The 70,816-nt window shown below is 43.0% G+C and overlaps 1 protein-coding gene and 1 long non-coding RNA gene across 4 annotated transcripts, besides 4 other annotated features; both read right to left on the bottom strand.

Moving 5' to 3' along the window:
• On the bottom strand, window positions 21,705-34,333 carry CHST4 (carbohydrate sulfotransferase 4). Of its 2 annotated transcripts, none has more exons than NM_001166395.2 (2): window positions 33,958-34,027; window positions 21,705-23,793 (listed from the first exon to the last, which is right to left on the bottom strand). In NM_001166395.2, exon 2 carries the CDS (start codon window positions 23,773-23,775, stop codon window positions 22,615-22,617), a length of 1,161 nt encoding a protein of 386 aa, NP_001159867.1. In that variant the 5' UTR covers window positions 23,776-23,793; window positions 33,958-34,027; the 3' UTR covers window positions 21,705-22,614. The 2 variants fall into 2 exon arrangements, with proteins under 2 accessions (NP_001159867.1, NP_005760.1); NM_005769.2 differs by lacking the exon at window positions 33,958-34,027 and adding an exon at window positions 34,141-34,333 and having other exon boundaries at window positions 21,863-23,793.
• Window positions 22,473-22,767: a silencer, noted in NCBI's record as "tiled region #3479; K562 Repressive DNase unmatched - State 12:CtcfO". NCBI's record gives its function as "represses a minimal TATA promoter and a strong SV40 promoter by Sharpr-MPRA in K562 cells {active_cell/tissue: K562}" and the evidence as "EXISTENCE:reporter gene assay evidence [ECO:0000049][PMID:27701403]".
• Window positions 22,555-22,624: a silencer, noted in NCBI's record as "silent region_7680". NCBI's record gives its function as "represses an Ori minimal core promoter by ATAC-STARR-seq in GM12878 lymphoblastoid cells {active_cell/tissue: GM12878}" and the evidence as "EXISTENCE:reporter gene assay evidence [ECO:0000049][PMID:35858748]".
• Window positions 33,784-34,394: an enhancer, noted in NCBI's record as "OCT4-NANOG-H3K27ac-H3K4me1 hESC enhancer chr16:71559962-71560572 (GRCh37/hg19 assembly coordinates)". NCBI's record gives its function as "activates a minimal SCP1, AML or CMV promoter by ChIP-STARR-seq in naive H9 embryonic stem cells {active_cell/tissue: H9 hESC(naive)}" and the evidence as "EXISTENCE:reporter gene assay evidence [ECO:0000049][PMID:30033119]".
• Window positions 42,607-46,642, bottom strand: LOC105371335 (uncharacterized). Of its 2 annotated transcripts, NR_135171.1 has the most exons (3): window positions 46,518-46,642; window positions 45,632-45,753; window positions 42,607-42,848 (listed from the first exon to the last, which is right to left on the bottom strand). It is a non-coding gene; the product is annotated as an uncharacterized LOC105371335 (long non-coding RNA). The 2 variants fall into 2 exon arrangements; NR_135172.1 differs by lacking the exon at window positions 45,632-45,753.
• Window positions 60,421-60,580: a silencer, noted in NCBI's record as "silent region_7679". NCBI's record gives its function as "represses an Ori minimal core promoter by ATAC-STARR-seq in GM12878 lymphoblastoid cells {active_cell/tissue: GM12878}" and the evidence as "EXISTENCE:reporter gene assay evidence [ECO:0000049][PMID:35858748]".

Here is a 70,816-nt window from a genome sequence, read left to right as displayed (position 1 = left end):
GGGAGGAAAGCTTCATGATACTGGATTTGGCAATGATTTCTTGGATATGACACCAAAAGCATAGGCAACAAAAGGAAAAATGGAACTTAAAAACCTTTGTGCATCAAAGAACATAATCAAAATGAAAAGGCATTTTCTTCTGCCTATGGAATGGGAGAAAATATTTAAAAATTATATATCTGATGAGGCATTAACATTTAGAATATATAAAGCACTCCTGCCACTCAACAACAAAAAAGTCAAATGACCCAACTTAAAAAGGCACTTGAATAGGCATTTCTCCAAAGATACCCTAACTCATTTCTCTCAAGTTCAAAGTTCAACAGGTCCCTGGAGCAGGGGCACAATGCTGCCAGTCTCTTTGCTAAAGCATAGCAAGAGTAACCTTTACTCCAGTTCCCAATAAGTTCTGTGAAAGAAAAATACACTTTGGGGCCCCAAAATTGCTAAGCTAAAGGGAAAAGTCAAGCTGAGAACTGCTTATGGCAAACCTGCCTTTCATTCTATGCAAAGTCATCCTTATGCACAATGAGATAAATGCATATCTGATTGTCTCCTTTGGAAAGACTAATCAGAAACTCAAAAGAATGCAATCATTTGTCTCTCACTTACCTGTGACTTGGAAGCCCCCTCCCTGCTTGAGTTGTCCCACCTTTCCAGACAGAACCAATGTTTATCTTACATATATTGATTGATGTCTCATGTCTCATGTCTCCCTAAAATGTCTAAAACCAAGCTGTGCCCCAGCCACCTTGGGCACATGTTGTCAGGACCTCCTGAGGCTGTGTGATGGGTGTGTGCCCTCAACATTGGCAAAATAAACTTTCTAAATTTACTGAAACCTGTCTCAGATATATTAGTTTCACAGTACCTCATCTTCATCTGAGACCTCCTCAGCCTGGACTTCACTGTCCATATCACCATCAGCATTTTGGTCACAACCATTCAAGAAGTCTGTAGGAAGTTCCAAACTTTCTCCCATCTTCCTATCTTCTGGGCCCTCCAAACTGTTCCAATCTCTGCCTGTTATCCAATTGCAAAGTTGCTTACACATTTTCAGGTATCTTTATAGTAATGCCCCACTTCTATAGTACCAATTTTCTGTATTAGTGCATTCTCACACTGCTATGAAGAACTACCTGAGACTGGTTAATTCATAAGGAAAAGAGGTTTAATTGTGCTCACAGTTTTGCAGGCTGTATAGTTTTCTGCTTCTGGGGAGGCCTCAGGAAACTTACCACATGGCAGAAGGTGAAGGGGAAGCAGGGACATCTTCACATGGCCAGTGGGAGTAGGAGGAGGTTCTACACACTTTTAAACAAGCAGATCTTGGGAGAACTCTATCACAAGAACAGCAAGGGGGAAGTCCACCTCCATGATTTAATCACCTCTCACCAGGCCTGTCCTTCAACACTGGGAATTACAATTCGACATGAGATTTGGGTGAGGACACAGAGCCAAATCATATTACTCATAGAGACAGAAAATAGATTAGTTACTTCTAGAGCTAGAGGTGAGGCCATATGTGGGAGATGGAGAGAGATGGCTAATGGGTACAGAGTTTCTTTTTGGAGTGATGAATATATTCTAAAATTGATAATGGTGATGGTTACACAACTTTAAAGAAAGTAAAAACCATTGAATTGTACAATTTAAGTGGGTTGAGTTGTGTGGTATGTAGATCATGTCTCAGTAATACTGTTTTTTTTGTGTGAGTGGAAAAAAAGATATAAAGGAGTCAGACTTTAGGGAGATCAACTCAAATATCTGTGTGGCATTTAAAGGATTTTTAGGTTTTTAAAGAAAAGAAAAAGCATGTAAGATTGCCAGTTTGTAGCTATCTGTTCATGGTGGAAAACAGTAACTTTTTCTCATGTTCATCCTAGTCACAAACATTGTGATGTTACTTCAGACATAATCATTCTAAAAGGCAGAGATAACTTCAGTTTTTTAAAGATAAGGAGTGCACACTTGCAGGAATTAGTTTGGGGACTAGAACTAGATGGGGTGACCTCATCATTGTTGTTTCATTTAAGGGTACAAAGTGCTTATTTTTCCTGACTCTGGTATTTCATAATGGAAGCAGGGCAAAGTGTCAGTTGGGCTTCCACACTGGGAGCAATAAGAAATTTCTAGAAAAACATCTGAGATGTTTCTGTAAATAGCAGAATTAGCATGTGTGATAAACTAGTGGTTTTTACACTTTTTCGTTCATGTGTTCCCTAAAATAATTTAGAATTCTTGACTGAAAATTCAAACATATATAAAAGTAGAAGCAGTAGTATAATTAGCACCAATATACCCATCACTCAGATTTAATGACTCTCAAGATATTGCCATTTTTGTTCCTTCCTTCTTTTTCTTGTTTTCTTTGCCAAAAGATTGTAAAGCAAATCCTGGACATCGTTAGTTCTCCCCATACGCCTCAGTACACATCTCTAAACACATAATTTCTTAACCACAGTGCCACATCACATCAAATAGTAAGATATTTTTGGTTGCCTCCAAAATGTCTTCTTATAGTTGGTTTATTTGGATCAGGATTCAAACAAAGTTTAAACATTACTTTTTAGTTTTATGTCTTAAGCTTAAATATCTCTTACTCTAGAGAAGGCTCCTGTTTTTTTTTTTTTCTTTTCATACCATTGACTTGTTGCAGGAATGGCTGTCTTACAAAATGTTCTACATTCTGGATATGTTTGTTGGCTTCCTTGTGGTGTCATTTAACTTGTTCATTTAACTAGAGCATGCATTTTTCAACAGAGATGATATTGGATATTTACTAGAAATTTACCTTCTTTTTTTTGTTGTTGAAACAGGATCTTGCTCTGTTGCCCAGACTGGAGTGCAATGACATGATTACAATCATAGCTCGCTGCAGCCTTGACCTCCTAGACTCAAGTAATCTTTCCACCTCAGCCTTCTGAGTGGCTCGGACCATAGTTACATGCCAACATGCCTGCCTAATTTGTGTATTTTTTGCAGAGATGGGGTCTCACTATGCTGCCCAGGCTGGTCTCCTGGGCTCAAATGATCCTTCTGCTTTGGCCTCCCAAAGTGCCAGGATGATTTTCTTTCTTCATCTTGTATTTCTGTTTTATGTTTTACCCCAGTTTTATGTTAACGTTATCCTTATCTTTGAAAGTATTTTATTGATCATACTTCTTTGCCACAAAAATACTGACTGATATGGCAGGTTGCTAGAGGTTCCCCAATGACTTTCTCTCCTTGTAGTATTAAAACTGCTGATGGGGCTGGGCGTGGTGGCTCACGCCTGTAATCCCAGCACTTTGGGAGGCCAGGGGGGCAGATCACCTGAGGTCAGGAGTTCAAGACCAGCCTGGCCAACATGGTGAAATCCCATCTCTACTAAAAATACAAAAATTAGCCAGGTGTGGTGGCAGGCACCTGTAATCCCAGATACTGGGGAGGCTGAGGCAGGAGAATCGCTTGAACCTTGGAGGCGGAGGTTGCAGTGAGCCGAGATCGCACCATCACACTCCAGCCTGGGGGACGAGAGCAAGACTTTATCTCAAAAAACAAACAAATAAACAAAACAAAACAACGACAACAAACTGCTGATGGAATGGATCAGGATCACTTTTCAGTGAATTTCTCAACTTTGGGGTTTCCAGACCATACAGGTAGGTTACATTTGAACACTAAACCCATGTAAAGGAATGCCTATGCTTACAAACTGTCATGGGAGAGTTTTCTTTTTTCTTCCCAGGGGCCAGAATAAGAAAGATTTCTTTATAATCCATCTTGTTACTCAGCCTTAACATTTGGAAGGGCTTGGCTTTGTGGAGAGGTCTAAATTTTAAATCCCTGCCTTACATGGGTCTAAGTCCTCCTCCACTAGTGTTAAACTCTAAACCCATGATTACTGAGATGTTACCAGCATAAGCATACTCTTATTTTCCAAATTTTCAGGCCCCTCTTTGTTTTTGCTTCTTTGGGGATTCTGTTACTCTCTTGCAAGCTTGGCTCTGAATTTGAAAATACGTTTGTTAGATTTTATCCATCATATCTAGATGTTTTGAAGCCCAAACATTTTCATATGATCTTTCTTGTGATGTTGCTTTGGAAGTCTCCATACTTCTCTTACATCTCTCCATCCTGATGTTTCCTCCTTCCGTTCTCCCCCTGCCCAAAATCTTTGTTCCATAGCAGGTACAATTATCTGCCATCATCAAACTGGTTACTTCTTTGCCTTAACTGTAACTTCGCTCTTCCCCTAAAGTCACTGTTTGTTCTTTTTTTTTTGAGACAGAGTCTCGCTCTCTTGCCAGGCTGGAGTGCAATGGCACCATCTCAGCTCAGGGCAACCTCTGCTTCCCAGGTTCAAGCAATTCTCCTGCGTCAGCCTCCCGAGCAGCTGGGATTACAGGTGCGTGCCACCACACCCAGCTAATTTTTGTATTTTTAGTAGAGACAGGGTTTCACCATGTTGGCCAGGATGGTCTCGATCTCCTGACCTCATGATCTGCCTGCCTTGGCCTCCCAAAGTGCTGGGATTACAGGCGTGAGTCACTGCACCCGGCCAACTCACTGTTTGAAATAGCTTTTTTTCCCACATAGCCCAGACTCTAACTTATTGTCTTTTTTCATATCTATACTCCCCCAGACTCACACAATAACCAGCTTCCTTTAAAACATGTGCTGAATTACTTTATATCCTTTCTGTGCACACTCCCTTATTTATTTAGGGCCTGATACATGGGAAATTTCAACACTTGGGAAATTTCAACATCTCTGTGGATAGCCTCACCCACACTCTAACCTCAAGGCCTCTTGCTTATTCCAAACATGAGGAGCTGTACAATCTACCCCACAATGGCCCCACTCCCAAAGCCACACCTGTGTTCCTTGTCATCACTTGAACTAGACTATTTTAGGATTATTAATCCCTAACATGTAATTTACTAACTGCAAGCTGCTCACCCTCCAACTGGCTCACAATCTGACACCTGGACATTTTACAGCCCTTTAATCTCTTCAAACATTTCCCAAGTCCATTAACTCCCTTGCATTGTTACACTTCTTTTTTGCCTCATGGTGCTGTACTCTGCCCACATTCCTGCCAGCGACCTCAACTTCTTAGCTTCCTTATTCCACAGCATCTACTGTGCACAGCCTCTACCTGGGATTAATCTGATCCTGAACCTTCTCAATTTCTATACTTAAAGTAAAAATAAAGGTAAATGGGTGCCACTGGTACACGGTCTCTGGCCTCGCTAGGGCCTCAGCACTGTTTTGGCAATCCCTTTACAAACACTGGACCAGTGCTTCCTTGAGTTGAAGATGGCAGGCCCATAGAATGAGAGGAGCCGGGTGCTTCAATTACTGCTCCGAGAAGAGCTATTTACTGACCATGTTGGTCTTCATTTGAGCAAGAAAACACTTCAATTGTGTTTGAGCCATCAAGCTTTTGGTATCTGTTTGTTGTAACAATTACCATTACTTTAACAAATACAATGAGATACCATTTTAAAATTTTAATTTTCATCAGCAATAAGAGAAAATGTTATTTTATTTATTTATTTTTTTGAGATGGAGTTTCGCTCTTGTTTCCCAGGCTGGAGTGCAATGGCGCAATCTCGGCTCCCCGCAACCTCCGCCTCCCGGGTTCAAGTGATTCTTCTGCCTCAGCCTCCCGAGTAGCTGGGATTACAGGCATGTGTCACCACGCCTGGCTAATTTCGTATTTTTAGTAGAGAGGGGGTTTCACCATGTTGGTCGGGCTGGTCTCAAACTCTGGACCTCAGGTGATCTGCCCACCTCGGCCTCCTAAAGTGCTGGGATTACAGGTGTGAGCCACCCGCCCGGCTGAGAAAATATTATTTAAAACCAGCAATACAAAATTTAATTTCTTCTTCTTTTTTTTTTTTTTTTCAGACAGGGTGTCACCCTGTCACCCAGGCTGGTCTCGAACTCCTGACCTCAAGTTATCCTCCCGCCTCAGCCTCCCAAAGTGCTGGGATTACAGGTGTGTGCCACCACACCTGGCCTAGGAAATGTCCTTTCATTTTTGCTTCTCATCTCCCTGGTCCTACCTGCCTTATCCCCTATAGGGCTCACTATTTTTAGTTTCTCATGTATTCTTGAGAGTTTCTCTACAAGTATATAAGCAACTTTGAGTATAGTTTTATTTTCCCTTAAAACAAAACATAGTGTGTAATCACAATTTTATACTTTCCTTTTATTTCTTCTTTTCCTTCTCCTTCCTCTTCCTCTTTCTTTTCCTCCTTCTCCTCCTCCTCCTCTTCCTCCTCCTCCTTCTTCTTTGCCTTGCTCTGTTGCCCAGGTTGACGTGCAATGGTGTGATCATAGCTCACTGCAGCCTTGAACTCCTGGGTCAAGTGACTCTCCTGCCTCAGCCTCCCAAGTATCTGAGACTACAGGCATGTGCCACCACGTTTAGCTAATGTTTTTGCATTTTTTTTTTTTTTGATGGAGTCTCGCTCTGTCGCCCGGGCTGGATTGCAGTGGCATGATTTCGGCTCACTGCAAGCTCCCCCTCCTGGGTTCATGCCATCCTCCTGCCTCAGGCTCCCAAGTAGCTGGGACTACAGGTGCCCACCACCACGCCCGGTTAATTTTTTGTATTGTTAGTAGAGACGGGGTTTCACCGTGTCAGCCAGGATGTTCTCAATCTCTTGACCTCGTGATCCACCTGCCTCAGCCTCCCAAAGTGCTGGGATTACAGGCATGAGCCACTGCACCTGGCCTTGTTGTTTTTAAATTTTTTAATAGAAATGGGGTCTTGCTATGTTGCCCCAGCTACTCACAAACTCCTGGCCTCAAGCAATCCTCCTGCCTAGGCTTCCCAAAGAGCTGGGATTACAGGTGTGAGCCACCATGCCCAGCTTGCCTTTTCGTCTTTAACAAAATATATTGGGGAATTGGGGAGTTTTCCGTATTTACACACAGAGAAATTTCTCTGTCTGTCCAGCTGCACAATATTCTATAGTATGGTTATACCATAATTTTTTGCCCATCAGTAAGAGATTGGTTGATAAGATGATTGCTTAATAAAGAAATTAGGGTGTACTTTGTTTTCTAGCCTTGGGGAACATGGGGACAGAAGCCCAAGGGAAGAGCAGCTTGTCCAAGAAGCAGTAGCAACAGACACGTGCCTGGAGGGAGTGTGATAGCATCTGCCACGTGGAGGAGAGCATGAGCCATTCTTCAGCACTAGAGAAGATGGCATTGCAGCCAGCAGGAATGTGGCATCATTCTGAAAGCAATGAGAATGACACTAATGCTGTCCCCAAGCTCACCACTTCCCTCTCAGGCCTTCACTCAACCCCTCTACTTCTTATTTCCAGTGTTTCTGCATTAACTACCACCTTCTTTTTAAGAACCAATGAATCCCAGAGGTTCCCATGGGCCAAATTCTCCCTTTCCAACACCATCTTAACCGTGCTTCAGTAAACATAAGTTGTCAACTCTCAAATGTGTGTCTCTAGTCTAGACTTCCCTTCTGAACTTTAGACTTGCACATCCAACTGCCTTCTCCCATCTGCACTTAGAGGTCGCTAAAGTTCCACCAATTCATCATTTCCACGCTCCCTCCAGGCACCTGTCTGTTGGCCACTGCTTCTTGGGCAACAAGATTCCTTAGGACTTTCTACACATAAGATTATGTCATCGGAAAATAGAGATAATTTTACTTGTTTCTTTCCAATCTGGGTGCCTTTTATTTCTTGCCCAATTTCCCTGGATAGAATCTCCAGTATGATATTGACTACAAAGGTGAGAGTAGACATCCTTGTCTTATTTTTGATCTTGGGGGAAAAACATTCATTCTTTCATCATTAAGTATGATGTTAGCTGTGGGTTTTTAATAGATGCTCTTTATCAGTTTGAGGAAGTTCTATTGTTGATTTTTAAATCATGAAAGGTTGCTAGATTTTGTCAACTGTCTTTCTGCATCTATTGAGATGGGTCAAGTGGTTTTTATCCTTTATTCTATTAACATAGTGTATTGTGTTAATTGATTTTACAATGTAAAACCAACCTTACATTTCTGGACAATTCCCAGTTGAAAATGGTGTATAATTCTTTTTACATGTTACTGGATTCCATTGACTAGTATTTTGTTGCTTTTACATCCATAGTCATAAGATATATTGGTATGTAGTTTTTTGTGTGATATGTTTGTCTGGTTTTTCTATCAGGGTAACATTGGCTTCTAGAATGAATTGGGAAATGTGTACTATTTTTCTGTATTTTGGAAGAGTTTGAGAGGATTCATAGAAATTCTTTAAATGTTTGTTAGAATTCACCAGCAAAGTCGCTTGGGCTATTCTTTATGAGAGCTTTTTTTTTTTATTAGACGGAGTCTCACTCTGTCACCAGGCTAGAGTGCAGTAGCGTGATCTCGGCTCACTGCAACCTCTGTCTCCCGGGTTCAAGCAATTCTCCTGCCTCAGCCTCCCAAGTAGCTGGGACTACAGCCGCGCACCACCACACCGAGCTAATTTTTGTATTTTTAGTAGAGACAGGGCTTCACCATGTTGGCCAGGATGGTCTCGATCTGTTGACCTAGTGATCTGCCCGCCTCGGCCACCCAAAGTGCTGGGATTACAGGCGAGAAATTTTAAATTACTAATTTAATCTCTTTACTTGTTATAGGTGTTTTCGGATTTTCTATTTCTTCTTGAGTTAGTTTTGGTAGTTTGTATCTTTCTAGGAATGTGTCCATTTCATCTAAGTTATCTAACTGGTTGTTTTTAGTATTCCCTGATAATTCTTTTTTATTTTTGTAAGGTCAGTAATAATGTCCCTCTTTCATTTCTGATTTTAGTAATTAGTCTGTTTTCTTTTGTTGGTCAGTCTAGCTAAAACTGTCTATTTTGTTGATCTTTTCAAAGAACCAAATTTGGTTACACTGATTTTTTTCTCTCTCCCACTTCTCACTCTCTATTTCCTTTATTTCTGCTCTAATTTTTATTGTTTCTCTCTCTTGCTCTCTCTCTCTCTTTTTTTTTTTTTTTTTGAGATAGGGTCTTGTTCTGTTGCCCAGGCTGGAGTGCAGTGGTGCAATCATGGCTCACTGCATCCTCGACCTCCCAGGCTCAAGTGATCCTCCCACTTCAGCCTCCTGAGTAGCTGGGACTGCAGGTGCACACCACCATCGCTGCTAATTTAAATTTTTTTTTTTTTTTTTTTTTAGAGATGGGGTCTCACTATGTTGCCCAGGCTGGTCTCAAACTCCTGGGCTCAGGTGATCCTCCTGCTTTAGTCTTCCAAGGTGCTGAGATTATAGGCATGAGCCACCATGCCTGGCCTATTGTTTCTTTCTTTCTTCTTGCTCTGGGTTGAGTTTGATTTTCTTTTCTTCTGTTTTCAAGGTGGAAGTTTAGTTATTGATTTGAGATTTTTCTTCCTTTTTTAACATTGATATTTACAGCTAAATATTTCCCTTTAAGCACTATTTTAGCTCTATCCCATAAGTTTTGGTATGTTATATCTTCATTTTCATTCATTCTTTTAAAAATATTTTCTATCTCTTTATTGATAATATTTGTTGGATGAGACATTGTCAACATACCTTCCTTTAATTCTTTAAGCATGGTGTCGTTTAGTTCTTTGAACATATTTATAACAGGGGCTTTGAAGTCTTTGTTAAGTCCAACATCTGGGCTCCTCAAAGGCATGTTCTATTGCCTGATTTTCCCCCTTTTTGTTTTTGGGTCACACTTTTCTATGTCTTTGCAAATCTCATAATTTTTGTTGAAAATTATGCATTTCAGATAAATTTTATAGATTCTGAATATTAATCACCCTCTCATCTGGGGCCCGTTATTTGCTTTTTTTTTTATTTCTTTAGTGACTTGGCTGGAACAGATTATTGAAATCCATTTCCCTCATAGTGTAATGTTGCTCCTTAGAGAGTGAAGCCTTGGCCATGCACATAGTCCCTCTGATGAGCTGAGATTACTGGAGTTTTAGCAGGGTTCTCTTTAATTATATTTTCTCTGGTCCCCTGTTAAGCTTCTTTCTGGTCTGACTTTCTCGGTAACATATCCAGCTGTTAGCTACCAATAACTGCTAGCTGGTTGCTCTATTTTTTTTTTGTAACAATGTCTGGGGCATAAATTGCTCCATCACCTGATTCAGCTAGTCAGGTCCCTTTGCTGGGGCGGTCTTTGAGGCTTGCTTCGAGCCCAGGAGGGCTCTGCTTAGCTGTCTCTTTCCCTGGTTCTCTGTTAAACTTCTAGCTGGTCTACCATTTTATTTGTTGCTAGTAGTTTAATGGAGCTAAGAGACTCCTCCTAATTGTTTACCACCAAAATCTCCAGTTTTTGACAGCACACTTAGGCATGAACTTCCTCACATTTTCCTCTAAGTACAGTAAGTCCTTTTATTTTATTTTATTTTATTTTATTCTATTTTATTTTATTTTAGACAATGTCTTGCTCTGTTGCTCAGGCTGGAGTGCAGTGGCACGACCTTGGTTCACTGCAACCTCTGTCTCCCGGTTTCAAGCGATTCTCTTGGATCAGCCTCCCGAGTAGCTGGGATTACAGGTGTGTGCCACCATGCCTGGCTAATTTTGTATTTTTAGTGGAGATGGGATTTTGCCATGTTAGCCAGGCTGGTCTCGAACTCCTGACCTCAGGTGATCCACCCCCGCTGGCCTCCCAAAGTGCTGGGATTACAGGCATGAGCCACCGCACCCAGCTCAGTAAGTCCTTTTTGAAAGAGTCTCTGAGCTCTCTATTCTTATGGCCTTCTCTCCCCCTGGACAGAATCTCTGCCACTACATCAGAGTCGGGGGGACAAGGAATGTGGTCCACTTCTTCTGAAATGATACACCTGCCTTGCTCCACAAGTGGAGCCTTGGATTTGGATGGTAGCCCCTAGTCTTTCTAGCCTGCGCCTCCTGGCATAAAACCTATGAGTGAGCTGGTGTGGAGGTAATTGAGACAATTTTCTGAGCCTTCTGTGCCTAGGAATAGCTTCTGCCATACAAGTGGGGACTGGGTTTTGGAAGGAAACCCCAGTTGAGTTCCCTGCCTCAACTTCTGAATAGTAAAAGAGCTTCTGAATAGTAATGGAAGGTGAAGTATGCTGAAAGAAAAGAGATGAGAGACCAGTTAGGGGGCTCTTGTAGAAGTTCAAGAGAGATTTGAGGTTGCTTTGGATTTGAGGTTGGATTAACACTGTAGCGGTAGAAATGGTGAGAAGTGGTCTGATTCAGGGTATATTTTGGAAGTTGAGCTCACAGGATTTGCTGATGGATAGAATGTAGAAGGTGAGAGAAAAGATCAAAGATGACTATTCCCCCAAGCCATTCCTTTAATCATACTTGGCCATTATGAGAGTGGAGAAAGAAAACAAGCCAGAAACTTTCTTCTTGGAGATTTGGCTAAAAACCAGGTTGTAAAGCAATCAGTCAGCAAGTATTTGCCAAGTGCTTGCAGGTGGCAATCGATTAGTTCATAAGCTTCACCCTGTGAACACATGTGTTACCGGAAAGGGGTCCTGATCCAGACCCTAAGATAGTATTCTTGGACCTCACGCAAGAAAGAATTCAGGGTGAGTCCATAGAGCAAAGTGAAAGCTAGTTTATTAAGAAAGTAAAGGAACAAAAGAATGGCTACTCCGTAGGCAGAAGAGCGGCATGGGCTGCTTGACTGAGTATACTTATAGTTATTTCTTGATCATATGCTAAACAAGGGGTGGATTATTCATGAGTGTTTCGGGAAAGGGGCAGGCAATTCCTGGAACTGAGGGTTCCTCTTCCCTTTAGACCATATAGAGCAACTTCCAGGTGTTGCCATGGCATTTGTCAGCTGTCATGATGCTGGTTGGAGTGTCTTCTAGCATGCTAATACATTATAATTCATGTATAATGAGCAGTGAGGATGACCAGAGGCCACTTTCATCACCATCTTGGTTTTGGTGGATTTTGGCGTGCTTCTTTACTACATCCTGTTTTATCAGCAGAGTCTTTATGACCTGTATCTTGTGCTGACCTCCTATCACATCCTGTGACTAGGAATGCCTAACCTCCTGGGAATGCAGCCCCATAGGTCTTAGCCTTATTTTGTCCAGCCCCTATTCAAGATGGAGTCACTCTGGTTCAAACACCTCTGACCCATGCAGCTCTTCAGAAAACCAGCCATAATTTTCAGCCTGTCTTGCCACAATATTATTATTAAAAATACAAGTCAACTTCAGTTTTCGAATCTCTGCTTTGCCCACCCCCTCACCTGCTACCTTACTCGACCCAGCACTTCTGAGCTGTTGGCTTTAAGATTCAGCTTCCCTTATTTCTCTCAAAGAGGAAACTTTTAAATGGTGGCTCTGTCTTATCTGGATCTGTAAGGATGTCACTGTGTTTCTCAGAGTAAAAGCTTCTGTTATTGGCTGAATATGCTTTTTTTCCCCCTAAATACTATATAAAGGATGAGCCCTTTACATATAATGCAGATAGAATCAAGGTCTTCATTCATTAAACAGACATTTATTGAGTGCCTACTATGTGCCAGGTACTATGCTAGGCATTGATTATACCGCAGCAAATAAGACAGTCTTTTCCCTCAGAGAGTTCAAAGAACATGCAAATTGAATGGTTTTATAACAGTGTGGTAAATGCTGTGATTATAGAAATCACACAGCAGTGGCTTCCCACAGGGAGTTGGGAGGCAAGGCAGGCAAGACTTTCAGAGATGTTGAAACTTGGAGGATCAAAAATATTAGCCAGAGAAGTTAGGAGTGGGACAAAGTAGGGTACTCCAGGTAGGAGAAATAGCATGATATAAAATCCAGAGGAAGGTGTGTATGTGGTAACTTGATAGATCTACAAATATGAGATGGGTAGAAAGTAGAGTCCAAGAAGGAGGGATAAGAGAGGGAGACAAGGGTCAGATAATGAATGCAGCTTTCTAAATGACATTAAGCAATTTAGACTTTCTGAATTTTTAAGACAGTGTAGATACTGGATTGATGTTGGCAGTTTGGAGGCAGGATGACAGACAGTGGTTCAGGGAAGAGGTGATGGTGGCAGGAACAAGGCAGGGAGGAGGAGGTTGAGGAAAAAGAGAAGCAGATGAACTTAAATGCTGACCAGGTAGAATCAACAGTTCTTGGTGAATGACTGGGGGAAGAAGTCAAGGGCAAAATCCAGGTTTTGGATTTGGCAACAAGTTGAAAGGTGGGAAAGAGACCCAGGAAGGATGAGGATGCTTGGCATGGTCTAGTCTGGAGGAGGGGGAAAATCATGAATGCAGTGTTTGGACACTGAATCTGAGGGTCTTCTGAGATGTCAAATCAGTGATAGGATATACAGATCTGGAACTCAGAGAAGCCTGAGCTGGGGATATACATTTGCAAGTCATCCACATACAAGTGGTGTTCAAAATCGTGGGCAGGGGTGAGATTGTCTAAAAGGAAAGCCTACAGTGAAAAAGAAGAGGCTGTTCTATGCCTGAGCCTTGAGGAACTCCAATTTTTAATAGCTATGCAGAAGAGAATCTTCTATAAAACACTGAGAAGTGTCCAGAGAAATGGAAGAAAAATTGGGATACAGTGTTTTAAGGAGAAAATGGTCAATAAGGTTAATTGTTGCCGAGCGTTCAGGTGAAATGAGAATTGGAAAATATCTGTTGGAGTGAGTGGGCACCATGGAATTTAATTTTTATTGTTTTCTGGAGCTGGTTCAGGGGACAGTAGGGAGCAAAATCCAGATTGGAGTGGGTTGAGGAGGAAATGGAAGGTAGAAAATAAGGCCCATGAATGTAGACAACGCTTTAGGGCAGTTTGGTCGTGAAAGTGAAGAGAGAGAGGCTAGTAGCTGTATCAGGATATAGGAACGAGGGGGATTTTTTTCAAGAAGGAAGATCATTAGGTTAAAAAAGCCAAAGAGAAGGATTTAGTGGAAGAGAAGTTCAGCAAAGAAGAAGTGAATATTAAAAATGTACAGTTCTTGAGAAGGTGGGAGAGGATGGAATGCAAAGCCGTGATGGTGGGACTGGCCGCCAACAGCATATGGAACATCTGTACCATGTGATAGAAGAGGAAAGACGGGCTATGAAGGGAATTTATACGTTTGGCATTGGAGAGTTAAGAAGTTGCTGTCTGTTAACTTTTTTTTCCCCACTAGGAAGGAGGAGAAGAAATGTGGTCGGAAGATGAGGAATGAGGTGGTCCATAAAGTGAGGTAGGTGATTATAAATTACATGTGAAGTAAACTTCCCTAGCGTGTGGGTCTCTGTATTTAACCTCTGCCTTCCAGGTTCATGCGATTCCCCTGCCTCAGCCTCCCGAATAGCTGGGACTACAGGTGCGTGCCACCATGCCCAGCTAATTTTTGTATTTTTAGTAGAGACAGGGTTTCACCATGTTGGCCAGGATGGTCTCAATCTCTTGACCTTGTGATCTGCCTGCCTTGGCCTCCCAAAGTGCTGGGATTACAGGCATGAGCCACCACACCCAGCCACTCTACTCCTTTCTTAATATAACTCCAGTTAAATTCAACATAATCAAGTTTTTCAAGTTTATTTGCATCCAGATTGCTTTGTGTGTGTTGCATCTGTAAAGGCCTCATAGCTTGGTTTATGATGCATCATAAAAGAACAGGGGGCCTTTTTTCCTTTTAACATGTTTCCATCTTCAGCACTTAGACATCGAAATCCATACTGATTTAGGGCAGAGCAAGAGCTAACCCTGAAATGTGCCTGTTTTTTTTTTTTTTTTGAAATAGAGTCTTGCTCTCTCCTTCAGGCTAGAGTGCAGTGGCGCGATCTCCACTCACTGCAACCTCCGCCTCCCGGGTTCAAGCGATTCTCCTGCCTCAGTCTCCTGAGTAGCTGGGATTACAGATGCCTGCCACCATGCCCAGCTAATTTTTGTATTTTTAGTAGAGTTGGAGTTTCATCATGTTGGCCAGGCTGGTCTTGAACTCCTGACCTCAAGTGATCCACCCATTTCAGCCTCCCAAAGTGCTGAGATTACAGGTATGAGCCACTGTGCTGGCCTGTACCTCGTTCTTCATGAAGAGCAGCATCATGTGCTTACTGCATGTGTTTTAATGAAATGTACGTTTCTGTCATTAAAACACAAACAATAAACTAGCCTCCTTATTGCCCTTTTAGGTCCATAAGAAGCCCGCTTGAAAACTGGTCATGGGGTGGGCACAGTGGCTCAAGCTTGTAATCCCAGCACTTTGGAGGGCTGAAGCAGGAGGATCACTTGAGCTCAGGAGTTCGAGACCAGCCTGGGCAACATAGGGAGACTCCCCCATCTCTACAAAAAAGTAAAAAAAAAAAAAGAAAACTAGCCAGGAAAGCAGGGCCAATGCCCATCCCACACGGTTAGGTTGAGGGTTGGGGATGGGGAGAGGACACTAGTCGTAGTTACTTGTATTGTTATTATTATTTTTTTTATTATTGAGAGAGAGTCGCCTGCTGTCACCCAGGCTGGAGTGCAGTGGTGCGATCTCAGCTCACTGCAAACTCTGCTTCCCAGTTTCAAGCGATTCTCCTGCCTCAGCCTCCCGAATAGCTGGGATTACAGGTGCCTGCCACCATGCCCGGCTAATTTTTGTATTTTTAGTATAGACGGAATTTCACCATGTTGGCCAGGCTGGTCTCTGATCTTAAGTGTTTCACCCGTCTCAGCCTCCCAAAGTGCTGGGATTACAGGCGTGAGTCACCATACCTGGCCACTTGTATTATTTTTTTACTACTACAACTAACTGACATTGTCATAGGTCTTTACAGTTTGAAAATTGCTCTCCTATGTGTGATTTGCTTAATCACAATTAATTATTGTTGAGCAAGGAACATAGTTGGGGGTTTGACAGATGAAAAGATATGTCGAGAAAAAAAGAGAGGGGCTGGGGAAGGAGCTGAAAAAATTAGGGACAGTGGATTAAATCATACATTCTCAAGGGAAGTGACCATGGAGTGGTAAAAGTTGGTTCTTGGGCAGGGGGCAAGAACCCTTAGATATTACAATGGTTTGTAGTCCTTCAAAGGGCTACAATACATAAACAAATCGACAGTATATTTGTTTTGTTTTGTTTTGTATTGAGACAGGGTCTCACTCTGTTGCCCAGGCTGGAATGCAGTGACACAATCACGGATCACTGCAGCCTCGACCTCCCAGGCTCAAGAGATCCTCCCTCCTCGGTCTCCTGAGTAGCTGGGACTACAGTGTGCACTAACACTGCTAGCTAATTTTTGTATTTTTTTTGTAGAGACAGGGTTTCACCATGTTGCCCAGGCTGGTCTTGAACTCCTGAGCTCAAGCGACCCACCTGCCTCAGCCTTCCAAAGTGCTGGGATTATAGGCGTGAGCCAAAGCTGGGCCCAACAGTATATTTGTGATATTAAAATTTTGTATGGGGGTGGCGATTAGGTGGCGATTAGGAAAACAATGTCTACAAGGCTCGCTGGAGTAGTGGTTGGGGATGATAATGAGGAAAAAAAATAAAAAAAGGTTGAGAAACACTGATCTCAATCTTGCAGTGCCTACAGAGCTTTTTGGCATTCGTGAATGGTGTCTCTGTTTCCAGTCACACATGTTTGTCCAGCACATTTGCTTCAGGCTTCATTCATCCTGCCCGTTTTACCCGAGGCCCTAAATGATCATGTTTTGCCTCTTTAAACCCTTTCCTCTTCTGGCCACAGGTGCCTGAATTAGGGTGGACATGAGCCATGACTAGTTAAGGCACAGCGAGTGACTGGTCCCAGGAAGGCTGGCTGCACCTCACTTCCTCTCCTGAGTCTTTTCTTGGTTCACCTCGTGTGACGCAGCTCTGTAGTTTTGTAACAGCTACTCTACCAACTATCCTTTTGAGATGGTTACTAATGGAGTGGGTATCAAAAAGCCCTGGTTATATCTCCCCAGTCAGGACATTTGGGCTGGTGGCACATGCGTTTGAATGAGGTTGGATGAGATGAAAGGGAAATCCATTTGAGTCATCAGCTCTTTATCCTTATCCCTGGTTGGTGTAGAGTGGGGGTTTTCAACAGCTGCACGATTGACATTTTGGACCAAATAATTCTTTGTTATAGGAAACTGTCCTGTGCTTTGTAGGATGTTATTTAACAGCATCCCAGGCCCCTACATGGTAGATGCCAGTAACACTGAATCCCCCGCTCTCCAGTTGTGACAATCAAAAATGTCTACAGATAAATAGATAAAATTATTGTCAATTAAAAATAAAATATAGTTGGGCATGGTGGCTCACACCTGTAATCCCAGCACTTTGGGAGAGTGAGGAGGGTGGATCGCTTGAGGACAGGAGTTCGAGACCAGCCTGGCCAATATGGTGAGACCCCGTCTCTACTAAAAATACAAAAACTAGCCAGGCATGGTGGTGCGCACCTGTAGTCCCAGCAACTCAGGAGGCTGAGGCAGGGGAATTGCTTGAACCTGAGAGGCGGAGGTTGCAGTGAGGTGAGATCACATCACTGCATTCCAGCCTGGGTGACAGAGTGAGACTCCATCTCAAAAATAAATAATAATAATAATAATAATAATAATAATAATAATAATAATAATACTAAAATAAAAAAAGTCTCCAGACATTGTCAAGTGTTCCCTGTGGGACAAAATTGCCTCCAGTTGAGAACCACTCATGTAGAGAACCTAGAAGATCAGGAAGTATAAATCTCATCATTTCAGCATGATCAGAAATGCCATAGAAGGGTTCAGATCAGAAATGGGAGAAAAGCATTGTAATCATGATATTCACAGCTAATGCTGAGTGAGTGCTCGCTAAGGACGTTCCACACACTGACTCATTAGCCCTTCCAGTAACTCCAAGGAGTCGTCCTGCTGTTTCCACCCACTCTATACTTGAGGGATTTAAGACATGGGGATGTTGAGGAACTTGCCTGAGGTCACGTAGCTGGTAATAGTGGAGTCACCCAGGCAGCCCGGTTCCAGTGCCCCAGCGCTCGGGAGTGCATAACCTCTCTGTCTTACCGTCACGGTTCTACTTCCTTATCCTCCAGGGGGCGCACGCAGCACAGTACCAAGCACACAATAGGTTCTCATTAGACTCATTGATTCTGTCCATACTGACATTGGCATCTACTGGGGCACTCTGCCCCTAGATCTCTGCATGGCAACCTCCTTTACTTGGAGGTGGTCTCTGCTGCAATCCCACGTTCTCTGCGAAGAAGTCTCCTATTGCCTCTGTAGAATAGCACCCTCCTTCACTGCCAAGCCCCTTCCCCTTATTTTTCTTTATAGTACTTAGCATCTGACATATATTTTTTGTTCTCTTGCCCCCAACAGACTAAAATGTCTGTTGTATGAAAGGAGAGGCTTTGCCTGTTGTGTTTGCTGCTGTATCCACAGCACCTAGAACATTCCTAGGCATATAGTAGATGCCCATTAAGTGTGTGGAAAAAATGAATACATCCCTTAGCCAAGTGCTATATTCAAATTTCCTTACTCTGGTTATTGGTTACTACTTTTCCTCATCACTGCATTGAAAAAAACAAAACAAAACAAAAAACACAAAAAAACCTTTCTCTGAATGACCAGGCACCTTTATCCAGAAGTGGGGCATAACCCTTGACACAAGGGGCAATGGATTGGGGATCCTCGACTAATGCCTGTCAGAGGTTTATTGTTAACTGGACTAGGTCACTTACAGAGTTTATTTTTAATTTTGCTTTGTCAGTCTGTGAAAGTAATTCAACAGTGTCATGATAATGTACATAGTTAATGAAGTTAATTTATATTTAGCTTGGGTCTAAATCACATAATAAATTATAAATGATATTTTGAGAAACATATTATGGACAATTCAATGGCAGATTTTTGCATAAAAATTAACAGAAGTTGATTCTATCTTTCTCCATAACCACTATTCATAAGTTGAAAAAATGTAGTTTTAATGAAAATGTATTAAAAACTTAGCAACTGCTCTCATTCTATAGAAAATGAAGCCACGGCTGGGCACAGTGGCTCATGCCTGTAATCCCAGCATTTTGGGAGGACAAGGCAGGCAGATCACCTGAGGTCAGGAGTTCAAGACCAGTCTGACCAACATGGCGAAAGCCCGTCTGTACTAAAACATACAAAAATTAGCCGGGCGTAGTGGCAGACGCGTGTAATCTCAGCTACTCGAGAGGCTGAGGCAGGGGGAATTGCTTGAGCCCAGGAGGCAGAAGTTGCAGTGAGCAGAGATCGTGCCACAGGACTCTAGTCTGGGTGACAGAGTGAGAACGCATCTCAACAAACAAACAAACAAACAAACAAAAAAACAAATAAAATGGAGCCACATAGTAACTATAGATAGAAAAGTAGTTAAGTTACTGTTGGCACCCTTTTGCCTCAAACACATTCCCTTCTCACCATCCAGATAATTATTTATAAAGTTTGAGACCTCCACCCCCCGACTCCCAGTTGCAAACATAGGACTTGGAGCAGTTGCCTAGTTTGGCATTTTGTAAAGAAATCTATTGCTGTATTGCAATTAGGCAATTCAGGCTGTTATGGTTACATTAGACTTGAGAGAAGCTCATTCCCTAAACCCTAAAAATCAGCTTTGAGAAATATGATCAATTCACCCCTAATCTAGGTTTAAACTCATGCACAGACCCTATGCAGCTAGACAGGCTAAGGTGGAAAGAAACACCTTTCTGTTGCTGGGGGTTGGGGATGGAACAGATGCCTCTGAATTAGGAAGGATGTCTTGCAGAACACCATCCTCTATGCTTGTCACCAGTTCTCATGTCCCCAAATGCCTCATATCTCAATTGAGTGTTGCCATTCTCACCACTGAATCCCAGCTCCAGCCTCCTGAACACTTCAACAAGAGACTGTGCCATTGTTCACTGCAGCCTTGTTCAACACTGGGTCAGGCTTTTAAGATTATATAGCATTTTTTTTTTTTTTAAGACAGAGTCTTGCTCTGTCACCCAGGCTGGAGTGCAGAGGCACTGTCTCGGCTCACTGCAACCTCTGCCTCCCGGGTTGAAGCAATTCTCCTGCCTCTGCCTTCCGAGTAGCTGGGATTACAGGTGTGCACCACCACACCCGGCTAATTTTTGTATTTTTAGTAGAGACATGGCTTGTCCATGTTGGCCAGGCTGGTCTCAGATTCCTGACTTCAAGTGATCTGCCCACCTTGGCCTCCCAAAGTGCTGGGATTACAGGCATGAGCCACCACACCCAGCCTATATAGCATGATTTTATATTATGCACTCTATGCTATATAAAAATGCCATGATATTATATATTCTTTAAACTTTTTGGCCTAGGAGGATGGGGCTGAATTAGGGATTAGATGATACACATATAAAAATGAATTTAGACCAGAATTGTCCAATCAAACTTTTGCAATGGTGGACATTATATCTATGCTGTCCAATACAGTAGCCACTAGCCTCACGCAGCTATTGGGTCCTTGAAATGTGGCTAGTGTGACTGAGGAGCTAAAAATTTATTAAATTTTAATTAACTTAAATCTAAACAACTACTGGTGGCTAGTGGCTACTCTATCAGAGAGCACAGATATTTTCTTCAAGGGTGTGGCTCTTAGATTCTGGACCTCATTGGATATCTCAGACTTGGAATGCAGGAAATTTAAAGCTGTTCTAAAGTGGATCTTGAATAAGACTCTGAGACTTCTGTGTGGCTAGTCTCTTTTCTTGTATCAGGATGGGGTGATTTTTTTGGAGAAGGACAAGCAGGCATCACACAGGGATGGCTCATAAAGAGGTTGCTAACTTTAAAACAATCCAGACAGACACTGGACTTTCAGAAGGGAAATCAGAGGTGGTTGAGTCTACCACTGTCTGTTCCCTCAATGGCCCTCTTCACTCTGTTCACACTGTCATCTGCTGTTCTGGTCTTATTTTCAATGCTGGGAAATTTTACTCTGACACTGTTTAGGAGGTAAACATTTGCCTTGTAGAGGCAAGCATTTGCCTGGGAGATCCTAGGCTCTTAGGAGTTTTTAAAGATTTGGACATTAGAATAAATTAGCTTCTTTGAAGCCAAATATAAATTAACTTCAACAGACCGAGCTAGGAAAAGTAGCTACTCAAGTATCTCAGGCAGTGGAGAAGCTCAATCACTACTCGGCCGAATGGAGTGCGAGAGTTCTGACCTGACATCCAGGAAGCTTTATGAAGCTCGTCAAAAGGTGGAAACAAAAAGAAAGAGAAAATGACACAATCTCTCAGACTTGGACAAAGTGAAACATTTAAAAGTCAGGACTCAGAGGTCCATGGAATTCCAGACATATAGGGAGCTTCTTTCTATTCTTTCCAACCCAAGGACAGCACCAGTGGCAAGAGCAAGTGGCATACATACTCTGCATTTGTGGAAGAATCACCTTTCTTAGAGCAAGAAGGCGAACAGTGTTGCTGCCTGGTGCAAGGTGCGCTAGTGCCAGGCTAGCCATGGAAGAGTCACCAGAACTCCAGCCCCCATACTGGGGGATTCTGATTCTAGCAGATTTGTGGTAGTGCCTGGCAATCTGCATTTTTTAACAGGTGAAATTCTATTGTAAAACTAGATCTGGGGGCTCCTGCCGAGATCGGGAGTAACAACTTTTCTTATTAGGAGAAGTGGCCAGGAGGAGCTAAATAGCACCAGTCATACTAGAACTGAGGTCCTCTGGCTGAGGGATCAGAGTAAAAGAACTCTCTTCCCAGACCCTAGGGTGACACATATGGCGTTATCACAACTTATACCTCACACAAGAAAGAAAGGGCTTAGCTGCTAATTGTCTATTTTCCACCAATTCTTAAGAGGGTATAGACTTAGTTCATCATCTGAAACCAAATATTATCTTAGCAATTTTCTGTATAAATGGGTGATAGATAATAGCAAAGGTGTTTTAAAAAACCAATAAAGATGATTACATCTATTCTTAGCTTAGGATCCCATAAAAATGAACATTTACTGCTAATAATTAAGAAGCATAAAAAGGGACATTCTAAACAGAACCTTATTTGGGAATTTTAGTATTAACAGATGGCAGCTTCACAGGTCAAAGTCTTCTATGTGATGGGAAAATGCAGAGGGGAAGTGATATTCAAATGCAGCCCAGGCACCCTGTGAACTTAAGAGCTTGCTCTTTTGTGCAGAGATTTTGTTTCATATTTCTGATTACCGATAGCTGTGATGGTCAAGCTCATAAGTAGGCATCCAACCTTGTTCCCACTTCCTTCCTTGAATCCACTGGGAACTCCAAGGGCTCAGAATTTGCATCTCTGTGGAAAATGCTGGTGAGCTCTTTGGTGAAAGATCCATTCCCCATTGGGCAAGATGTGGACAGGGAGGTTTATGGATCAATTCCACTGATACTGTGTCGTGCTTAATAGGCCTCCAGGCCACAAAGTCTCTGAAGTCTGCCCAGACAGGAAGATCAAGAAAAGAAGAAGAGCAATACCCTGTTTCACTGGTGGGATGTGCTGCTCACATAAGGTTCCCCAGTCTGTTTTCTAGACACAAGCATGGACACAAAAGTCCTTCTGCTTGAGCACGTGTGGACACAACTCACACTCAGTGTGATACCCACAGACATGTAGTTAAGGCTCAGAGATGTAGGCAAGGCTCAGAAGCATTCAGAGAAAGTGACTGAGGCTGACACCAGGTGGCAGCAAAGCCTTCTCAACCCTCTTAGTGGATTTGCTCAGGGACAGTCCAGGTAGACAGAAGATCCAGCAACAGGTTTCTCTGTTCTTGTTCAGATCTGACGTGGCGGTAGCCCAGCAAATTCATGGCATCGCCACAGGCTTTCTGAAGTCGAGAAACCTTTTCATAGGGCAAAGACCAGCGCCAAGCCTGGGAGACATTAAGGGCATCCCTGGCATTTGTGTGGAAAGCGTGGTCACCCATGCCCTTGCCTCGGGTGATGTTATGCACCCAGGTCTGAAGATGGGGCAAGAATTCCAATCCCACGAATTCATACATTCGGGAAGTCTGGGCCACAGGGGCTCGAGCCAGGTCCTCATAGCGCACAAGCAGGTAGCGTTCCTGCAGGGCCTTGGGCAAGGACTGGATGGTCTTGTAGATCTCCAGCTGGCTTTGGCAGATGACCTGCATCACATAGTAGGGTTGGTCCTCCTTCTTGAGTTTTTGCTCATGCTGCCCCATCACAATGCGACTGTCAATCATGAGATCTCCCTTTGTGCGTTCTCGGGAACGGAACACGGCCCGGGGGTCCCGGACCAGGTGCACGATATGCAGGTTGAGGGAGGGGTCTTTCAGCAGCGGGTAGAGGGACTGCAGGTTGAAGAAGCGCACCTCCTTGAGCACCACGTGGCTGTAGGAGCGGCAGGCCTTCTCCACCACCTCAAAGGGCTGTTGACTGCACAGGAGCCTGCAGTGAGCCCGGGGGATGATTTCATCTTGTGGGATGATGTCACAGGCAGGTGCAGAACACAGGGCCCGGCTGTTCTCCCACTGAAAGAGGCTGGACTGTCTCCGGGGACCAGGTTCCATGTAGGCATCAAAGACGCTCATGTCGCACAAGAAGACGGCCCGTATCAGATCCCGCACAGCCATGTGCAGCATCCAGGCGGTGCTCTGCTTGAAGGTCATCCACACGTGCCAGGCGGGCTCCATCAGGTAGAAAACATCTGGGTGCTGCCCAAAAAGCTGCCCCACAAAAGAAGAGCCAGAGCGCCAGGAAGACAGAACCAGCACGTGCATGCGCTCGGGCTGTGCCTTCATAGACAGGGAGCTGATGTTGTGGCTGTACATGTGGAAGAATAGAGCCAAGATGGCCATCTGGGAAACCAGAAACAGCAGGAGCTTCATTTTTTTAGGCAGTAGCATTGTGCTGAAGTGGAAGACCTTTAAGGAACAAACAGAAAGGGTGGAGTTGGGCTGCTGTTTTATTGTTTGCCTTCTATTCCCCTTCTGGCCAAAGCCACCTGCTCTCTGACCCCCTACCAAGGAGCAACATGGAAAGCCAGAGGATTCGTGCCAACAATGGCACCAGTCCTTCTCCAAATCATTTCCTGTCCCTTACACTTAGTGTGTTGATATGTTCTCCTTCAGGGTCTTTAATTCCTCCTTCCTGGTCTTTCTAAACCAAGCCACGTTGCCCATTGGTTTACCAAAAATATCTGAACTCAACCATATTTAATCAACATAAGGAAATGTCTCCATCATGGTGCCCTGATGACAAGGATGTCTTCAGACAGGCCACCCAGGGGAGGCGTCACCTCAGTCTGACTCAAGTCTTGGAGGAATGGCTTGTGATTCCTGCAGAGACAGAGGGAGATAAGCTACCTAGTGAAGAACTGCCTCGAAGCCACTGCTTAGCCATCCCTCCATCATAAGGGAGACTGCAACCAAGACTGTGTCTCATCTCCCTCCCTCACTGCAGTTAAGCACAGGACTTTCCACTCCAGTCCCTCAAAAGATAGGGCTGCAGGCTGTGCAACTGCTTGGCTTTAGTTGGAATTGTCTCCTCAAAGGCAGAGCCAGGTGCTCATGGTGCCTGTCATCTATTTATCTGCTAGCTGGTGTTTTGCCATCAGTGTAGAGTGAAAAGTCTACGTCTAGCACCTGACCTCACCTGCCCATTTCTCACCTTGCCCTAGATAGCAAATCCTTCTGATTTGGTGTCATCCCATGGGACCAAGGCCATGGGGAGTTGATCCAATGTCGACCTTGTATCTGTGTAGGTAATAAACTATCTGAATCTATTTGAGCTGAATTAGAGTTATTTGAGCTATTAGTGTCTCCTTACCTGCCAACTCTAAGAAAGTGTGGCAAGCCAACCTAAGTGCTACAGATCTCAGAACTGTATCACTCTCACTGGGGACACTTGTGGCCCATGACTCCCACACTGCTGCTTGAGGCATACTTGATTACGTGGGACAACCTACTCAAGGCAGCTCAGTGCAGTTGGGCAAGTGTGTATCACACAACCCTAGGGAGTGCCATCCCATCAAGAATTTAGATATTTATTTTCAAAATGTTTTTTGTAGGTGATAGTAAAGTATCTTGGTCCAACAAAATAAGTATATTAAGGCCAGGTGCAGTGGCTCATGCCTGTAATCCCAGCACTTTGGGAGACTGAGCTGGGCAGATCACTTGAGGTCAGGAATTTGAGACCAGCCTGGCCAACATGGCAAAACCCTGTCTCTACTAAAAATGCAAAAATTAGCTGAGTGTGTTGGCACACGCCTATAGTCCCAGCTACTTGGGAGGCTGAGGCAGGGGAATCGTCTGAACCTGGGAGACAGAGGTTGTAGTAAGCCGAGATCGCGCCACTGCACTCCAGCCTGGGTGAAAGGCTGAGACTCCATCTCCAAAAAAACCCACAAATATAACAAAATAAAACAAAAAATAAGTATATTAAGATGGTTTTCCAGTTGATAGACAGTAAATATCTAGAGAAAGGGTCTCACTTTGTGATTCGTACTGTCTCATACTGACTGATGGCAACATTTTGCAATCAGGGCTTGCTTCGTGTGAAAGGACCACGGTTCCCAGTGGTATGCTAGAATGTTATTCCAAAGGATATTTTAACCTCCTTCCCACATGACTTTGTCATTCTGGGTGACCTTCTGACATAAATAACTATTGGGAGAGAGAATAGCTATTGCACATTGTAAAATATTCATAGTAGTAGTAAGGTGTTCATTTGTATATCACCATGTACACAAGAAATTCTCCCTTCCAGCTTTAGTAAAAAATAGAGGCTAGATTTCCAGATGGTAAGTGGGGCTGGATTTGGGGGTCAGCTGTTTTTGTGGTGGCAGGTCTTATACCAATTATTTAAAAAGTTTTTATTATTTATTTATTTATTTTTGCAGAGACAAGGTCTTGAAATGTTGCTCATGGCTGAGCACAGTGGCTCATGCCTGTAGTCCCAACACTTTTGGAGGCCGAGGCGGGTGGATCATATGAGGTCAGGAGTTTGAGACCAGCCTGGCCAACATGGTGAATGCCTGCCTCTGCTAAAAATACAAAAATTAGCTGGACGTGTTGGCTGGTGCCTGTAATCCCAGCTACGTGGGAGGCTGAGGTAGGAGAATCACTTGAATCAGAAAGGCAGAGATTGCAGTGAGCCGAGATTGTGCCATTGCACTCTAGCCTGGGCAACAAGAGCAAAACTCCATCTCAAAAAAGAAAAAAAAAAAAAAAAAAAGAAAGAAATGTTGCCCAGTCAGATCTTGAACTCTTGGCCTCAAACAATCTTCCTGCCTCAGCCTCCCAAAGTGCTAGGATTACAGGCATGAGCCACCGTGCTCAGCCTAAAAAGTTTTTAATAGGTAATAGTCACATGATTCAAATTATTTTGAAAAGTTTCTACAGACTCAGAATTTAAAACAAGCGTTTTCTCAGATTCTGTATGCAGGAGGGAAAGGAGTGCCTGCCAGCCTGCAGCCAGCCTGACACACCCCAGGCTTTTAACATATGTCACTGGGGAGGGGAAATCTTTTTTTTTTTTTTTTTGAGATGGGGTCTTGCTCTGTCACCAGGCTGAAGTGCAGTGGCCTGATCTCAGCTCACTGCAACCTCCTCCTCCCAGGTTCAAGTGATTCCCCTGCCTCAGCCTCCTGAGTAGCTGGGACTATAGGCACGTGCCACCAGGCTCAGCTAATTTTTTGTATTTTAGTAGAGATGGGGCTTCACCATGTTGACTGGGATGGTCTTGATCTCCTGACCTTGTGATCCGCCTGCCTCAGCCTCCCAAAAATGCAGGGATTACAAGTGTGAGCCCCCATGCCCAGCCTGGAGGGGAAATCTTATGACAAGCGCTTGTGCCTGTGAGGGAGGCCTGTAGTCAGAAATTAGGAAACTTCTAGAGCTATTTGTAAACATGGGTAATGACATATCTTTAAAGGGGTCATAGTATTTTTCCAGAGGAAAGAAAACCTAAGAATTTTACTAGCTGACAAATCAGTCCCCTCTTTTTTACGTACTGACAGCTGCTATTTATCTGCTAGCTGGTGTTTTGTCATCAATGTACAGTGAAAAGTCTACTTCCAGCACCTGACCTCACCTGCCCATTTCTCAACTTGCCGCACATAGCAACTACGTTTTTTTTTTTGTTTTTTTTTTTTTTTGAGACAGAGTCTTGCTCTGTTGCCCAGGCTGCAGTACACACTGGCGCGATCTCGGTTGACTGAAACCTCTGCCTCCCGGGTTCAAGTGATTCTCCTGCCTCAGCCCCCTGAGTAGGTGAGACTACAGGCGCACACCACCACGCCCGGCTAATTTTTGTATTTTTAGTAGAAACGAGGTTTCACCATGTTAGCCAGGCTGGTCTCGAACTCCTGACCTCAAGTTGTCTGCCCGCCTCAGCCTCCCAAAGTGCTGGGATTATATAGGCATGAGCCACTGTGCCTGGCCTGAGTTCATTTTTAATGTGTCTTTTCAGTTGCTTTATGTGTACACAAGAACATTCAAATGTGTATGTGTTCTTAATTTTTTTCCTCTTTAAAATGCAAAAAAAAATCAAAAAAAAATTTCAAGTTATCTGTTCTGTGCTGCCCTTTATTTTTAGTTGTCAATATGTCTTAGGGAGCATTCCAGGGCAGTTCGTAAAGTAGTTCCTCATTCATTGTTGCTTCGAAGAAGTATTATATGGATTAACCACAGTTTATTTAATCAGTTTCCTCATTGATGGATGGGCTTATGAGTTGTTTCCAATCTTTTGCCATTTCAAGTGCTTCAGTGATGACCTTTATGTTCACACACCGTCACACATGTATGTAAGATCACACATGTATGAAGGTAGCCTTCATACTGATCAGAAACTATTCTCTACGTCCAGGGCTCCAGAGACCTGTGAGAGTAGATTTTAGGAGAGAAATTGGGTAGCCACAAAGGAGACTCTTGGCATTTATAGCTTTCTTCCTGAAGGGAAAGCATGCTTTGCCAGCTCGTGGGTTTTCCTTGGAAGTCCCCTGAACCTTCTGGGAAGTATGTAATGACTCAAGCCAAACCTTGGGTGGCAATAGCAGAAAAACCCCTTATCTTCCATTCATAATAACAGTGCTTTTCCTCTGGATGTGCCAAAAAGATCCAATGAGGATCATCTCATCATCATGGCTGAAAATCACTTGCTGTACGGCAGAAAATGTCAATGACTGGTAATTCCTGCCCTGTAGTCTTAGCCCTGCAGATTAGAACAGGACCAGCTAGGCCGGGCATGGTGGCTCACGTCTGTAATCCCAGCACTTTGGGAGGCCAAGGTGGGTGGATCACGAGGTCAGGAGATCGAGACCATCCTGGCTAACACGGTGAAACCCCGTCTCTACTAAAAATACAAAAAATTAGCCAGGCGTGGTGGCGGGCACCTATAGTCCCAGCTACTCGGGAGGCTGAAGCAGGAGAACGGCGTGAACCCAGGAGGCAGAGCTTGCAGTGAGCCGAGATCGCGCCACTGCACTCCAGCCTGGGCGACAGAGCGAGACTCCATCTCAAAAAAAAAAAAAAAAACAACAGGACCAGCTAAGATGTGCTGCTAGTTCTTAAAACTTGAGTGCAAGAGGAAAATGATTAGAAACTAAGCTATTACTGATCTTGGCCCAAGGATGTCCTCCCTCCCCGCAAAGACTGAAGAGGTGACTTTAGCAAAAGAGCTTCTCCTAAGGGCAATGTGAGTATGAGAAAAAGTTTGGAACAAAAATAGGAAGCAATGGAGCAAAACCAAAAAGAGAGGAAAATGAGAAGAACTTATCCTGTATACAGTTATAAGGAAATGGTGATAGAATTTTATAAGCAGGGCTTATAATTAGGAAAAAGCTAACATTTCCTAGGGATTAGGAGAATAGACCTTTCAAAGTGACACCCTCCCTCCCTCCATCCTGCTTGGGGCCAGTTCTGTGTCCTGTGCGGGGCTTGGTGACTCTGGACCCTCCTTGCCTGCCAACTGCTGCTGGCCTGAAGCCCGTTTCCTCCCCAAGCTGGAGCTGGGCCTCCTAACTGCCCCCAGTTGTTCCCAGGTGTTAGTTGTCCACGGTTCTCAGGAACTCCCATGGAAATCCTCTGACTTCTTTTTCTTTCTGTGAGCACTTGCCCTGGGTAGAAAGCGTAGCTTTTGTGAAGCAAGTCCCATCCCTTGTCACTGAGCCCCAAGACACATCTGGATCTAGACGACACACAATGGGCTGACCAGAGAGCCAGGGGATACTTTAGGATGTGTCTTGGGCAAAACTCATTTCTGAAGACTGTAATGAGCAGCAGAGGCAGATGCTCCTGGGCCCTGGCAGAAGCGAGGTGATGCGAGTCACCAGGGCGCTTCATGGAAGGAGACTCTTCAATAGTGTCCTCGAATCCCACTCTCCCATTGCCAGAATTCCCAGCTGTTTGTGTCTAGGGTGGCCTTTGACATCGACCTTTCTCTTCTGTCTCTCAGCATCTCCCCATGACCCACTGCTGCCAAAAACTACCTTTTTCATTTTTTTTAAATTACTATTTATTCTTTTGGGACAGAGTCTCACTCTGTCAGTGATCTCAGCTCACTGCAACTTCTGCCTCCTGGGTTCAAGTGATTCCTGTGCCTCAGCCTCCCAGGTGGCTGGGATTACAGGTGCCCACCACCGTGCCCAGCTAATTTTTGTGTTTTTAGTAGAGACAGGGTTTCGCCATGTTGGCCAGGCTGGTCTCAAACTCCTAACCTCAAGTGATCCACCTGCCTCGGCCTCCCAAAGTGCTGGGATTACAGGTGTGAGCCACCACGCCTGGCCCAAAATCTTTTTTTTCCTTTTTTAGAGTCGGGGGTCTCACTCTGTTGCCCAGGGTGGAGTACAGTGGCATGATCATAGCTCACTGCAGCCTTGAACTCCTGGGCTCAAGTGATTTTCGATCCTCCTGTCTCAGCCTCCCCAGTAGCTGGGATCACAGGTGTGTCCAATCACACCCAGATAATTTTTTCATTTTTTACTAGAGACTGGCCCTCACTATATTGCCCAGGCTGGTGTCAAACTCCTGACCTCAAGCCACCTTCCAGCCTTGGCCTCCCAAAGTGCTGGGATTACAGGTGTGAGCCACCGCACCTGGCCAAAATATCTTTTTAAAGCATAAGTCTATCAACTTCCTGCTTAAAAATCCTTCAATAAATTTCCAGTGTATATGGGATTAAATAAACATCCCCACACCTCGCACCTGGGGTCCTTCATGGCCTGGTCTTGATTTCCTGTCACTCCCTTCTGTTTTAGTGCCTTAGGCTCCCGACTTTCAGTTCTTCCAAACTTGCCCTGTTATTTAAAAGCCCTGAGATTTTTGCAGGACAGCTACTATTCCTTCAAGAATCTAACCTGCCTTCTCCCTGAAAGGGAGAGCCTGCCTTCTCCCTGAAAGAAGTTCTGTCTCTTTCTCCTGAGACTTTTTTTTTTTAATTTTATTTTTTAGACAGAGTCTTGCTCTGTCGCCCAGGCTGGAGTGCAGTGGCATGATCTCAGCTCACCGCAACCTCTGCCTCCTAGATTCAAGCGATTCTCCTGCCTCAGCCTCCCCAGGAGCTGGGATTACAGCCACGCCCAGCTAATTTTTGTATTTCTAGTGGAAATGGGGATTCGCCATGTTGGTCAGGCTGGTCTCGAACCCCTGACCTCAGGTGATTCTCCCGCCTCGGCCTGCCAAAGTGCTGGGATCACAGGTGTGAAGCACCGCGCCCAGCCCCCTCTTGAGATTAATTTGTTTCCCAGACCTTCTGTTAGCAGCCATCCCTTTTGACAGTAAAAGCCTGTATGGGTGCCTCTCTTTTCTCTGGGCCACTATAGCTTAAGGGAAAGGCTGTATCTTATCTTACTTACACGTACATAACAATTCTACAAATGATCAGGGCTCGGCTCATTAAACACTTGCTAAATAAATGAGTAAGTGAGTAAATAGATGAGTGTGGGCTTGATCTCCTGATCAAGATCACACCGCTGCACTCCAGCCTGGTCAACAGAGCGAAACTTGGTCTCAAAAAAAAAAAAAAAAAAAAAAAAAAAAAAATAGATGAGCATGGGAAGAGGCACAGTAATTGCTAGAAAGCAGAAAACTAAAGGAGCTCCTTCAAGAGAATGAAACATAAGTATCCTTTTCTGAAATGCACACGGACACTCTTCAGCATCAGTGACTAAAATTTAGGTGATTGCATGGAACAGTGAGCACATTACCCATGCCGTCTCAGTTACTTGGACCAAGCTACTAATAAAGTCAGAGGCATGGGTTAGATGCAGTATGGCACAGTAACCCTTGGTCCAAAAAACAGTTACTATACCAAGCATGCATTAATTAAAACCAGGAGGGAAATTATTTTTCTCTTCCTGTATGAAAATTAGTTTTAGAAAACATTTAAAAAATAAAAGCCTCATTGCTGGGTGATAGGCTACCTTGCTTGAATCAGCTCAGTTACTAGGCTAACAAAGCAAAAGCAAAAAAAAAAAAACAAAAAACAAAAACAAAACAAAAAACCCAAACTCAGCACATTCCATCATCACCACCCCAAAAAATTAATTTAAAAAAATGTTGCCCCAACGATGGGTGAACGGTATCATCTTAAAACACAAAGGACAGCCATTTCTGAGGAGTCAAGAGAACCTTAGGAACTTGAAAACGCCACCAAAGGGTGGTGAGAAGGGAGAATCTATGTTTGGCACAGGAACCACGAAGGTGCCAGATGGGTGACCTCAAGCAGCAGCTGATTAGAGTGGGCTGAATTATAGATGTCCCCCAAATCGGTACCATGTAGCCTCGTAGAGACAAAATGGGAAATTCTGAGGGGGAAAAAAACCAGATAGATACTAATTTAAGAAGTCTGGGTTCCAGCCACTGGATGCATTCCTAACTTACACTTCCCATGAGATTATGCCCCTTACAAGTAGAAATTAGATACAGCAGAAGATACCTTGAGCAAAGAGAGAGAGAATGGGGTTGGATTGGGGAAACTGGCATCCTCACAAGCAGCCTGAAGACCTGGAAAACCTCTGAAGCTAGGCACCTGGGTAAAGGGTGTCCATATAACAAACTCTTCCTAGACAGTGTCAGGAGGATTGGACCTGGGTCCCGCCAGGGCTGTGTCACTAGTGCCAAGGACAGTGCATGGCACATAGTAGGTGCTCAAGGAACATCTTTCAACAAATGACAAGTGAACATATATTTGTACAGTGTTTTTTTTTTTACTATATGAGACCCAGAAAGGAAGATTGAGCAAGATATTATAAACCAAAAATAAAATTCTAAGGCCCCCCAACCATCTGAAAGGACTTCCTCCTCAGCCAGGACTCTTTTTTTTTTTTTTTTTTTTGAAATGAAGTCTTGCTCTGTTGTCCAGGCTGGAGTGCAGTGGCACGATCTCAGCTCACTGCAACCTCGACTCCTCAGGTTCAAGCGCTTCTCCTGCCTCAGCCTCCCGAGTGACCTGGCTAATTTTTTGTATTTTTAGTACAGACATGGTTTTGCCATGTTGGCCAGGCAGGTCTCGAACTCCTGACCTCAAGTGACCTCAGTCTCCTAATAGTGCTGTGATTACACCCATGAGCCACTGTGCCCAGCCAGGGGTCTTTTTAAAATTTAACCTGAGAGACTGTTTCAGGCCATGACAAGAAGTGGGGATCTAACATGCCTCATCATACCTCTCCAGCATTAACACCAACACAGACCTTAAGTCTGATAAGAAACATTTTACAACCTATTCTCTCTGAAGCCTGCTATCTGAAGGCTTCCTCTCAGTTGCAGTGAGCCGAGATCGCACCACTGCACTCCAGCCTGGGCGACAGACCCGTACTTTTTTCTTTTCTTTTTTCTTTTTTGAGATGGAGTTTTGCTCTTGTTGCCCAGGCTAGAGTGCAATGGCAGGATCTCGGCTCACTGCAGCCTCCCGGTTTCAAGCGATTCTCCTGCCTCAGCCTCCTGAGTAGCTGGGATTACAGGTGCCTGCCACCATGCCCAGCTAATTTTTTTGGTATTTTTAGTACAGACAGGGTTTCGCCATGTTGGCCGGGCTGGTCTTGAACTCCTGGCCTCAGGTGATCCACCTGCCTCAGCTTCCCAAAGTGCTGGGATTACAGGCGCGAGCCATCGCGCCTGGCTAGATGTATTTCTTAAATGTATTTGATTGAAGTCTCATGTCTCCCTAAAGTGTATAAAACCAAGCTGCACCCCGACCACCTTAGACACATGTTCTCAGGACCTCCTGAGGGCTGTGTCACCGGCCATGGTCACTCATATTTGGCTCAGAATAAATCTCTTCAAATATGTCACAGAGTCTGACTCTTTTCATCGACAATATTACATTTATTTTACACATAGAAAAGTATTTCAATTCCAATTAGAAGTTTCATACTTGTCCAAGGCCATGCAAGATAGACGTATCTTCTACCATAGCTGATATGTTGGCACCATAACTTAATCATATTGCACATGTGCGTGGTGTTCCACATTTTTAAAGCCCTTTTAGCTGCAATTATGATACTGATCGGTTAGATATTTTAGACAGTGATGAGACATTTCTTCATTTTTCAGAATAAATAAACTAAACTTTAATTGACTGGCTCATCCGGTATAAATAGCCTTTTCTGGATCAGAACCCAGGTTTTGGGGATCCCAGGGCTGAGAATTTTCAATGATCACACTGTCCCTCTCCTGAGCTAGAGAAAACCTACAGCTCCTTGCACCTCCTGTCTTCCACTCCCCAGCAGAAAACAGAGGAGAAGCTGCAGGAAGTACAGAAATTTGAGCTCCAAAGCCAGGATCTGAACGAGTCAGTTGGCACCAGGGGACCATCTACAAAATATACATCAGAACAGCCTGATCTGCTCTCTGGGCTCTTTTGGACCCATTTAGGGATAGAGCTAGTGGGGCTTGGGGGCTGCTGGTAAGCAGCTTGTGTTTTATTTTACCCAGAAAATTCCCCAGGTGATCTGATTTATCCCCTCTGCGCAAACCGCCTTCGCCACTGTAATCTCTAGCTTAGCTGCCAGAGGTTATCTGATACTCTTGCTCCAGCAGCTCTGGGTAATGGCTCTGCATTGGAGTCGTACACAGAAATTCTCTTCTTACCTTGTGGCTTGGGCTTCCCTGCTGCTTTTGAGAGGCTCACTGCTAGCCGGGCCATGCGCTTTTCTCCTCTGACTCACCAACTCCCCTCTTGGCTTCCTCCTCCTACTTGCTTTTGCATAACCGTCCCTACTCAGAGCACATTTCACTGTCCCTCCCTTCTGCCAAAAACAAAAAAGGACCCACCTTGCAAGACGGGCTTGAGAAAGCACTCGCTCCCAGGAAGCTGTGAAAGTAACAGCTTTAACACTGCTGAGACTCAAGGGGTGGGGAGACTGCTTGAGGTGGGCTGGGAGAAGCAAATGAGGAAGCATTTTCCCCCAGACTGGAGGCATCCTGGCATGTTGACTACTGAAAGGCAACTGTGAAGGTCAACTCCCTATGGGCAGAGTGGGGAGGTGGGGAAAAAGAGAAAGAGAGAGAGAGAGACCCAGGGAGCTAGTAGATGAGGCTGATAGGGAAATTTCATGACACTTACAAGCCGAAAGGCTACAAAATCTCAAACCTGATTTTTAGACCTTGTTCTTATCTCCAAGGAGAAAATGTGAAAGTTATTTCTTGCATTACACCTGCCTGCTCACTCCACCCTGGGTCTAGGGAGGTAACATTTCTCAGCCTCTGTGTTGTATTCAATATCTTCACCCTTGCTACAAGAGGTAATAAATATTTTCTGGGAGGACATAGATGTACTGGCTTGGTGGTACAGGAGAAAAAAAAGTCCCCTTTAAGAAAAAAAGAAACAAATTATCATTAAAGATTACAACCTCTCCCTTGCTGTGTGCCCTTGGGCAAATCACTTACCTACTCCGTGCTACTTTACACGGTTGTCATGAGTCTGAAACAATGGATGCCCGTGAATAAACGTAAATTGTGGTGGAGAATGGAAGCCTCAGACTTTCAAGTCCAAGATCTTGCCGGGCAAGTCATACCACCTCTTTGAGCCCTAGAATATCATCGGTGTTAAATAAGGGTAACAATATCTATTTTACAGTATTGTTGTGAATGTTAGGATTAATGCGTATGAAGCTCCTAACACAATAATATGACAATATAAGAGTTAAAAAGTGGTTGAATAATAATACCTTCCCACCGCCACCCACCCCCGCAACTCAGCTGCCACTTCCTTTTCCAGACCTTGGAAGAGAGAGAGAGCAGGCAGGGAGTTGTGTGAGCTTTGGGATGATCTTTGCCGATTTCCATCAGCTAAGTCCGCTAAGCACAAATGACAAGAACCTGTGGTGCTTGCCTTGACTTGATTTCAATTGTGTGGCTCTTCCTCCCTTCCTGTTTCTCTCTGGCAGAGAGAAGAGAAATTTCTCTTCCTCCAGTGAAGGACTTTGGGCAGAGGTGTAACTGGAAGCACTAGAACTGGGCAGTCGGTAGTTTTGCTTTTATGCACAAAGAGATGATTCAGGTGCTGGCACGACACAGCGAGATGGCACAAGGCTTCATCATGCTACTCAGAATAGTATGTAATAAATGAACTGTTTATTTCTGTAATTTTCCCATTTAATATTTTCAAATCGTGGTTGATGATGAGTAGTTAAAACTGGGAAACAAAACCGTGGATAAAGAGGGGACTCCTGTAGTTTTATTCCAGCCCTTTCTAACATTCTTTTCGTGTTTTTCCAGCGCCTTCCCAAATATAGTGAGGTCACTCAAATACACCATAACCCCAAGTAATTCAGATCACCTGCCATCTTTCCCGTGCTAGGAATTCATGCTGGCAGAATGCCAAGCAGCTGAAGAAAGGCATCCTCTGGTCACTAGTATACGGTGGTGACCAGCATGTTCAGATACTGGACTTCCAAGGGTCTACCACATTCCACAGCACTGGGAAGAAATTTGAATGCTGGTGTCTGATATCCAGGCCTTCTTGTGGAAGTCCTGCAGCCCACGTCTCTAAGGCAGCACTGTCCAATAACAGTCTCTGTGATGATGGAAATGTTCCATATCTGCACTATACAGTAGCCACTGTCCACCTGAAACGTGCTAGTGCAACCATATTGGATCGTGCAGTCAAGTAAGAGATCTAATCTTTTTCTTTTTGAGTCTCCAAAATCTGATAACAGATATAGACCTCTGTAGAAAAATGTACAATTGCTCATATACAAACACAAAATCATGTGCAATGCCAAGGAATCCCAAGTTTAAAATCCGTACAAAAGGCTGTGTGTACTTGAAGTGATTTAGACAATTGTCTCCTGGGGACCACTATTCAGCGGAGTCGCTGATCTCATCTTTGCCCTTGGAAGTTTACCATCTTTACTGTCTGGGGACCCACCTGAGTGGTGAAGAGACCTGGGGTCAGCTACTGACCTAGACTCTGATTTTCTCAGGGGTCAAAAGGATCTTTCTGCTGGTTATACTACCTACTCCTGCTACCTTACCCTGACCATCACTCCAAATGAGATTGCAGTTTCTTCACTTCCACACTTACCTACATATCTTTTCTGTCCCTAGTGACACTGAAAGGACAGTGATGCTTCCTTGAGTTTCTTTTCTTATGGGGGCTCTAGCATTCCTCATTTTTTTACGCTAAGCATCAGCCTGCAATGCAGATGTCCAGGCCTGAAACTGTTGAGGAACATGTCACTCCCTACATTGGTCACCAGCCCTGTTTTGCTTACCAAAGCCAGTGTCTGGCCTGAGTAGGTCACTGGCTAAGTGGCTGAGTTTAGAGAATAGATTCTGGAGGGCTTTGTAGTTTGGCTAAGTTTCTGAAGTCTATAGAGACTGGATCTTAGCATCACAGGGAGCCAGCGCCTTCGGAAGAAGTGTCTGCAAGCCAGGAAGGAAATCTTGGTTGCTGTAAATCCTATTATCAAATGGGTAATTGCTTTCAGTAGAACTTGCTTCCTTGAGCTGGGCCCTGGTGGTGGACATCTGTGTAGGGAATCCCCCAGCAATACGATGTCCCTTATCTGTGTTAGAAATATTTGTTTCAACAGTGGGAGAATAAGTTGGACTAGAATAGATTAGGGAAAAAACGAACACAGTTTTAAGTTTTTCACTGGTTCTTGCTTTTTTGTTGCTCCCTTGAAGGGCAGAGGGGATGGGAAAATAGGAAATAATGAGCCAGGAGCTCCTAGTAAAACTCAGGCATCCCTTATATGTCTTTGATGGTTCAGGAACATAACATTGCTGCATAATTGTGGCTTTATCTGGAATCAGGCTCCTGAAATTCTACCTCTGGTCTTCCAAAAACTGTCAGAGACTGCTTCAGGTGACCCGTGATGATTTAGTCAGGGAGTTTCTGGGGATGAAATCTGGGGAGACTATCAGTGTGTCTTCCGGTGGACTGTCACCTCATGTATCACATTGATCACCAATGTCTGTCTAAAGGTAAAATAACCTTAAATAGCTGTCAAATTTGCCCTCCTTTATATGTCAACAGCCCCTGTCTTCAGTCTGCCTTTCAATTTTTTTTTTGCTTGAATTTCTGCCAACAGTCTCTCACTTTTTCCCATATCCCCAATCTTATGCCCTCCAGCCTTCCCACTCTATGCTGCAGCTAGAATGATCTTTCCTAGGATGGATCTGATCCCCAGCATTTCCCTGATGAAAATGCTACAAAAGAGCTCATTAGAGACACAGTACAAATTCCTCGAGATGCTTAGTTAGGCACCTTTTAAGAGTTGGTGTCTCTCGGCCAGGTGTGGTGGCTCACGCCTGTAATCCCAGCACTTTGGGAGGCCAAGGTGGGTGAATCGCCAGAGGTCAGGAGTTCGAGACCAGCCTGGCCAACATGGCGAAACCGTGTCTCTACTAAAAATACAAAAATCCACCAGGTGTGGTGGCATAGACCTGTAATCCCAGCTACTCGAGAGGCCGAGGCAGGAGAATAGCTTGAACTCAGGGAGTGGAGGTTGCAGGTAGGTGGGTAGATGATGTGCTGGGAATTTGTGGAAACTCCCTTCTTATTGCTTTTATTTTCCTAGTGAGTGAGGGGATAAGGTTGTCAGCTGAGTCTGAGGATGGGGAAGGAGTTAATGGAAGCCTGAAGAGAGAGGAAGATATGGAGTGGCCACCTGTGAGGATACGTTAGTGACTATGCTAGGGTAATGAGGTAAGATAGATGAGTGAAGCCGAAGGTGAGTGGTCATAAACTTAAAATGAAAGCAGATAGCAGAGGTGTGTAGTTTTTCCAGCCCTGTTCGGCTACTACTACTTGTGTGGGGATAAGTGGAGAGTTAGATTTAAGTAAGACCTCTGCTTTTCTGGAAGAGTACAATGAAGTATTAGAGAGGCAAGGGAGCCTAGGGGATATTCAAAGGTGTAATTATGATAATGAACCATGGAATCTAAGCTGGTTAAGAGGAGAAAGAAGGACAGAAAGATTATAGCTGAACTAAGTTGGAGGGCAAGTTTTTTGGGAGTGAGGAGGTCAAGGATTTGAGACATCAGGGCTTTGAAAGTATCATCTCTAAGGATATTGAGTTCATGTAGAATTGTCCCAGGAGTAGAGTTGGAGAGTGGCAGGGGTCATATGACTGTAATGAGGGCCATATAGTCTGGTTAATATCAGAGTGAAAGCTGGAAATGTTTAGGAAGGAGGGAGCCAGAATAATCTGGAAGCAGCAATGAGGAACAAGAAAACTTATTCCATTGTGGAGTGTAAGAAACAGCCACCACTTGAGAGGACTGCAGAGAAAGCAGTGTCTTCAAGGGAGACCTAGTTTCCTTTAGAGCAAGAAAGTGAAGAGGAAATTAAGACACTTCGAGAAAAGATGGATTTTGTGGATCCCAACAAGGGTGTCGGGATGGGGAGGGTGGGAAATGGGGTCAGAAAATGAGACATTTGGAGCCATTTGGGATGAAACACAAGGGATAAGGAACAACTGAGGATCCTGGGCTACTTGTGTGACTGGCATAAACCAGGATAAAGGAAATAATAACAGATAATGATGGCCTCCAGGAAGATAGTGGTGGCCAAACTGAAAACTTGGGGAAGGGCAGTGTGAAGTACCTGCTGGAAGAGGCTGGGGTGCTCTCTCTTTACTCTTGGCAATGGTGACGTGGAGGCCAGGGTAGGGGTGTTGTTGAAACTCTAGACATTGAGAAACTGCATCACCACTTCTCCAAACAATGCAAAGCATCTGGAGTCAGCTTGGTTGAAGGAACAAGATTTTTGGGCTGGGCATGGTGGCTTATGCCTGTAATCCCGGCACTTTGGGAGGCCAAGGCGGGCGGATCACCTGAGGTCGGGAGTTCGAGACCAGCCTGACCAACATGGAGAAACTCCATCTCTACTAAAAATACAAAATTAGCTGGGTGTGGTGGCTCATGCCTGTAATCCCAGCCACTCGGGAGGCTGGGGCAGGAGAATCGCTTGAACCTGGGAGGCGGAGGCTGTGGTGAGCTGAGGTCATGCCATTGCACTCCAGCCTGGGCAACAAGAGTGAAATTCCATCTCAGAGAGTGAGAGAGAGAGAGAGAGAGAGAGAGAGAGAGAGAGAGAGAGAGAGAGAGAGAGAGAGAGAGAAAGAGTCTTGACTGAGGGAGAAAGAAGAGATAGATCACGGAGCACTGAGGGACTAGGTAGTTCTCCAGGGGATATCACAGGAGTTCCTGGGTGCTGACCTGTGTGACATGAAGTCATGTAGTCATACAGTTGGGGTGGATACAGTGGCTCAAGAATGCCATTGGGTGACTTATTTCTACAGACCATCAACTTCATGCTTATTGCCTCATGGCCAGGAGACAGCTGTGCACATCTAGGGCTCACATCTACATTCCAGACAGGAAACTGCAGAAAGGTTAATAGCTGCAGGGCATATGCATCACATAAAGTAAAGACGTGGAAGCACTTCAGTCTCCAAAGCTCTTGGTTCATGTGGGTTGCTCTGCTTAAAGCGCCCTCTCTGCTTTATTGCCTGGTTAACTTGCGTCTTCTCTTTCAAGATTCAACTCAAGTCAGCATCACCTTCTCTGGGAAACCATTCCTTATGTCCCTAGGCTGAGTTAGGTGCCCTGGTCTGTGTGTTCAGAGCTCATGGCAGATTGCCATGATGACCTCCATTCTCCCATCTTTGTATCCATGCCCTATGACATATAACTCTGCCTGGGGTCTCAGCTATGCTACTCGCTTTGATTGTAGGGATTTTTTTTTTTTTTGAGATGGAGTCTCGCTTCTTTACCCAGGCTGGAGTGTAATGGCACAATCTTGGCTCACTGCAACCTCCGCTTCCAGGGTTCAAGCAATTCTCCCGCCTCAGCCTCCCCAGTAGCTGGGATTATAGGCATGTGCCAGCATGCCCGGCTAATTTTTGTATTTTTAGTAGAGACAGGGTTTCACTATGTTGGCCAGGCTGGTCTTGAACTCCTGACCTCAAGTGATCTGCCTGCCTAGGCCTCCCAAAATGCTGAGATTACAGGCATGAGCTACCGTGCCTGGCCTGTTGGGATGTTTTTAAGCAGAGGCTTTAAAGTAACTTGTGCAGTTGGACATGTTCTTGCTCTTGTGTCTTAGTCACTGCCGTGAGATCATGCCTGCTGGATGAAAGGCACGGGAAGCACATCCAAATTACCATGGTTGTCCTAGCTGAGGCCATCCTAGATCAGCCAATGGCAGCTAACCACCAGACACTTCAGTGAACCCAAGCCAAATCAGCAGAACTACCTAAGCAACCACCCTAGATGCACAAGAAATGAGGTTTTATTGTATACCACTGAAGTTTCATGGCTGGTTGTTACTCAGCATTATAGTAGCCTTAGAAAATTGTTGCAGAGTCCCTTCAGCATAGCCACAAGCCTTAGCCATGTCTGTCTTCCCAACTCACGTTGGGAGAGAATCACCTTTTATCTGTGTATATTACCTCTTGCCTGTGTATACCTAGCACGTAGCACAATGCTTGGCCCATAGAAGGCGCTTGGTGAAAGTCTGGGAAAGGAAGGAATGAATGAGCCTTTGTTCAACCTTAAAAAGGAACTTTTTTTTTTTTTTTGAAACAGAGTCTCTCTCTGTCACCCAGGCTGGAGTGCAATGGCATGATCTCAGGTCACTGCAACCTCTGCCTCCTGGGTTCAAGCAATTCTCATGCCTCAGCGTCCCTAGTAGCTAGGATTACAGGCGTGTATCACCCTGCCCAGCTTTTTTTTTTTTTTTTTTTTTTTTTTTTGAGATGGAGTCTTGCTCTGTCGCCCAGGCTGGAGTGCAGTGGCGTGATCTTGGCTCACTGCAATCTCCGCTTCCCGGGTTCAAGCGATTCTCCTGTCTCAGCCTCCTGAGTAGCTGGGACTACAGGTGCCTGCCACCACGCCCGGCTAATTTTTCTATTTTTAGTAGAGATGGGGTTTCACCATATTGGTCAGGCTGGTCTTGAACTCCTGACCTCAGGTGATCCACCCACTTTGGCCTTCCAAACTGCTGGGATTACAGGCGTAAGCCACCGTGCCTGGCCTAATTTTTGTACTTTTAATAGAGACAAGGTTTTGCCATGATGCCCAGGCTCATCTCAAACTCCTGACCTCAAGTGATCTGCCCACCTTGGCCTCTCAAAGTGGTGGGACTACAGGCGTGAGCCACTGCGCCCAGCTGAAAACAACAACAACAACAACAACAAAAAACAGGTGCACATTCCCTATAACTAAACAATGTAATCAAATACACGCACCCACAGAAAACCTGGTCCAACAAACATATGTGAAGCGACAATATAAAACCAAGTCTCATCACTGTTTAAAGCACTTTTCTACCTCAAGTACAATGATTGTCTCTCAAACATGGGGCACTTAATTTTACATTTTATTGTATTGTATAGTTCAATCCAAAGATAATCTAAATCCCACAAGTACATTTTAAAAGGTCGAAGGTAAAGAAGTAGATATGACTCAGTGTCGATATTTTTTCTATTATTTTCAGTACGCAATACTAAATCACTCTAACCACTGACGTTTCCTAAACAATGTCAAGAAACTTGCATTGCTTAAAAAATTATTTGTATTAACATTAAAAACAGAATTTCCACTAGGAGACCACAGAGGACACATGTATCTAGTAGCCTAGTTAAGTATGTGGCTGGGGTGGCGAGAATATCATCTTTATGAAAGGTCAGTGTTCACATGGGATTGTGTGTTTGAGGCACACTAAGAAAATTAATTTTGTCAAAGAAGAGGGTTTCTGTAGAGCAATAGTGAAAAAGGGTGTGGATAGGGGGCAGAATAGAGCTTAATTGTGGAAATCTGAGTGTAAGGTTAGGGCATTTTTATATTCTACTTAGCAGAGAATAGTTACAACTTTATTTTTTATTTTTAAGACAGGCTCATTCTGTTATATAGGCTGGAGTGCAGTGGTGCAATCACAGTTCACTACCACCTTGACCGCCCGAGCTCAAGCGATCCTTCCACCTCAGCCTCCCAAATAGCTGGGACTATGTGTTTTTATTTTGTGTAGAGAAAAGGTCTCACTTTGTTGCCCAGGCTAGTTTTGAACTCCTGGGCTCAAGTGATCATCCTGTCTTGGCCTCCTAAAGTGTTGGGATTACAGGTGTGAGCCACCACATCTGGTTGCTTTCAACCTTTGAGCAAGGGAATGACATAATGAAGTGTTGGGTCAATCTAGCTGCTAGATTCTAGCAGTATGGTGAAGTGGTTTTTGCAGAAACATGTTTAATAGTCATATCAAATAATTTAATGCCAAAACACTATTATGCAGATATACCCATTTATTTAAAAATCACATATTTCTTAAAGTCTAGATTGATGCGAGGATGCAAATGAACAAGAAATCATTTTGAGATCATAAGGTTTGCTCTTCTCTTCCTAATAGTCATCTAGTTTGTTGCCCGTTGTGAATCCATGAATTACTCGTTTTTTTTTCTGAGTATTGGGTTGTCCTCATTTTCCTTTGTTTTGCCTTTGATACTCTCCCTTGGGTCCTGTTGGTCCAGTTCCTTGAAAAAATAATTACAGTAGGGGTAGAGGTCAGAAGTAAGAATGAATGAGACTCCATGAAGCCAAAACCAGAATCAACATTGGGATAAACTGTTTTAAGCTCCCTTTCCAAGAACACAGTTCACCCGAGTTATGATAGCATTTACCTTTTGGGTGTGAGGATATCATTTTGCCTTTGAAGTGTGTTTCATAATCCACTGATTGGACACATTGCTATATTGCTGTCACTATTTCTTTTTATTCAAGAGGAACTTAAGAGTTAGGAAGGATAAATAACTTTGTCCAAATTATTTTGTTATGTTAGTCACAGAAGCACGTCTTTTCACACTCCATGCCTCTCTAAGACCTGCTGTTTCTTCTAGAATATTCTCCTCCCCACCTTACTCCCATTCCACCTGCCAAAAATTCAGCCTTCTAAACCCTGTTCAGATATGCCTTTCCTGTGCAACCTTCCCTTCTCCCCGTGCCAGTTCTTTCTCCTCGCCCCCCAAAGTAAATTGTACAAACCTCTGTAATGATGCACATGCGTTTACATATATGCCTCCCTATAGGACTATAGGGGTCTTCCATTTTGTGCCCCCAGCACCAGCATCTAGTACACAGTAGGTGCTTAATTAACGTCGGATACAAGATTAGAGAATCTAAAGGCAAGGAGGGAAATTTTAAACCCTTCCAAAATCTAAGCAAAAGATAAAGAGGCAGCACCTAAAACCACCCCCACTTGGATTAATTTTTTTTTTCTTTTTTTTTTTTTTTTTGAGACAGAGTCTCGCTCTGTCGCCCAGGCTGGAGTGCAGTGGCGCGATCTTGGCTCACTGCAAGCTCCGCCTCCCAGGTTCACGCCTTTCTCCTGCCTCAGCCTCCCGAGTAGCTGGGACTACAGGCACCCGCCACCACGCCGAGCTAATTTTTTGTATTTTTAGTAGAGACGGGGTTTCACCGTGTTAGCCAGGATGGTCTTGATCTCCTGACCTCGTGATCCACTAGCCTCGGCCTCCCAAAGTGCTGGGATTACAGGCGTGAGCCACCGCGCCCGGCCTAATTTTTTTTTTCTTTAATGTATTAGGGAAGGAGGCTTCTCAGCCCTCCCGCAGCCGTCAGGGGGTCGTCGTGGGGCCGCTTTCCCGGCTTCACCTCGGGGGCTCCCATGCGATCCCCCGCAGCCTCCCCGGCCTCGCACGCACGGTGGCCGTGACCTCTCCCCACACCGCCCCGCAGCCCCTACGCTCTACATAGTGCGCATGCACTGTGCGCCTTGCTGCGTTTCCCAAGCTGATGCACCCTCTTCTTTACTCCTCTTTGTCCTTTTCTCACGTTTCCTTCGCCCAGGAACTTTGTTTTCCCCCTTAGAAGACATCTGCCTTTCTGGCCATATCCTCCACCCAGCGCCTCCCTGGAGAGCTGGCAGAGCCCCGCTGCGGCGCCAGGAGGGGGCTTCTGCGCCCTGGGTTGCGCTTCCTCTTGCACGAGGCTTTTTCCTTCCAACTTCTCCAGTGCGCAGTCGGGCGGTGAGGACTCAAGGAACGTGAGCACAATTTGGTTAGGGGGCGAGGAGGAGGTCTACCCTGGCAGGCAGGCCGGCTTTTCTAGCTGCTTCTAGCTCCCTGCAGACAAACCACTGGTCCCACAGGCTTAGGGTTGAATCCTGTAGGTGGATAGTCCTGGGGTCTCACACACAACCCATGCCAGAAGAATGTTTTTATTTTCTTATTTTTGCTCACTTGTATTTTTTGGGGGACGGCGGGGACAGGGTCTTGCTCTGTTGCCCAGGCTGGAATGCAGTGGTGCTATCATAGCTCACTGCAGCCTTGAACTTCTGGGCACATGTGATTTTCTTGCCTCAGCCTCTCAGGTAGCTGAGCCTACAGGTGTGCACCACCACTAGCAAGAACATTATAGAAGAAACACCTGGCCCCCCCCCGCCCCACCTTTCTTTTTTTTTTGTAGAGATGTAGTAGTCTTGCTATGTTTGCCCAGGCTGGTCACTCCTGTATTTTCTAATTTTTAAAAGTGCGCATGTATTTCTTATGTGATAAAAACCATTAAATGCAAAAATATCTTCTTTGGAAGTAGGGATCGTTTGTGCAGCAGACTTGGCGGAAATCTCAAATATCTGTTGAAAGTGCATAAAAGAATGTGCACATCAATTTTATCCCGAATCCTGCCTCTTCTGAAGTTCTAATTCAAATGCAGCCTTCTCATAAAACATTTCCTTATATCCTCAATTACATAGGCCTACAAAGCCTTACCTGATTTGGCCACGCCCAGCCCATCCCATTCCTCACTGACCCCCTCACCTCCTGCTGTTCCTCATTCCTGAGGCTCTGAAACCTTGGCCTCTTCCTCCCTGTTGTTCCTGGCACACTGGAGAAAATCGATTAATATTTGTTGAATGAGTGAATGAATGTGACCTCTTCCTGGTTTGTATCATTCGGACAAAATCTGTTCTGTTCTATAATTAGGTATTTGTCCTATGTCCCCTACTGTTAAGCAACTTGAGGCCTCTTACACCCTGTGATATGACCCCTGCTGTGCCTGGCACAATGCTTGATATGTAGTAATAGCAAATATTAACAATAATAGTAGGAAGAGTTGTTACCTGAGTGATTACTAGGGGCCAAGTACTGTATTAAATATTTATAAGTATTACCTCACTTATATATATAATGACCATGAAGATACCCAGATTATAGGAAGGCATGTGGCCATAAACGTAGCCTTCTATTCTTAGTGCTGCTTTACAGCGGAGGAAGCTGAGGCTTAGAGAAGTTAAGTAGCTCACCCAAGGTCACATTGCTAAGACGCGGCATTACAGGAAAATGCAATCCTAAATTATTTTCAGATCCATAGTTTTCAAAGTGTGGTCCAGGAACCATTGGGGTCCTCGAGACCCTTTCAGGAGGTCTGTAGATGCAAAATCATTTTAATAATCATGCTAGGACATCGTTTGCCGTCTTCATTCTCGTGTGTGTGTGTATGGTGGTTTTCCCAAGGCTATGTGTCATGTGATATCAAATCACCTTGAATGCAGATGCAGAAAGGAGAATCCAGTTGTCTTCCATTAAGGCAGACTTTAAAGAGATTTTCAAAACTGTAAAATAATGCTAATCATTCCCCTTAATTTTTAAAAAATAAAATATATTTATTTTTAATAAAAGCATTTTTGTCAACATGTAATATGTTCATAATTGTCATTTTTGAATAAATAAATATTTAAAAATTTATCAATTTTGATTTCTAATATGGTAAATATCTATAGAGAGGAGCCCATATAAACAAAAACACTATGGGATTCTCAGTATCTTTCCAAGTGTTAAGGGGCCCTGAGACCAAAATGCTTGAGAGTAGATGTATTAGATAGTATTTGTTTCCTCGCAACTCTAAAATTTAAAGGTTTTCAGCTCCTGGGGCAGTTTAGATAATTTGTAACTGGTCTAAATTTTCAGTCTGCAGATCAGCTTGGAAAGAGAGGCAGCCCTGGGGTCTATCTCCATGCCTGGTCCTGACTGGTCTTGGCTACCTGGATTTATTCTGGTCTTAACTGCTCTGTGAACTTCTGGAAACTCCCATTCCTGTCTTGGGCTCACACATAGCTCCCAGGTAGACTCATTATTTCATTCTTTTATCCCCCATTCTCTTTTATGGTTATGTGGCATGTCAGATTTTACCTTGATCCTGGAGTAGACCTTTCTCCCAACTTTCTATACTGTCTTACAGAACAAAGGTTTTTTTTTGTTTTTGTTTTTCCAATATCCAAACACTTCCTGGATTCCGGATGAGCCCTGAATGGCTTATTTCCTGTTGCCATGGCATGTACAGAATTATAACATATCTTACATTCTAAATTATTTCTCATTGATTACCTCTGGGAAAAGGAACTGGGTGGCAGGAGAAAAGAAGTAGGAGGAAATCTTACCTCTTTTGTAATAGCTTTTGTACAGAAATTAAATTTAAAACTTTGCTCCAAGCAAAGCAAAATCAACAAACAAAACAACAAAAAGCAAACCATACACAAATATCTCCTGAAGTGTGATTATGTCTAGAACTTCCTTGTTTGGTGGGAAACTCCTTTCAGAAGAGGATCATTTTACAGGGTGGATTCAGAAGTAGAAAGCATGTCATAGGTCACTGGACTGTGAAGAAGGAGGTGCAGTTTAGAATGGAGACTGTCTTTGGGAACTTCAGGTTTTGGTTTTTTTTTCCGCCTTCAGATATCTGAATCATAGTTTGCTGGAATAAACTAAGAATATGAATTGGCCTCTCTTTATGAACATTATTTTAAAAAATCTTTGCCCAGGCACAGTGGCTCACGCCTGTAATCCTAGCATTTTGGGAGGCCGAGGCAGGCGGATTGTTGGAGCTCAGGAGTTCGAGACCAGCCTGGGCAGCCATCTCTACTAAAATAGAAAAAATTATCTAGATGTGGTGGTGTGCGACTGTAGTCCCAGCTACTCTGGAGGCTGAGGCATGAGGATCGCTTGAACCCGTAAGAGCAAGATTGCAGTGAGCCGAGATCATGCCCCTGCACTCCAGCCTGGGTGACAGAGTGTCTAAAAAAAAAAAAAAGTTGATGTACTATGAACTTAGATATACAATTGCTTCTTGGCCTTTTGACTAACATCAAGTGTAAACTTGTTTTCTCCGTATTTTCCTGTGCTGATGCATTTGGAGAAAGGAGGTAAACGCAGGTTCTATTCCCAACCAGGTCACCTATTTGCTGTGTGATCTTTGGCCAGTCTCGCCCTGGGCCTCCGTGCCCCACACCTGTTGCACAAAGGTGAGACTTGCCTTTGAGGGACAGTTGAGAGGGAAACAGAAGATCCAGGCAGCAAAGTCATTCAGAAAGGTAAAAGTGCTATTCAAAACCTAAGTAGTACTGCTAACCTTCATGCTGAAGACTAAACTCTGATTTTTAAATCTTGGCCAAATTCCTATCTAAGGGTTCTGAGAATCTGCTCTACAAACCATAAATTCTCATCAGATGGGTTTTATTTAACTTCATATATCATGACTTACTTTCCAATCTGACTGTGGCATAACATTATGTGACAAAGAAGAAAGTCAAAATATTTTACCCCAAAACTCGTTTCTTTGCCATGTTTTGAAATGGTCCTGCAAAGCTGTCCTTTGTGGGGGGAAATGTGCATCTAAAGAATCTCTATTAACGTAGTTAGATCTTTTTCTTCCAGATCCTCCCAATCTTTAAGAGATTAAGTAAGAGTCTAGCACCTTTTAAAGGTCTGAATAGGAAACAATTTGTCATCTATTGTCTCTAAGGGCAGCCACTATAAGACTTCAAAAGAACCTTGGTCTCCATAGTCTTTTGTCTTAACCTGAACATTTTCTTTCTATTGATCCCAGGTCTTTAGACAAACTCAACCAATTGTTGATCAGAAAATGTTTAAATTTACCTATACTCTGGAAGCTTCCCACCTCTCAACCCGCTTTGGGTTGTCCTGCCTTTCTGAACCAAACCAATGTATTTCTTAAATGTATTTGATTGATGTCTCATGCCTCCCTAAAATATATAAAACCAAGCCGTGCCCCGATCAGCTTGGGCACATGTTCTCAGGACCTCCTGAGGGCTGTGTCATGGGCCATGGTCACTCATATTTGGCTCAGAATAAATCTCTTCAAATATTTTACAGAGTTTTGACTCTTTGTGTTGACAATGCTTAATTCTCAAAATACCATGAGAAGGAAACAGGAAACTAGATATTGATTCCAATTTCAGATTAGCACAGTAAGACATTAAGGAAAGTTCTCCAAGTTTCAAAGCAAGTCAGTAACAGTTGAGACCACTGTTATCTGCCTTTTTCCAGTCTTTTGAGGAAATATTCTCAAAGCAAGGGGTCAGCAGTCAGTGGTCTTCAAATTGGGAAGAGTAAAGTGGACAGTTCTAGGGGACTCCAGTTTTAGATCCTCAGCTTCATGTGTGGTCTTCTGGGAATGGCCCTGGTTGCTTGCGCAGATGCTCCTTTCCCAAGCGCCTCCTATAATCTGTTCTTCTCTTGCTTTGCAAAAGGAGTGCATACCCTTAATCTGCCCTGAATTGCCCCTGGGAGGCAAAACCTCTGGGGCACCAAACAAAGGGACACTTTCAAATATGGACTTCTGAAAAGGCTCTTTTAATAATCAAAGGGGAAAGGGGGAGAAAACTTGCCTACCGTTTACCTTCCGTTGTCTTGAACATTTTCCTATTGGGAGGAATTGGCCTGCAAATGGATATTCTGAATTGAATATTGTGGAGTAGGAATAGTGGAATAGAAGTTATTTCACCTCTTCTGAGAGAGGTTCCAAGATGGCTGAATAGGAACAGCTCCAGTCTACAGCTCCCAGCATGAGCGATGCAGAAGATAGGTGATTTCTGCTTTTCCAACTGAGGTACCCGGTTCATCTCACTGGGGCTTGTCAGACAGTGGGTGCAGCCCACAGAATGTGAGCTGAAGCAGGGCGGGGCATCACTTCACCCGGGAAGCGCAAGGGGTCGGGAAATTCCCTTTCCTAGCCAAGGGAAGCCATGACAGACGGTACCTGGAAAATCGGGACACTCCCACCCTAATACTGTGCTTTTCCAATGGTATTAGCAAATGGCACACCAGGAGATTATATCCCACACCTGGCTCAGAGGGTCCCACGCCCATGGAGCCTCGCTCATTTCTAGCACAGCAGTCTGAGATTGAACTGCAAGGCGGCAGCAAGGCTCGGGGAGGGGCGTACACCATTGCTGAGGCTTGAGTAGGTAAACAAAGTGGCTGGGAAGCTTGAACTGCGGGGAGCCCACTGCAGCTCAAGGAGGCCTGCATGTCTCTGTAGACTCCACCTCTGAGGGCAGGGCATAGCTGAACAAAAGGCAGCAGAAACTTCTGCAGACTTAAATGTCCATGTCTGACAGCTTTGAAGAGAGTAGTGGTTCTCCCAGAATGGAGTTTGAGATCTGAGAACGGACAGACTGCCTCCTCAAGTGGGTCCCTGACCCCTGAGTAGCCTAACTGGGAGACACCTCCTAGTAGGGGCTGACTGACACCTCATACAGCTGGGTGCCCCTCTGAGATGAAGCTTCCAGAGGAAGGATCAGGCAGCAACATTGGCCTTTCTGCAGTAATTGCTGTTCTGCAGCCTATGCTGGTGATACCCAGGCAAACAGGGTCTGGAGTGGACCCCCAGCAAACTCCAACAGACCTGCAGCTGAGGGTCCTGACTGTAAGAAGGAAAACTAACAAACAGAAAGGACATCCATGCCAAAACCCCATCTGTACATCCCCATCATCAAAGACCAAAGGTAGATAAAACCACAAAGATGGGGAAAAACCAGAGCAGAAAAGCTGAAAATTCTAAAAATCAGAGCGCCTCTTCTCCTCCAAAGGAACACAGCTCCTGGCCAGCAACAGAACAAAGCTGGACGGAGAATGACTTTGACGAGTTGAGAGAAGGCTTCAGTAATAACAAACTTCTCCGAGCTAAAGGAGGATGTTCGAACCCATTGCAAAGAAGCTAAAAACTTTGAAAAAAGATTAGATGAATGGCTAAGTAGAATAAACAGCATAGAGAAGACCTTAAATGACCTGATGGAGCTGAAAACCATGGCATGAGAACTACGTGACACATGCACAAGCTTCAGTAGCCAATTCGATCAAGTGGAAGAAAGGGTATCAGTGATTGAAGATCAAATGAATGAAATGAAGCGAGAAGAGAAGTTTAGAGAAAAAAGAGTAAAAAGAAACAAACAAATCCTCCAAGAAATATGGGACTATGTGAAAACACCAAATCTACTTTTGATTGGTGTACCTGAAAGTGATGGGGAGAATGGAACCAAGTTGGAAAACACTCTTCAGGATATTATCCAGGAGAACTTCCCCAACCTAGCAAGATAGGCCAACATTCAAATTCAGGAAATACAGAGTACACCACAAAGATACTCCTCGAGAAGAGCAACTCCAAGACACGTAATTTTCAGATTCAGCAAAGTTGAAATGAAGGAAAAAATATTAAGGGCAGCCAGATAGAAAGGTCGGGTTACCCACAAAGGGAAGCCCATCAGACTAACAGTGGATCTCTCAGCAGAAACTCTACAAGCCAGAAGAGAGTGGGGGACAGTATTCAACATTCTTAAAGAAAAGCATTTTCAACCCAGAATTTCATATCCAGCCAAACTAAGCTTCATAAGTGAAGGAGAAAAGGAGAAATAAAATCCTTTACAGACAAGCAAATGCTGAGAGATTTTGTCACCACCAGGCCTACCTTACAAGAGCTCCTGAAGGAAGCACTAAACATGGAAAGGAACACCCGGTACCAGCCACTGCAAAAACATGCTAAATTGTAAAGACCATCGATGCTAGGAAGAAACTGCATCAACTAATGAGCAAGATAACCAGCTAACATCATAATGACAGGATCAAATTCACACATAACAATATTAACCTTAGATGTAAATGGGCTAAATGCTCCAATTAAAAGACACAGACTGGCAAATTGGATAGAGTCAAGACCTATCACTATGCTGTATTCAGGAGACCCATCTCACGTGCAGAGACACACATAGGCTCAAAATAAAGGGATGGAGGAAGATCTACCAAGCAAATGGAAAACAAAAAAAGGCAGGGGTTGCAATCCTAGTCTCTGATAAAACAGACTTTAAACCAACAAAGATCAAAGGAGACAAAGAAGGCCATTACATAATGGTAAAGGGATCAATTCAACAAGAAGAGCTAACTATCCTAAATATATATCCACCCAATACAGGAGCACCCAGATTCATAAAGCAAGTCCTTAGAGACCTACAAGAGACTTAGACCCCCACACAATAATAATGGGAGGCTTTAACACCCCACTGTCAATATAAGACAGATCCATGAGCCAGAAAGTTAACAAGGATATCCAGGAATTGAACTCAGCTCTGCACCAAGCAGACCTAATAGACATCTACAGAACTCTCCACCCCAAATCAACAGAATATACATTCTTCTCAGCACCACATCGCACTTATTCCAAAATTGACCACATAGTTGGAAGTAAAGCAGTTCTCAGCAAATGTAAAAGAACAGAAATTATAACAAACTGTCTCTCAGACCACAGTGCAATCAAACTAGAGCTCCAGTCTGGGCAACGAGACTGAAACTCCATCTCAAAAAAAAAAAAAAAATTCGGAGAGAAATTAACTCTGATTATTTTATTGGTTTGAAAATGAGGATCAGAGTGTCCAATTAGGTTATATGGTGGGTATTTTTCATAGGTGAAATGAAATAGATTTCCAAGGCTTTTTAACAAGAATGTATTTAAAACATAGGATGAGATAAAAATATTTTTATTGAAAAAATATTAAATTGGTGATGGTGGTTTGATATAAATATTTTGATTTTCCAGTAGTTTTTGAGTATTATCAACAAGTTAAACAAGGTGTATCTTAAGTGAAAGAATAATAGCAGGCTGATGCACTGTGATCCTAGTGCTTTGGGAGACTGAGGTGGGAAGACTGCTTGAGGCTAGGAGTTCAAGGTGAGCATGGACAACATAGTAAGACCCCATCTCTACAAAAATAAAAATAAGACAATTTAATGGGGCATGGTGGTGCATGCCTGTAGTCCTAGCTACTTGGGAGGCTGAGGCAGGAGAATCACTTGAGCTCAGGAGTTCAAGGCTACAGTGAGCTATGATTGTGCCACTGCACTGCACTCCAGCCTGGGTGATACACAAGACCTTGTCTCAAAAAAAAAAAAAAGAAAGAATAACCAGTATAATTAATTATAATTACCTGCCTCAAAATTAATAATTAATAAGTCTAATTAATAAAGTAAGTCTCAAAATCAATAACTAATTAATATAATAATGATAATTTCTGAAGTTGAGTATACTAGTTTCTAAAAATTAAGAGAGTGGTGACTCTGACAACTAGGGAACAAATTCTTCTGCAGGTTTCCATTTACTGGCTTTCATTAAAATTGAAGAGGAACTCCATTTCATAATGATGGATCCAGGTTGTGTCATTGATAGCTGCTAAAACCATTAGATGGAAAGATAATAACACTGAACCCACTGCACATACCATCTGTGAAGGATTCTTGCCAAAGTATAAAATCTGAATCTGACCAAGTCTTGAGATCTAAAGATCAATTTTCAGGAAATTCAGAGGCCAGAAGAGCATGTTAAACAGTAAGCCAAGGAGATGCAAAGAGACTTAAGAGAAATATCAGCCAAATGCAATTTGTGGGCCTCGTTAGGATCTTGAGTTAAAAAACCAACACTAAAAAAGAAAAGAAAAGAAAGAGAAGAAAAACCAACACTAAAATCTAAACCAAACCAAAACAAAAATATGTGTGAGACAATTAGGGGAAATTTGCACATTAGATGGATATTGAATGACTTGCATTTCTTAGGTGTACTGGTTTATAAGTTATGTTTTCAAAACATCCTTATTTTTAAGAGAGATATATATAGAAGTATTTACAGGTGAAGTAAAAGTGTGTAACCTGGGATTTGCTTCAAAACAGTCCAGCAGTGATGAAGTGGTGTGAGGTGGAGAGGAGATGGGAAAGGTAGAGATGAAACAAGATTGGCCATGGGTTGATGATAACATTGTTGATGCTGGTGATGGGCACATAGGGATTCTTTTTATTCTTCTATATTTGTGTAGACTTGAGCTTGTCAGTATAAAAAATTAAAGAATAAGTAAAAACAAACCTAAAAAACAAATTAATGCATTGAAAGAATACCTAACCTAGCCATGAGCTGATAGATCACTAAAGATAAATTTTTGAGGAGGGGTGTGGTGGCTCAGGCCTGTAATCCCAGTGCTTTGGCAGGTGGAGGTGGGAGAGTCACTTGAGGCTAGGAGTTGGAGACCAGCCTGGGTAAGACCCCTGTTTCTACAAAAAAACCTTTTTAAATTAGCCGGGCGTGGTGGTATGTGCCTGTAGTCCCAGCTACTTGGGAGTCTGAGATGGGAGAATCGCTTGAGCCCAGGAGTTTGAGGTTACAGTGAGCACCAGTGCATTCTAGCCTGGGTGACAGCAGGAGAGACTCTGTCTTAAAAAAAGAGATTTTTTTTTAATGATTAACAACTGTGTGATTTGGGGCATAAAACTCAAAAGGATTGAGTGACTGACACTGATATCTCAAAACTCTCCATTTCTATCTTCTTGTTTGTGTAAACAGTGCTTATATTTCTAGAAACAAAATTTAAAAATAGAGTTTATGCTGAACTCTCATTCTAGTGTAATATTTATCCACAAATGTGTGAATAAACAGAAAAAAGCCCCACCCAATCTATTAAAACATCTGTATTTTTAACAAATTTTTTATTTTTGTGTTTAATAATTATTTATGTTATTTATCAAAACTTGTAATATTTATGTTGTTTTGATCAGTTATATACTAATAGCAATAATAATAACCAATCCAGAATAAGTTTCCACTATTTGAAGACTTTGGTGTCAGTAGAGTTTTTTAAAGTTTCTAATTTAAATTATATACATATTTTATATATGATAAGATAATTGGGAGAAAACTTTCAAACCTAAAAAATTATACAAGTTTGAAAGTTTGTGGAGAAGTGTAATGGAAACATAATTTCAAGGAGGAAAAGGAATGACAAGTTAAAACGACTGTTAAAGAAAAGATTGTTCATATATTTTTTAAAATAGGCGATCAAGTCTGAAATTAATAGTGCATTAAGATTGTACGGCTATATTTAAAAGATTGATGTAACAGTTTTATTTTAAATTACATCCTTTGCAACTATTTACACTTATGTTTGAAAATATTAAATATTAGCTAAAAACATATTAGGGGATCTGGGTTTATTTTCTTTTATGGATTTTTTTAATTGAGTAAAATTCACATAACATAAAATTAACCATTAACTATTTCAAAGTTTACAATTTGTGACATTAGTACATTCACAACTTTGTACAACCACGATCTCTTATTTCTGAGACATTTTCATCACCTCAAAAGGAAACTCTGTACCCATGAAACAGTTACTCTCCATTCTGCCACACCCCCCACCACCCCCCAACTGCTTGTTTGTTTTCTGTCTTTATAGATTTATTTGTTCTGAACATTTTGTATAAGTGAAATCATGCAGCACGTGGCCCTTTCTGTCTGGGTTCTTTCGCTTAGCATAATGTTTTCAAGGTTCATTGCATTGTAGCATGTTTCAGTACTTTGTTCCTTCTTATGGCTGAATAATATTCAATTGTATGAATACACCACATTGTATTTATTCATCAGTTGATGGACATTTGGGCTGTTTCCATCTTTTCACTATTGAGACTGGTGCTGCTGCAACAAACATTCCTCTACAAGGTGTTTGTTTGAATACCTGTTTTCAGTTCTTTTCGGTACACAGTATTCCGCCTTTCTGCTATTTCAGTTATCCTTGGTTATCCATGGCCCAAAAATATTAAACAGAAAATTCCAGAAGTAAACAATTCCTGGGTTTTCAATTGCATGTCATTCTGAGTAGTGTGATGCAACCTCTCCCTGTCCCGCTCTGTCCTGCCTGGTACGTGAGTCACACCTTTGTTCAGCATTTCCACACTGTCGATGCTACCCACCTGTCAGTCACCTGGTAGCTGTTTTAGATATCAGATCAACTGTTATCACATTGCAGAGCTTGTATTCAAGTAACCCTTATTTAATGGCCCCAAAATGCAAGAGTAGTGATACTGGCATATTATTATTATTGTTCTATTTTATCATTGTTGTTAATCTCTTACTGTGCCTAATTTATAAATTAAACCTTATTGTAGGTATGTATGTATAGGAAAAAAACATGGTGTACATAGGATTTGGTACGATGCACGATTTCAGGTATTCACTGTGGGTCTTGGAACCTATCCCCTGAGGATAAGGGGGAACTACTATGTACCTAGCAGTGGAATTGCTGGTAATTTTATGCTTAACGTTTTGAGGAACCACCAAACTTTCCCACAGTGACTGCACTATTTTACGTTTCCACCAGTGATGCACAAGGTTTCCAATTTCCCCACATTCTCCACAACTCTTGTTATTTTCCATTTTAATTATGGCTGATCTAGTGGGTGTGAAATAGTATCTCTTTTTTTTTTTTTCTTTGAGACAGAGTCTCGCTCTGTCACCAGGCTGGAGTGCAGTGGTATGATCTTGACTCACTGCAACCTCCACTCCCTGGTTCAAGCAATTCCCTTGCCTCAGCCTCCTGAGTAGCTGGGATTATAGGTGCTGCCACCACGCCCAGCTATTTTTTTTTTTTTTGTATTTTTAGTAAAGATGGGGTTTCATCATGTTGGCCAGACTGGTCTTGAACTCCTGACTTCAGGGAAGCCACCCGCCTTGGCCTCCCAAAGTGCTGGGATTACAGGAGTGAGTCACCGCGCCCAGCCTCGTTTTGGTTTTGATTTGCATTTCCCTGATGACTAACGACATTGAGCATCTTTTCATGTGTTTGATGGCCATGACTACCTAAACTAATTTTTTAATGAAACTGTTTTAATGGGTATGAAAGCAAAAAAAGGTTGCAGACCATGGCTTGTAAGTGAGAACATGCGGCATTTGGTTTTCTGTCCCTGTGTTAATCTGCTTAGGATAATGGCCTCCAGCTCTATCCATGTTGCTGCAAAAGACATGATCTCATTCCTTTTTATGGCTGTGTAGTATTCCATGGCATAGATGAACCACATTTTCTTTATTCTGTACGATGAAGTTTGAATGCCAAAGTGAGTCCCTTGCACACAGTGAGTGTTTCCCATGCTAGTTTGTTGGTTTGTCATGACAACCAGAAGGGACCTTCTATCCTCGCAGACATTCTTTAGTGGGAGTGCACCAGGAAAGACACGTCTGTGTCAGGCTGGAGGAAAGTGAAGGAACCAGGAAGCGTGTGGGCAAATGGATTTGTGGATGGCCAAAGAGCTGTGAAAGTAAGAAGAGAGAGTCTCCAGACTCTAGGAAAGCGGAGAACACCGTGAGTGGCAATCTCCACAGGTGCATTGTTAGATCATTGGACAGCATCCTACTCCTATATCCGTACGTGCTCCCTAACACGGAATCTGGCGCATAGTAGGTACACCAGGTGGCTGCTGAATCAAGTTGGTCACTGTTGATCTCTGTCCCATAGTAGGTACACCAGATGGCTGCTGAATCAGGTTGGTCACTGTTGATCTCTGTCCCATGATGGCTCTGTCGAGTCCCTCTTGTCTCCTTGATGGAATTAAGAGGTAGACATCTTGGGTGCTGCTCCTGCTCTGCCCTCATCCCTGCCCATCTCAGTCTGACATTCTCCATGGTTCCCCATGACCTCCTACCAGCATGTCCCTTGGATCACTAGTTTTAGTGCTAAATATCCCCGATGCTCTTGATCATTATTTCTAGAAATTCTCTTCTTCCTTGTCATTTCTATTATGTTTGTGCTACCTGTAGGCATGGCTGTGTTTGGGGTCCTAGAATCACACCCAGTCCTCTGTGGTAAAGAAGAAATTGTGAGACTATGGCATTTTTTTTTTTTTTTCGCTGATAGACCCTTACCCCAGATGTTTTGTAGGTTTATCTGGGGTTATTCACTGCCTCTAAGGCTCCTCTGCAGACAGTATAAGCCTGCTTGATAATGTTTTGAGAGCCAGGTGGGAGAATGGAGCTGGGGCAGTGGCAACGCCTTGTGATGTTTGTTCAGCATGCACACTTTTAATCATCTCCTTGTTTTAAATCCACTGTCTCCATCTGGCCCTCTGCTGGTGTTTTCCCCAGAGAATAAAGCTCCTATATTGCAAAGTTTGGGAGGAGAGGTCTTTGGGCTTTGCAGGTGGGAATGAGATCGGTGGGTCCAATTGATCCTTATACGTCTGTCACATGGCTCGCCTCTGCCTTGTGAAGTCTCTGATGCCCGATCCCTGAGCCTTTCCACTGGGTGAATCAGCTTGCTTCCTGGTATCACCGAAACACTGTGAACATCTCTCATCTGCGTTTGTCTCCTTTCTCACTCTCTTGTCCTTGTGAATCTGCAGCCTTTTTGTCCTTTCAGTGTCATGTTATGGGGCTCAGGAAATGCCAATGTTCATTCCACTTACATCTAATATGCAACTATTCTTTAAAATCAAGTCCATGCAATGTAATATTCTGCAGCTGTTAGAGGAATAACATATATCTACATATCTGGGCATGCTAAGTGGGTAATATAGAGTGTTAAGTGAAAAAAGCAAGTTGTAGGTTGGCTTGTAAAATACGACACTATTTGCATTACAAATTTTAAATATTATCTATAAATACGCATGTATACATATAGTGTGTATATATACATATATAGAGAGTAACATATATTATCCTAGCATTATCTGAGATAATATAAATAAATGTCAAAGTACATATGGAGAGCTAGTGGAATATTTTCACGTAGGCAAAATATTTAAATATTTCATGTAGCCTGGACTGGGCCAGGCACGGTGGCTCATGCCTGTAATCCCAGCACTTTAGGAGGCTGAGGTGGGAGGATCACTTAAGGCCAGGAGTTCAAGACTAGTCTGGGAAATATGGTGAAACCCTGGGTCTACAGAAAAATTAAAAAATTAGCCAGGCATGGTGGCATGCACTTGTAGTCCCAGCTACTCGCAAGGCTGAGGCAGGAGGACTGCTTTAGCCCAGCAGGTCAAGGCTGCAGTGAGCGGTGATGGTGCCACCACTCTCCAGCCTGGTCAATAGAGTGAGACACCCTCTCTTTCTATGTATATATGGGACTGATTTAAAAGGCTAGGCATTCTGGTGAATGTAAAATTAACTTTGAGGGCCATGAAGCCTGGGAGCATCGTTCACATTGTGTTCTATGTGACTGGTTCCCCCTAGAGTTTCACAACTGCAGTGGCCCTTCCTGGGAGGTCCCTAGTGGGAGAAGCTGTCATTCTGTGAAACATTAGGGAGTGCTCATTTGCAAAGGAGTTGCTTCTCCCACATGTAATTCCTAGTGACCCGTACCCCAGGACATGTGTGTTTGACAGTGGTTAATGATCCTCTTGAGCTATGCCGGGGAGGCCAACTCACAAGGTGAATAATAACAGCTAGACTTCTATTTACAGAGATACCCATTCTAGCATGTTGTGGGAAACCTAGGCTTTCTCACAAAAGCAACTAGCTCTTCCTCCTTCCAACCACCCTCACCTCCCAAACAAACAACTCCCAAATCAAACAAGAAGAAATGGAAAATTTTCAGTTCAAGCTCAATGGCAAGGGGTTGAGAGGAATTTAGCCATATGATTGAATGTTCTCTAGGAACATGTCTCTAGCAGTGGTTCTCAAGCTTTACTGCCTAGAATAATCACCTGGGGAGGTTTCAAAAATCCCACACCCAGGCTGAATGCATATGGATATTTGTATCTTTGGACAGGGTTTCTCCACCTTGGCTCTATAGACATTTGGGACGAGATAATTCTTTGCTGTAGGAGCTGTCCTGTGCATTGTGGGTTGTTTAACTGCACCCTTGGGCTCTACCCACTAGATGCCAGTAGCACACTTACCTAGTTGTACTGACCAAAAGACATATCCATGTATTTCTAGTAGTGGGGCAAACCACCTAGTTGAGAATCACTGTTTTGCGGGGTGGGTCCTAGGCACTATGTTTTTTTAAAAAACTTCCTAGGTGATCCCAATGTGCAGCCAAGTTTGAGAACCAGTGCTCTGATGGATTTTCCCTTGGAAAGCGTAGCCTGGTGGTAAGTCCCAGAAATTTTGGAGTACATTTTTATAAACTGTGATATAATATTGATTCAGTAAGAATGGATATATTCTGAGCCAGATGAGTGGACCCACTCATCCTGTCTAGTAGACATCTGTTTCTCTCCATCAAGGGGAGTTTGGAAAACAAACAGGCTGTGAACACCTTGATGAGCCAGATGAAGGGTGTCATGAGCCAGATGAGCTTATAGTAGACAGAGAACCTTTACAGCGAACAAGGTATGCAAATAATGAAAGCTCTAAGCAACATTAGAAAACCACAGGGCGTACGTTATTGGTGCTAAGATAATGTCTATCATTGACTGGAGGTCCTCTGTGGATCAAGGTCTTGTGCTAGAGGATCTATTTACATGTCATCACATAAGAAGGCATCTAAGTTAATAATAATAGTAGTAATAATAATAAATAGGGCGGATGTAAAGAACACGCATGTCGATACTTCTGAAACATGCTTTAACCTTAACTGTTGTATATAAGCACTTATGTAATTTGAGTGCTTCTCTGTCTCACTGTGGCAGGAATTGTAGATGGGCTCACGCAAACCCCCCCTTTCCATCTTCTTCCTACTATGGAAGCAAGAAAGTAAAAAAACTTGCCTTACAGATTCCTCTGCTGTTAGGAGCAGCCATGTGACATAATTTTGGCCATTAAGAATGTAAGCTCTATGAGGACAAGGGTTTTTTTAATTTTTCTATTTTGTTCTCTGCTGGTCAAAAACTCATCATATTGTACACTCTAAACATCTCTGGTCTATTGTACATTAATTTTAAACCCAATAATGTATAAAATTAAAGAGCAATTGTTAAGAAAATCCAAAGGCAAATTACAAATTGGAAGGAAACATTTTCTTGGCCCTGAAGGAAGTTGAGGTGAGGATCCTGAGGCACTGAGACCCTGTGCTTAAATTTCTGGTAAATCGCAGAGCTAGCTGAAATTTATCCCGCTGACACTAGATGTCACCATTGTGCCAAGTAAATGTAGCTGCTGTTCAGAGTGCAGTTCAATATTCAGGACAGAGTCAGGCTCTTCAAATGGTTGGAGATTGTTAATTTTTCTTCCCTCTTGATGCCAGAATATGGTCTGGTTCAAAAATGACGACAGTAATAATGATGGAGGAGAGCAAAGATCACCTGGTGGCCATCAGGCAGACCATCTGGAGGCAAAACTCCCTGTCTGAGGAATTAGAAAGTAATTAGACTTGCCTATTATCTAAAGCTGGCATCTGGTACCAGACTTCTTCCCCCTAAATTTATAAGTAACTAGGAGTTCTATACATCTCCGAAATCCATGCACGTTGAAACTCATTGTGCATCCCTTGCTGACATCAAGGCACTAAAATGTCTACAAATGTGATCATTTTTCATGACCTACATTGCTAATGTGGTCCACATTACCCTTAAGCTCCTGCTTTAAGGTCCATAAATACCCCTAAGGAAAATCCACCAGCACGCTCAGTCCTCTCTTGCTGAAGTGCCTCACTGCCCTCTCCTGCAGTGTTCTTTCTATCTAATAAAACTTTCCTTTTCAAACCTATACTGTAAATTCTTTTTTACCACCTGCAAGCCAGCCACTTGCCATTGCTGGGGCTCTGATACCTCGCCTGGCAGGGATCAGAGAAGTTTGTACGAGGAGCAACAAATAAGATAATTCTACCCAGTATGAGACCACATTTACATTATTAAAGCTAATAAATATGCAAAAAAGTTTCAATCTATGTTGGAAAAGACCCAAAATTAAATATTTGAAATGAAGTAGGCCGGGCGCAGTGGCTCACACCTGTAATCCCAGCACTTTGGGAGGCCGAGGTGGGTGGATCACGAGATCAGGAGTTCGAGACCAGCTTGACCAACATGGTGAAACCCTGTCTCTACTAAAAATACAAAAATTAGCTGGGCATGGTGGTGGGCGCCTGTAGTCCCAGCTACTCGGGAGGTTGACACAGGTGAATCGCTTGAACCCAGGAGGCAGAGGTTGCAGTAAGCCGAGATCACACCACTGCACTCCAGCCTGGGTGACAGAGTGAGTCTCCATCTCAAAAAAAAAAAAAAGATGAAGTAGGGCATAACATTGCAAATCACTAACTAGATGAAAACTTTGGGTGTGCTCGGGGAGAAGAGGGAAGAGAAAGACCTCAGGAATGAACAAAGAAGCTCAAGGGAAGAGTAGCTCAGAACACCATCAATGACAAGCAAGTAAAATAAGAAAAAGCATGAGGACAGTTAATTACTACTTCAAGGTAACAGGCTTGGGAGGGAGAAGCAGATTAAAATGGCATGTTGAAATTCTGAATGAAGTTGCTAAGACACTTGAACAAAAACACAGTAAATTCACAGAATTGCAGAACTTTTGTGTGCGGAGTGAAAAGAGGGGAAGAGAACAGTGCTGGCACACTGCGTTGGGCTGTTCTCACCTTGCTATAAAGAAATAGCTGAGACTGGGTAATTTATACAGAAAAGAGGTTTAATTGGCTCATGGTTCTGCAGGCTGTACAGGAAGCATGATGCTGGCATCTGCTCAGCTTCTGGGGAGGCCTCAGGAAACTTACAATTATGGCCAAAGTTGAAGGGGAAGCAGTCACATCACATGGCAGGAGCAGGACCAAGAGAGAGAGCGGGGAGGAGCCACATCCTTTTAAACAACCAGATCTCAGGAAGACTCACTCACTATCGCAAGGACAGCACCAAGGGCATAGTGCTAAATCATTCATGAGAACTCCGCCCCTATGATCCAGTCACCTCCCACCAGGCCCCACCTCCACCACTGGGGATTACATTTCAACATGAGATTTGGGCAGGGACACATATCCAAACTATACCAAACACCATCTTTAGAAAACAAGGCACTAGAGCCCAAACTCCACACATGCTAACTCTCCATGGACTGCCAGTATCTTCAAGGAGCCACTCACTCTCTCGCTTGCAGGTCTAGCATCCAAATCTGCACAAGAGGGATCTTCCACAAGATGGGAGCATGAAAAAGAAATGTAGAAGATAAACAACAAGAACGTATAAAAATAAAAGCTAATATGCTTAGCTCAGAACAAAGAACTAAAAACCAAGGTGGCACTTTGGTCTGAAACTTCTATTTTTATTCTTTTTGGAGATGGAGTCTTGCTCTGTTACCCAGACACTGTACCCAGGGGTACAGTGGCACGATCTTGCCTCACTGCAGCATTCATCTCTTGGGTTCAAGTGACTCTCCTGCCTCAGCTTCCTGAGAAGCTGGGACTACAGGTGCACACCACGATGTCCAGCTAATTTTTATATTTTTTATTAGAGATGGAGTTTCACCATGTTGGCCAGATTAGCCTTGAACTCCTGACCTTAAGTGATCCACCTGCCTCCGCCTCCCAGAGTGCTGGGATTACAGGCATGAGCCACCACGCCCAGCCAGTCTGAAACTTGTAGGACAAAGATATGTAATAAAATCTCTGCAAATGAACTGACCAATGGCCCTTCCTCCTATTTGGTGTTGATTAGATTCCGGAAGATTTTTGAGGGGTTGTTAGATTCCTGTAGCTCACTTTCATTTTATTTGAGAGTCACCTTACTGTAGGAAATGGATGTTCTCTGTGAGTAAGCCAAATCCTGAGGATAAATTATTTCAAAGGATCATCTTGGAATCAGAAGAAAACTAATTGGTAAATTTCTGTTCTAATACACTTAGATCTGATTCCAGTGCTGAAGGGCCTAGTCTAGGGTTTTCAACTCTAACTTTTTTGTTGTTTTTGTTTTTTTGAGAGACAGAGTCTCGCTCTGTTGCCCAGGGTGGAGTGCAGTGGTGCGATCTCAGCTTACTGCAAACTCCACCTCCAAGGTTCAAGCAATTCTCCTGCCTCAGCTTCCCAAGTAGCTGGAACTACAGGCGTGTGCCACTCTGCCCAGCTAATTTTTATATTTTTAGTGGAGATGGGGTTTCACTATATGTTGGCCAGGCTGGTCTTGAACTCCTGACCTCAGGTGATCCACCCGCCTCGGCCTCCCAAATCAACTCTTACTTTTTAATAGAGGCTTTTACTGGTATAAGCAGAAGTACGAGAAAATAATTTTTCTAATACTGTCTGATTTCATTTTTTACATTTAAGCCTACCTTGATAATTTATTTAGCTGTTAAAAAGTGTTAGTTTTTCATAAACTTCCATAATTTTATAAAACTTACAGTCATCTTCCAAAGTTAATTTGGAAATTAATTTTGCACCCCAGAATGCTATTTCCAAGTGAATTAGCATCTTAAGTGGTGGTTAAGTCACTACCTGGAAATGAAAATCAGTTTTTCCATAATGGAGCAATTTTGTTATATGTATATGTCAGTGCAACAAAACAATTACAATATTAGCAAATACCAAATAAAAAATTTCTTCCATTTCATTCTCTTTATTAAGACAGCAGGTATAATGTGAGAGAAATTAATTACAATATAATGCAAGTTCTATAAATGTAAATATTTTTTGTCTATTTTATTCACTGCTCTATCCCCAGAATGATACCTGGCACATAACCAGTAAAACCTCGATAAATATTTGCTGAATAGATAGCCATTGGAGAATTAGGAGTTTATTGAAGATGTTATGGAAGAGGCCTCCTGGGAATGTCTAAGGGCTTTAAAACTTGATCTCTTAAAACTATGGTCATTAAAAACAAAATACAGAGAGAGCCAAAATTTGGTTAATGGATACAAAAGGAGAACTAGATAGCAGGACTGAGTTCTAGCATTCTAAAGCATAATAGAATGACTATAATTAACAATAATTTATTGTATTTTGAATAGCTAGAAGAGTGGATTTTGAATGTTCCCAGCACAAAGAAATGATAAATGTTTGAGGCGATGGATATGCTAATTATGTGGATTTGATCATTATGTATTGTATATATGTATTGAAATATCACACAGTATCCCATAGGTATGTACAGTTATTATTATTAATTAAAACTAATAAAAGCAAAAATAGAGTTTTCCATTCCACATTCAAGTTTTATCTCTAGTTCGTCTACTATAATTACCCATTACCAAGGTCTTTTTTTTTTTTCCAACACATTTAATGAACAGGCAGAGAGGGAGACTGAGTTTTCTGAGAATATTGAGTAAATATTGAAAAAGAGAAAAAGGAGAACAAAGATGTTTAGGAAGAGTGTGCGAGGAGCCACTAGAGTTGGACTTGAATAAAATAAAATCAAACTCCTGGATCACACTACCAACTCACACTAAACATGGTGGGGAACAAGTCAAGATGTTAAATAACACCACAGCCAAACACAGAATGGGAGAAATTCTGTAGGACAAATAGTCCAACGTCTTCAAAGAACAAATGTCATTTTTAAAAGGAGGACAAATTGTTATATATACTTAAGAGACTTAAGAGACATATTGCTAAATGAAGTATGATGACCTTGTTTGGATCATGATTAGAAAGACCACCTGTAGACCTGGCGAGGTGGCTCACACCTGTAATCCCAACACTTTGGGAGGCCGAGGTGGGTGGATCTCTTGAGGTCAGGAGTTTGAGACCAGCCTGACTTACATGGTAAAACCCCATCACTACTAAAAAAATAGAAAAAAATTAGCCGGGTGTGGTGGCGCATGCCTGTAATCCCAGCTACTTGGGAGGCTGAGGCAGGAGAATTGCTTGAACCAAGGAGGCTGAAGTTACAGTGAGCCAAGATCGTGCCATTGCACTCCAGCCTGGGGAACAACAGCAAAACTCTGTCTCAAAACAAACAAACAAACAAAAAAAAACCCACCACAACAAAAAACAAACAAAAAAACCCCACCTGTACAAAGCCATTTTTGAGACAATCAGGGAAAATTGAATATGGCTGGGTATTAGGGGGTATTAAGACTTTTATTAATGGTAATATAATTGTGTTATCTTTATCCCCTTATCTTTATCTCCTAGAGAAACACAGTGAAGTACTGACAGTAGAAATGATATGATGTCTGAGTTCAACTCCAGCAAAACAGGTAAACAATAACAGCAAAAGTGTGTGTGCACATGTTTACATGTGTGTTTGTAGGAGCAGATGCAATGAGATGGAATTGAAGCTGGTGATGATGGATGGGCACCGGGGGTCCATTATACTACTTTACAGAGTAACTTTTAAAAACCTAAAATTAAAAGTTTAAAAAATATGGGCTGGGCGCGGTGGCTCACGCCTGTAATCCCAGCACTTTGGGAGGCTGAGGCGGGCAGATCCCCTGAGGTCCGGAGTTTGAGACCAGCCTGGCCAACATGGTGAAAGCCTATCTCTACTAAAAATACAAAAATTACCCGGGTGTGGTGGCACACGCCTGTAATCCCAGCTACTTGGGAGGCTGAGGCAGGAGAATCGCTTGAACTCGGGAGGCGGAGGTTGCAGTGAGCCGAGATTGCGCCACTGCACTACAGCAATGGGGGGACAAGAACGAGACTTCATCTAAAAAAAAAAAAAGTTTAAAAAATAAGGAAAACATGAAAGAAAAAAACTCCAGGCAACTCTAAAATAATAAGAATGTACACAGAACTATATTTAAATATATATATTTTAAACGTGGGCATGTGTATATTTGTGAGAAAGAGACAGAAGTGTGGCCTCAGAGCTTCCAGTTGTGAAAGGTCAAAGAACACAGGCAAGAGGAGCAAGAGAAAAGACGGCTGATTACGTCTCCCAGAAATTTCCACTAGGTGGTACTGTTGTGGTCCTTATTTTATTAATATAATTTTTATTAAAACTCTGCTGGTTTGGGCCGGGAGCGGTGGCTCACGCCTGTAATCCCAGCACTTTGGGAGGCTGAGGCAGGCGGATCACAAGGTCAGGAGATCGAGACCATCCTGGCTAACACAGTGAAACCCCATCTCTACTAAAAATACAAAAAATTAGCCGGGCGTGCTGGCGGGTGCCTGTAGTCCCAGCTACTCGGGAGGCTGAGGCAGGAGGATGGCATGAACCTGGGAGGCGGAGCTTGCAGTGAGCCGAGATTGCGCCACTGCACTCCGTCATGGGCGACACAGCGAGACTCTGTCTCAAAAAACAAAACAAAACCCTGCTGGTTTGACACAGTTGAACTCCCATTCCATAAAACCCTACTTCTGTATCTTCCAAGATTCCACATCCTCTCTTAATTTGAACCTATGTCATGAGAGGTTTCCTCCTAAAATGTCATTGCTTTCTAGGGTTCCTTCCTTAACCCACTGCTTTCATCAGTGGTGCTCAAACATTAATGTGTGTCATAATCATCCAGGGGACATGTGAAAAATACAGAAACTTAGGCCCCTATTCTATTTAAATGAACCATCTGGGCCTTTGAACTTGTAACCGAAGGCAGGTCTGGCCGCTTGCTGCTTGCAGAATCCAATAACAAGAGCGAGCTATGATAGAAAGAAAGTGACATTATTCTTTACCAAAACTTGCAGTGGGGAAGTGGCTGGATTCACATCCAAGGTAACCACTTCAAATTTTAGGCTGAGGAGAAGGGCTTAAAAAAGGGAACTTGGAATGGGAGGCATGTGAGAGGGGTACTGAGTACAAGGTCTACGTGTCTTGTTCCAGTGGCTATCTTGAGCTGTGGTCCACTTAGAGTGTGGGCTGGCATCATCTCAACAATGGCCAGGTTATTTTCTAACTGCCTTGAATTTCTGGAATTTTGCAGCTGGGTCCCTATGCTTGGTCTGTTTCAAGATTAGCCCCTGGAATTTCTAAGTAATCACATAATTAGATACCAGCATATAGTTAGATAAAAATGTGCATGGTGTAAGGAAGTGTATGGTAAGAAAGGGAGGGACGTGGTGTTTCAAAGAAAGTAAATTTCAAGGCTGTACTTTAAGACTAAGGAGAAGAAAACAATGATATATGCAGTAAGCTTCAAGGTTATATCTTGAGACTAGGGAAAAAACAGAAAAAAGAAAAAAGGTTTTAAAATGCATTTTCAGGCTAGGCTGTTTGGTTACAAATTCTCTGTTGGCTCATTGTGATCCCATCTGGTCTTACATCTTTATCCACCCATATCACTACCTCTGCCCTGCACTTTCCCCTGGGCTTCAGATGACATGTCCAACTAGATGTATTTCCATGCAGACACCAAAAACTCATTATTGCTTGTCCGCCTCTCCCCCTGAAACCTCACCACCTACTCAGTTACCCCAGGCAAAACCCAGTATAATTTTAGCCTTCCTCCTCTGATTCACCAAATAATTAGAGTTACAATTCTCATAATGGTTCACATTTATTGAGTGTGATGTAGAACAAGTGTACTCTCATATGCTGCTACTAAACAGGAAATTGGTACAAGCACACTGAAAAACTGCATTTTACACGGAGACTTCAGAGACATATTGTTAAATGCAGCGTAAGGACCTTGTTTAGGTCATGATTAGAATAAACCACCTGTAAAAAGACATTTTTGAGACAATCAGGGAAAATGGATTATGGCTGGGTATTAAAGGATATTAAGAATTGTTATTAGCTGGGCATGGTGGCTCATGCCTGTAATCCCAGCACTTTGGGAGGCTGAGGCAGAGGATCTCTTGAGCCCAGGAGTTCAAGACCAGCCTGGGCAACATAGCAAGGCCCCATCTCTAAAACATTAAAAAAGAAAAAATTATTAATAGTAATAAAGTTGTGTTATCTTTTTGCTTATACCACCTGGTCTGGTGGCAGTTATTGACTGAGGCGAAATGTATGATATCCAATGACTCAGCAAATTCACTCTTAAGTATGTTTAAGAAAGATAAGAGCTTATGTTCACCAGACGTGTGAAAATGTTTATTGCAGTTATTCATAAATAATCTTCAAGGTTATTCATAAGAGCCAAAAAGTAAAAAAAAAACTAAATGTCCATCACAGTAGATTTTTTTGGGTAAAAAAATGTGGTTTATTTAACAATGAACCATTAAACAATGATAAAAATGAATGAACTATAGTTATATCCAATAGATGAATCTCAAAGATATTATGTTAGATTAAAGAAATGAGCTGCATGGTTCTATTACAATATGATTCCATTTATATAAAGTTTAAAAACAGGTAAAGCTAAGGTGATGGAGGTCAGAATAGTGATTATTTTGGGGAGGCTATCAACTAGGAAGGGGTATAACAGAGAGGTTTTTGGGGTGCTGGGGACATTCTATATCTTGATCAGGTTGAAGTTACATATATAAATATTCATCAAGTTTTACACTTAAGATTTGTACTCTTTACTGAACTTAAATTATACCTTATCTGGGCACAGTGGCACATGCCTATATACCCAGCTATTTGAGAGGCTGATTGGGGAGAATCACTTGAGCTCAGAAGTGCAAATCCAGCCTGGGCAACATGGAGAGACCCCTACTCTAAAGAAAAAAAAAACTAAATAAAAATGAAACAATCAATTAATTAGAAATGTAGCGAATGTTTACAATAAGTTAGATATGAAAATAAATGATTTTCACATGTTGTTTAATCCTCTCAACAGCCTACAAAGTAGGTATTAATATTGTACCCATTTTATAGGTGAGAAAATTGAAGGCACAGAGAATCTAGGTAACTTGCCCCAAATCACAGTTAATAAATGGAGGCTTGGAAACATTAGTTTGGCTTAACATATTTCAACTTCTTCACTATGAGACACAGAACTACGTATCTGAGGCAGTGATAGAGTGCTTATGTGTGTATACTGAGGCCAAACTATCATGGTTTGAATTCTGGCTCTGCCACATAAGAGCTGTGCATGACTTTGAGCACGTTATTTAATCTTTCTGTGTTCAGTTTCCTCATCTGTAAAATGGGACTCGTGTCATCTTATATGGTTCTTTGGCCCTTATTTCAGAATTTGATGATTTTTCCTCTTACAGTTACTGTTGCTCTTCTCTCTCTCTCTTCCTGAAGGGACTGAGGTCAGAAAGCTTGTGTCCACGGTGTGAGAGCATAGAAAGGCGTATTGGGACTTGGAATACCACTTAGTATATTGTTCTGGAAAGCCAGTTTGACATGGTGGAAATAATCTAGGGTTTAAATCTTAACTCTGATACCTATTATATGCTGTGGCCTTACTGAAACTCTTTGAGTCTTGGTTTTCTCTTACTCATGATTCATTCTGCGTTGAGTGCTTGTATTATCTGTCCCACTCTCCCTTATAGTAAGGGAGTATAATCATATATGTCCAACTCTTTATTCATCAAAAAATGATTATTGATCATGAACTGTGTTATAAACACTATTCTAGAAACTCAGGATACAGTCATGGACAAGATAGAAAAGCCTCTTTCTTGAGGAGTTTACACTCTGCAGAAAGCCTGAGGGTTGCTCTTGAAGACCTGGATCATGGTCCCATTTGTCTGGACTTGTGTTGCTGAAGTCCCAACTGAACAGCAAGTCCAACTAGTCATCCTGGAAGTCCTCAGCTCATGATGAGCTAGCTATTTTAGCACTCTGATCTTCTAAGAACCAACCCTGAACTGCCACCAGGCTTTGCTTATACTATCTAGTCTGGTAGTAAAAAGTGTACAGATGCCCAAACCCACTGAGGTTTATAACCATTTTCAAAGGTTTTAATAAAAAGATTGAATACTGGATTAACTCCAGAGCCTATTCAGGCTCAATTCCTAAGCTATTAATAATCGCTAATATCTAGTGAGTGTAATAATTACTAATATCTAGTGAGTGTTTAGTATGTGCTAGACATTGTACTGATTTACATGTACTAACATCTAATCCTCACAACAATCCGGGGAATAAATACTATTATTATCCTAGTTTTAGAAATAAATGTGACACTTACAGGTTAAGTAATGCACCAAAGGTCACAGAGTGGTCCTTTGGCCTTTGAAACAAAGCATCCTGATGCCAGGCTGTGCTCCTTACCACTATGTCATACTGTTGTAAAGGAGATGGGACTAAGAAGCTCTAAGTCCCCAGTTTGTTTTGTAATTCTGTGACAGTGATCACAAACGTTTTGACAGTCCAGCAAAATCCTGGCCAGAGTTCTCTTTTGTGGACCCAGAAAGCCACAGGCACTAACACTTTAGAGCTATCTCTCTTAGCCCATATGCCCTGCGCTTTTGGCATTTTCTTTATCATTTAGAGGGGAAGGAGGGCAAGGGTCTGAGGAGCCTTGAATGGTGACTTGGACTCCAGGGGTAGTGGCAAACCATTGGAGGTTACAGTGCATGGAATTAAAGACAGCTTGAATGGTATAATCTGACTGGCTCATTTTACAGAAGACAAAAGCTGCTCAGAGACACAAGGGTCTTCCTCAATGGCCCGTGAGTGGCAGAGCTTGTGAAAGGAAGTTGATTCACTGCGAGTGAACCAGAACTCAGAAA

The sequence above is a fragment of the Homo sapiens genome, chromosome 16 (genome assembly GCF_000001405.40).
Source record: "Homo sapiens chromosome 16, GRCh38.p14 Primary Assembly".
Classification (NCBI taxonomy): Eukaryota; Metazoa; Chordata; class Mammalia; order Primates; family Hominidae; genus Homo; species Homo sapiens.
This window is presented reverse-complemented; position numbering and strand designations above follow the sequence as displayed.

Excerpts from the sequence above, each read along its gene's own strand:
- CHST4 (NM_005769.2), bottom strand. The coding sequence starts at position 23,775 with ATGCTACTGCCTAAAAAAATGAAGCTCCTGCTGTTTCTGGTTTCCCAG.